Genomic DNA, 72,089 nt, shown 5'->3' on the forward strand with positions numbered 1-72,089 from the left:
CTTTAATTGCTATAATCTCTCAAAGTGAGAGTTAGACATTACTAAAAAGTAAAAAAAAAATTAATGGCTTTTTCCAGAACACTTCATTTTTTTAAAAAGGTTTGAGAAACACCTTATATCTTTTAGACACTAGGAAGAAACATCTATTTCTCATGCTATGTTGGGGCACATGTCCGTGCTATTCCTGGATGAAAGAACTTCAAAGGTTGGTTTGGTTCCAAACACTTCAGCAGAGGTTCTCAACTTTATAGATCCAAACAATCATTATTATCAACTCTGATGGATAGTGTCAAATTAGTCATAGACATAAAGCAGTGTCTCTCAGTGTTGGATAAATTTAGAATTATCTGGAGAACTTTTAAAAGTCCTGATGTCCAAATATTACCTCAGACAGATTAAACTGAAATCTTTAAAAGGTGCCAGATATCAGTATTTTTGTAAAGTTCTCCAGCTGATTCCAATGTGCAGCCAAGATTGAGAATCACTGCATTTATCATTGCATATATCTAAATGTCATTTGAAGTACTATAATGAGATATATCCCCAGCAAGATTTCCAGAGATTACTATATCTCTTTCCTCTTTTTGGTATGGGCATACGTAAGAAGTGAAAGTAAGTACTATCTTTGATGAGGATGTGATCAAATTGAAATGTAGTAGTGTCAGGGACTCATGAGCCATGGGAAGAATTCTTATCATTTGAGAAAGTGCCTAAGTGAGATAAAGCATAAGGGAAGCAAATGCTCTCCCACCATGGCAGGCCCTATTATTAATATCCAGTCAGAAAAGGCATAATAACACCATATTGATTCTTTGGTATTTTTACTATTTTCTTCTGTGATTTATTATTTTATGGAAGCCAATGTTATTTAATTTGGAGGGGGGTACTAGGGCTTGAACCCAGAGTGCTTAATCACTGAGCCACATTCCCGGCCCTTTTTAATATTTTATTTAGAGAGACGGTCTTGCTGAGTCGCATAGCCTCGCAAGTTGTTGAGGCTGGCTTTGAACTCATGATCCTCCTGCCTCAGCCTCTGAGCTGCTGAGACTTAAAATTTTTAAGAAATTCATTTTGTAGTTAAATGTGCTGGAATGTGTATGTTATAAATCAAACAATAAGTATTTATTAGGCTAAGATTAAAAAACCATTAGACTAGCAAACTTCTGGCAATATTCAGATTTGAGTTCTAATTTTGTAGGTCAGCACAGTAGTATGAGAGAAATATAAACAGATATTTAAGGAAATAAATGATTAATAGAACGCAGAAAACAAAGAACATGAAATGACAAGTAGCAGTATTTTTTTCTTTATTGGTACTAGAGGTTGAACAACCAGGGCCTCCGACTGCTAGGCAAGCTCTCACCAACTGAGTTACCTCCCCAGCCCTTTTTGAGACAAGATCTCCCAAGTCACTAGGATTACAAGTGTGTGCCACCCCAATATCCAATAGTTGATAGCATTTTTTGAGGGAGTACTGGGGATTGAACCTAGGGGTGCTTAACCATTGAGCCATATCCCTGTCCTTTTTATTTTTTATTTACAGACAGGGTCTCACTGACTTGCTTAGGCCCTTGCTAAGTTGCTGAGGCTGGCTTTGAACTTGCAATTCTCCTGCCTTAATCTCCAGAGCCTGAGGATTACAGGTGTTCACCAGGATGCCTGGCTTACTTAATAGCATCTTGACAATTAGAAAACAAAGGTGGGGGCTGGGGTTGTGGCTTAGCGGTAGAGCGCTCACCTAGCACATGTGAGGCCCTGGGTTTGATCCTCAGCACCACATAAAAATAAATAAATAAAATAAAGATACTGTGCCCAACTAAAAAAATAAATATAAAAAAAGGTGGCTTCTGAATGACTTCCAAAATGAAATAGGATAAGTTCAGGCTCTCCAAAAGTAGAATGGCCTCTAGCTTTAATTCTAGAACTTGCATATTTCTTAGTTTTTAAGTGGAACATTCCAAACTGGGCATCCCTCTTAGAAATTTCATTGGATGTTGAGGTAATTATTTGTTCCAAGATTTTATAGTTCTGCCCAAGCACTATGAAATAGCTCTTTCTATTCAGGGGACAGCCTAACTGACCATCTGTCATTCAACATACTGTGGCACTTACATTCTAGAAATCAATGACATAGGGCAAATAAGACAACAAAATCCTTGATCTTGCAATTTGGAGTTTAGATAAGAGGAATGGAGTATAAACAAGTAAAAAAAAAAAAACTCCTTTTCCATTTTGTCTCTTAGAACTTAATGGAATTGCCTATTTGAGTGATGATTATAACTTCCCAGAGAGACTAAGATCCATGGGGGCTGGGACTCTATCATGTCCACTGTCATACCTCTAGATCTTGGCACAAAATAGGCACTTAATAAATATTAAAAGGATTCACAGCAATAGAAAAGCAAGTGCTTATTCACCACCTTTTTAATTGATGAATTTTACTACTTTGTTCATTCTTCTCAGTGTCTTTGGCACAAGAATCAACTAGTCAGGAAAGATTTATCTTTGCCCAAGATCTTATCTCAAGAAAGATATTTGAGAAAATAGAAGAGAGCTTCCTTCATTTTTCTAAAATCAGAACTACCAATACTCATTTTTGATGGACAATTGCCCTGAGCACAAGCAAAGCAAAATGGGTTAAGTCATTTGTTTGAAAGCTTTCCACTGTGTGAGATGAGCACTTTCATAATTTCAAACTGTAGGTGCATCTGTTAGTACCTTCTATGTCTTCATTAAGAAAGCACATGTCAGGGCTGAGGTTGTGGCTCAGTGGTAGAGCGCTTGCCTAGCATGTGTGAGGCACTAAATTCAATCCTCAGCACCACATAAAAATAAATAAAATAAAATAAAGGTATTTTAAAAAAGAAAGCACATGCCTGCAATTCCAGTAACTCAAGAGGCTGAAGCAGGAGGATCACAATTTCAAGGCCAGCCTGAACAATTTAGTGAGACTCTGTCTTAAATAATAAATTAAAAGGCTGAGGATATAGCTCAGGTGTAAAGTACTACTGGGTTCAATCCCCAGTGCCACCACAGGAAATACTAAAATATAATTCATTGTATATTTCACAATGTACGGTATTTCTAATTTGGGGGAAACTACAGCTCTCTACATAACTTGGGTTTTTGTCCAATGTAACCTTACCCTTTCTCAGACATGGGCCCTGATAGGAATGTCATGAAAGCAGTTGGGTGCTTGCCTGGTTTAGAAGAAGGGACCTTGACTCTTTCAGAATGGAAGTAAAACATACGTACTTGAAATTTAGTAATCTTGCACCAAAATAATTTGCCAAGATTACTTTGTGATGGCCATAGCATTCAGCTTAGTGATTCTTTTTCTTCTATAGGCTGTCGAAAGGAAAGTGATGATAGGTTCACCAAATCGAAAAAAGCCCAAGATCAACATTCACTTGTAAACATTGAGATATACAATGGTATATTACTCAGTGTTAAATGAATGAAATTGTGGCACTTGCAAGTAAATGGATGGAGCTGGAGAATATCATGCTAAGCAAAATAAGCCAAACCCAATAAAAACAAAGGCTGAATGTTTTCTCTGATAAGCAGATGTTGATTCATAACGGGGGAGGCGGGTAGAGAATGAAGGAACTTTGGATTGTGCAAAGGGGAGTGAGGGGAAGGGAGGGCTGTGTGATGGGAAGGACAGTGGAATGAGATGGACATTATTATGCTATATACTTGAATGATTACAATACCCCTGTGACTCTGTACCATATTCAGCCAGAGAAAGGAGAAGTTGTGCTTCATTTGTGTACAATGTGTCAAAATGCATTCTACTGTCATGTATAACTAATTAGAACAATTTAAAAAATTAAAAAGACCCCTTAGTCATTTAGTCCTGTATAATGCTAGTAGTAAAGTGTGCTATTTCATTGCCTATTTAGTATGGGGTATGGGCCCTGAGGAAAACAGAACATTATTTTTGATAGATATAATGTTAAATTCTTAAAACTATCCAATCTACAACCAGACTATTACGAACATGCCAATTTGATTTCATTTTGTTCCTCATATTTTTTGCCTGCTTCATACTGTTCAGATTGAAATGTAAACTCCTGAACAATGGATTTGAAGATACTGCCAGTTTCACCTCCAACCCATTGCTCCACATATGTGGCTCTGTGTTGTTTTTATTTTGCATAGAACCACACAACTGAAGGAATCTCAAGGCTAGGATTTTTTTGAAGTGGAAATTGGTGCAAATAAGTATATGTGTGTGTTTTACACAGTCGCAAACCTATATGTACAGTTTACAACACTTCTTTATGTATAGAGCCCAGTCTTCCCCAAAGAAGACAATATGAAACACATGGTAGGATGTTTATTAACTTTATGTAACCTGTGAAGTAAACATTATAACAACAATGAAAGTGTTTTTTTTTCCAATTCAGTATGCAAAGTTCAATTCTGCATATTAAAAGTTCAGTCCTGAATAAAATGAAGCCTGGACTTAAGAATTTTAGAGATTGTATAAACCATTAAAATGAGCACAAACATTTTTACTTGTATTGGCTGAAAACAATTAAAAAATCCTTCCTTTCTTTTGAAGTTTACTTCATTGGAGAGGTTCTGGAACCACATGTGAAATTTTGTGAAATAAAGGGAGCATAAAATAAGTAAATTTGTAGAAACCATTTAGCAGATGAGAGGAAAAGAAGAGGAAAATTGTACAAATTGATCTCTTTAAAAATTTAGCTTGAGGGGCTGGGATTGTAGCTCTGTTATAGAGCACTTGCCTCACATGTGTGAGGCACTGAGTTTGATCCTCAGCACCACATAAATAAATAAAATAAAGATATTGTGTCCATCTACAACTAAAAATTTTTTAAAAATTAGCTTGAGCCAAGCATGGAGGTACAGGCCCATAATCCCAACAACTCAGGAGAATGAGGCAGGAAGATCACAAGTTTGAGGTCAGCCTTAACAACTTAGCAAGATCCTGTCTCAAATTTAAAAAAAGAAAAAAGGAAGAAAGAAAGAAAGAAAGAGAGAGAGAGAGAGAGAGAGAAAGAAAGAAAAAGAAAGAAAGAAAGAAAGAAAGAAAGAAAGAAAGAAAGAAAGAAAGAAAGAAAGAAAGAAAGAAAGAAAGAAAGAAAGAAAGAAAGAAAGAAAGAAAGAAAAAGAAAGACGGGCTGGGGATGTGGCTCAGTGGTTAAGCACCTTTGGGTTCAATCTCTCTCTCTCTGTCTGTCTGTCTCTCTCTCTCTCTCTCTCTCTCTCTCTCTCTCTCTCTCTCACACACACACACACACACACACACACACACACATACTCACACACACACTCACACACCCCTGCACACATAAAAATTACCCTGAAGATTTTCTATTCATTTTGAAAACTAGAAAATCTTGCACATGTTTTATAATGTTTCCTGTACTTAACAGAAGATTTAGAGTCCAAGTGTTGTGGTGCCCACTGGTTGATCAAATATGAATCCTACGAGTTTGTATAAGAACTGCTCCAGGCTGAAAACCATATAACATTCCTGAAGCATAATCAATGATAAAATAAGTATATGCATGCCAGCATATGCTTTAAGCAACTAAAGAAATAGAGATGGGAGATAAAGTTAAGAAATGGTTGACTGTGAATGTGGCATATTAATTTTTAAAAACATTTAGTTTTTAAATGGGGGCTGAGGTTGTGGCTCAGTGGTAGAGCACTCACCTAGCACGTGAAATGACCTGGGTTCGATCTTCAGCACCACATAAAAAATAAATAAAATAAAGGTATTGTGTCCAACTACAACTATATATATATATATATATATATATATATATATATATATATATATATATAGGTTCTTGTGTTTCCTCATATTGGGGGTAAAAAACATGGCTAGAATGTGACTCAGTTCTTTCACAAAGTTTTAGATGAGATTCAAAATATTGGGTAAAGGTAGTCTTTCTTTAAAATTGTTTTATATAGTTGTAGATGGACAGCATTTCTTTATATTTTTTTATTTATTTGTTTACATATGTATGTATGTATGTGGTGCTCAGGATCGACTCCAGTGCCTCACTCATGCTAGGCAAGTTATCTTCCACTGACTTACAACTCCAGCCTAAGTAAAGGGAATCTTTTGATTAGTGCAATAGCATATAAAAATATAATTTTATGCTGAAAATTCAATTTTCCTTAGAAAATAAAAATTGCATAATTAAACTAAAATAGAAAAACTGTAAAATAAATGTACCTGTAAAATCAAGGGAAAATTTTAGTCCTGTCCTTTCCAGAATTCACAAAAAAATCCTTGCCTTTGAAAATATTTTTCAAAATATATTTATCTCAAGAATCCCTGGAATGGCATAGTTTGCTTGCTATCAGCAGAAACTAGCTACATGGATTTGCTATTTATTTTGAAGATTGTCATCCTTTGTAGTACTTAACATAAACTTCTGGATGTAAATAAGGTATCAGCAAAATGTTGATTTACATTTTTACATGCCCTCCCCAACTTCAATGTGTTCTCTATCTTTTTGTGTGTGTGTGGTTTGAATTTAATCCCAGTTGTGAAAACTTGATTAGGTTCCAGTAAGCAACAATTTTAACTGTATTTTTCAATTCACAGAGGTTAAGAAATGAATGGGGCATATACTAGATAGCCAAAGGTATTTGAGTCATTGCCACTTTTCTAGCAGGAAGCTAGAATGGGGGGAGCTCAAAATAAATTCAAGTAGAAGACACAAGTTTGTTGGACTCATCATCAAAATTGGTAACAGGGCTGAGAAAAACCAAAGGGAACAGCATAGATTCTCCATTTGTTTCCATATACAAGTGGGGTGCAGAGTTTTCAATAGTATTTACATTTCCTGGAGATGAAACATTCAGGGCTATACAATCATGGTCATTGAAATCTGGTAAGACCAACGATGGATTCTTCAGATCATCCAAAAGAAGGTCATTAGAATCTTGAAGTCTTTCTCCAAAATCGTTTTTTGGCACCTCTTCTAACAGGGAAAGCAGGTCATATTTCTTGTATTCTACCACCTGCTGTTCTATGGAGAGACATTGTTTTGTTACACATTGTGGGAGAAGAGAGGGTAAGAAAAAATATAATCAAAATCTTACACTGCTAAATGAATCACAGAATAGAATGAGAGTTATCTTTCCACTATTCTGAGTTACACTCTTCAAAATAGCTATTGGAGGGGCATCTTATGCAAGAATAACCTGGAAGAATAATGTACTCTTGCCTCTGGTCCTATAATCTAATATCAGCTTTCCTAATATACTTAATATTTCAAACTTTTGATGATTGTATAAGAGGAGAATGTGATGTGACTTTGTTAAAATCTGTATTTGGATTTAGGAATATCAGTAACCACTAGAATATAGATCTTTGTAGGATGCACTTCCTATAAAATCTAAGGCTAACTGTGGAAAATTAAGCTTAGTAAAAAACAAAGGACCTACCTTCTGAGAACTTGTTTGGATGTCATGTGAAAAGCCCAAATTCATTACAGCACATCCTTTTGAATATCTTTATTATGACTTTTGTCTTAAAGTTAGAGACATTATAATACATTCTCCCTTAAGTTTACATGGTATCAGAGAAAACATTCGGCAATTGTTTTTTTGGGACTGGCTAAACTTCACTTAACATTATCTTCTCCAACTGTATCCATTTACCTGCAAATGCCATGATTTTATTCTCTTTTATTGATGAGTGATATTCCATTGTGTAAAAACAAATGCTGAATGTTTTCTCTGACATAAGGTGACCGACTCATAGTGGGGTAGGGAAGGGGAGCATCAGAGGAATAGCTGAACTCTAGATAGGGTAGAGGGGTGCGAGGGGAAAAGAGAGGGGCATGGGGTTAGAAATGATGGTGGAATGTGATGGTCATTATTATCCAGAGTACATGTATGAAGACATAAATTGGTGTGAACATACTTTACATACAGAGATATGAAAAATTGTGCTCTATGTGTGTAATAAGAATTGTAATGTATTCCACTGTCATATATTTAAAAAATAGAATCAATTAAAAATAGTTTTCAGGGCTCTTTCAAATATATTATCTCATTTAATACTCATTTAATATTCATAAAAATTTATAAATCAAAAAAGCAATTATTATTATCTTAGTTTACACAAGAGTAAAGATGGGTTTGCAGAGGTTAAATGACATGCCAAAGGTCATTTAGATAGTAAGTTGTAAGGCTAGTCTAGAACATAAATCTGACCCCTCTACAAAAAAATCGTTTATACCTTTTCTTCCATTGGCTTCAAGTAGATTCCTCTCTCCTTCTTCACTATTCATTAAATCAAGAGTCTATAAAGGGAGATAAAATATTAGAATCTTTATCCATCAATCATTCTTAGAGATAAAGTTAAATACTTGATGAAAAAAAGACTATGTCTTGGGCCGGAGTATGTGCAGTACACACTTAGCAACCATGAGGCCCTAAGTTCAGTCCTCAGTACCTTAAAAAAAAAAAACTATCTCTTGAGAGATTAACAAAATTGAGGGAAGAATGCTTCCATTTACTTTGCTTTCTAAAGGCTGTAGCTTTCTTTACTAACTGCTCTTTAGACAGAGGGGAAAAAATCAATTCATAGTGCAGCAAGAGCCAATTATGCGACTTAGGTCCAGTTGTCACTTAGCTTGAACTAATATTGACCAATATTTATTTGCCCAGACAAAAGCAAATGTGGTAAATATTGGATTTGAACCTGAGTGTTTGAACCTGAATGATGAGAATCATCAAATATGTCTAGTATGTCCAGAAAGAAAAAAAAAACACTTCTTTCAAGTTATCTCAGCTAAACAATATATAACAAGAGTCAACACCCACAGGATCTAGCCCCATTACTTATTGGCCAATGACCAAAAAAAAGTTTCATCTGGAGATCTTCTGTAGCTAGAGAAAACAGTTATGGGAATATACAAGGGTTTTATTTTTTTCCTAAAATAGCAATAGCAACAATAAGATTTCACTAAGCTAAGAGAAACAGGCCTGTAAGTATACTATTAAAGAAAATTATCTGATAGGAATTCAGTTTCCTTGTAATTCACAGGAGTATGAGGAAAGGCTTAACAAAAATAATTTTAACAAACAGATGCCCTGTTCTTTTTTGGTCCTATTATAATTTCCAGTCATAATCATGATCATTTACTAAATGACTATATCCAAACAAAGCATGATTTCTTACATAGATTAAATTTGATTACCTATCCAATATTTATAAAGTAGTACATTTAATATTCAGATATTTATTACATAGTCTAAAATGCACAGATTCTCCATTTGTCAAACGTTCTCATTAAACTGACACTCATAGCCAGGCACGCTTGTAATCCCAGTGGCTCAGGAGGCTGAGGCAGGAGGATCACATGTTCAAAGCCAGCCTCAGCAACAGTGAGGCACTAAGCAACTCAGTGAGACCCTATCTCTAAATAAAATAAAAATAGGGTTAGGGATGTGGCTTAGTAGTTGTGTGTCCCTTAGTTCAATCCCCAGTAGAAAAAAAAAAAAAGCCACCTATAGCCACCAAATTATGTCATAAAAGACAGGAAAGGGTATCCTAGAGTGTGAAGTAATGTTTAAGAAAATCAAGTATATGAGCAATGTGGTAATGGTCATTTTAATCCAGTCATACATATTTTCTGGCTGACAAGTATCTTAAAATATTTCCTTAGTATCTGGGGGTATAGCTCATGATAGAGTGTTTGCCTAGTATTCATGAGCCCATGAATTTGATCCCCAGCACCCAAAAATATTCCATTAATTATTCTCTCTGGTCCCCTTGTCTATAAGAGACAAGTTCTAAAGAAAGTTCTGTTGTTCAGCATGGCAACTGATGTTAAAAAAGATACTTAATCTAACACATGGATCAGTTTTTGATTATATAGACAGGAATAGGATAAGATTCCTCTTTATGTAACTTATAAAGAAAGCAATTGCCAAGAAAAGCAACGATTCACTTAGAAGTAATTTTTGATTTGAGATGAGGTGTCACTATGTTATGCAGGCTGGCCTTGAACTCCTAGGCTCAAGTCATGTCCCTACCTTCTTAGTCTCGTGAATAGCTGGAATAATAGGCTCATCAGTAAACATGGCTTGTCAATTATATTAGTAGCCACTTGCAAATATGTGAACAAAGAAGTTCTGCTTCACTAAGTGGATCTCTGAGTGTCTTATATATGCATGGAAGTAGTAAAATGTTGAAAAATACTAATTTAAACTGGACTTTGCTATAAGTAGTCAATATTAAGGCATAGAAGAAAAAGTGAGGAGGGCAGATAAAGAATATAGATGGCATGCCTTAAGCCATCCTACTTCATTCACTTAACTGTAAAGTTTTTCTGCTATTAATCTACTATGGCAATCTTCATCATCAAAAATACAATATAGTGTCCCAGAACTGGATGGTATATAAAAAGCAATAAAACGACTAGAAAAATAGATCTTACATCTATTTCTGCCATGACATCCATACTGGATAAAGTTTCAGTTTCGTTTGTCATTAAAGTAGGAAGTTTAGAACTGACTGGCTGTAAAGAAAAAAGAGAGAAATATACAACAACTTAAATTCTACACTGTTAGCTTAGGAAAATATTTTTGCACAACAGTGAGGTATAATGTTACAAGAAGAGGAACTTTGGATGTATGAAAAACTATTATTAAAGCATCACAAAATTCTACATAAAGGTATACTTATACTTTCATATTGACAATTTTAAAGGAATTGGAAGAAGGAAAATCACCACATAATAAAAAATAAATTATACTATTAGTCTGGGGAAGAGAGATATAATAACTGCTTCAGTTTCTAGTTCAGAAAACCAAGATATAAACACCATATACACTAAATCAATGGAAAAGTTAAGGTAAGAATTCAAGTATTTTTTAATCCCAGGCATAATATTACCAGTGCCAATTGTCATATATCATTCTGCTTTTGGAATAATTTATGTAAATACAGCAAAATGAATTGATAGTCTTACCTCATTGACATGACCAGCATCACAGTTCACTTTCTTCCTAGATTGCAAGGACTTAATCTCCACCAGATTTCCTTCAATACCCTGCATATACATTTCATCCCTTAAATGAAAAATAGAGGGGTGGGGAAATCAACAAACTCTGCTGCCAAGCAGGATGAAGGTGGATGGAAAAAATGGTAATCTAACTGCCAGGAGACAATCTTTGAGAAAATACCACAAACATAATAAATTGCACAGATCATGGCAGGTCCTTGACCAAGAAACCACAAACCATATGGCATTTTCCAGTTACAGATATTTCACTTTCAGACTATAAAGCCTAATGCTATTCAGAAGATTTCAGTACATAATTCACTGGTTATAACTCAGCCAAAGTGGCCCACTTCCAAGTAACATACCAGAGTTTTCAACCTGAAGAGGCCTAGAAAAGAAGGATGGAAGAAAAACACACTAGTCTGTTCCCAGGGAAAGCTATAATTCCACAGGATGCCCTTTTGTGAATTTGGTGCCAAATAGGAATGATAAGTCACTGTTCCCAATCAAAAGGAAAAAAGTGAGATGCAAAACACCACAACAATGTAGCTAGCTAATCCAAATGACCTCTAGGTCTTTTCATTTATGAGATTCTATATACACCAAAGTTAGCTTTTGAAATGGCTACATTGCTCCAGTGAACAACACTCAGCCTGAATCTCATCAATACAGGAAGTGAGACACATGTCACCAGTTGTCAGTGAACAAAAAAAAAAATGCATAGTTTGACTTTGTCCTTTGGTATAGTTCTTGACTTCATTTTGTGGTGCCAGTCATCAGGAAAATCAGGTGTTCTGAGGATCATATATTTTATTATTATCAAATATTACTATTTAACCTAAGAATCCAAATGCCACTAAATTCTTAGTTTCCTATAACTTTGCCAATCTATTAGAACTTAAACTTCATTTTGGTGGCCAATTCAGGCAATGTTGCTTTACAACTCAGAATAATTATCTCAAACAACAGTTGCTGTTAATGTTCTGAGGACATAAAGTGCCCTAAAATTGGTAGATTATTTCATTGTCTAGAGAAGTTTCCTTTGAAACAGGTCCAAGGGTCTGTAGTGAAGTTTTGGATCAGGCTGAGGAAGCTTACAGGGCCCCCTTTTGGGTGTTCTTAGGAAGCTATTTATGAGAAAAATTTGACCAAGGCCCACACATGACCTTCATCTTTCTGGGATTGGACAATAAATAAGGGAAAGTAGCAGGGAATAATACAAATATAAGACGGTAAAGCATGAAAACAGACTAATGTAAGCACTGCTGATGAAGGTGAAACTCCAGCTGACATCCCTCCTCCACAAGCCACTCAGTGTTGTCATGAGTAGAGATCTGCTGACAACAGTGAATCTGTGGCTCCAATTTAGTAGTATTTCTGCTGAAGCACACACAACCTCTTAGTTTCAGGAAATGAAGACATCTTGTTTTTTTTTTTCTTCTAGTTCTGTTCCAAGAAGGAGGTTTCACCCTGCTTTCTGAGATAATTTTGAATATAAAGTAAAGGGAAGATTTTATACTACCAATGTTGGGCTCTTATTTTCAGAAGACCACAGAAGGTGAAACACCAAATATATTACCAAAAAGTACATTTGCAGTATATAAGAAACAAAGATAATATCAGGAGTGGAGGTGCCTAAGGGAAATGTTTCCTTAATTATATCTCCCAGAACTTACCATAATATTATGCTTTGGATAAACAGGTAATTTTCTAACTTCAGAAAAAGAACATATGTGTGAAAATCAATATCCAAATTTCCTCAGAAACACAAGTTCTACATCAGTGCCAAGTCCCAGGATAAGGTGTTGATCCTAATTTAGTTTTCCTCTTAAAAATGTCTGATTGGTTAAGGTTGCAAAATGAGAGTAGACTCAACTCAATATTCAACTGTGTAATCACAGATATAGCAAAGAATTATGCTACTGCTCAGCTAGATTTGGGGGTAACTAGCTATATACTTAGATTTCAAAGTCCTTATCAACATTCTAAATAATGTTTTTGGGTTTCACAGAAATAAAGGGCAAGAGTGGGGGTGGAGGTATCCTTCAAAGACTCTATAAGCTATTGTTATATCCCTGATTTTCTTTAGCTGTATCCAAAGTGTTCGCCAGACTGTAAATTTAAAAAAAAAAAACACTTTCCTTAAAAACATGTAAAACCCACTAGGTTACAGAAGAAAGATATTGCATACCTATTCATTATAGTATTAAATTGACTGTCTGATTTGTCTTCAGTAAAGATTGAATAATTATCCTCAGAAGGAGAAGACATAAACTCCAAAGAAATATTGTCAGTTTCCTCTCCTAAATAGTCTTCAGTCATTAGTTCTTGAAAATCAGGTATAGATGAATACATATCAACATCCGATGAATTTTCATTCATAGGTATATCCTGAATAGACATTTTAAGATCCTCTCTGAGAAACAACAAGAACATATTAATCAAAAATTATGTTAGAGCTCAAATCATGCAGGCTATAACACCTCCATCAGTTATATAATATCTAAATATTTGCAATATTTAGAATAAATAACTTATGATATGCCATGAAGCTCTCCTTTCATTTCATTTATACATCATATAATACTATGTCCACGCCAATTGACCAGCCAATTGTTCCATCACCTTAACTTAATGAAAAAAATACTTATCAAACCCAGAATGCTATAATAAAAAATGACAAACAATAACAAGTGAAGGTGAGGGTATACAAAAATAGGATCTTCCACATATTACTGGTGGAAATACAGGCGAAATGGTATAGCCACTCTTGGAAAACAGTTTGCAAATTTATTAAGAAGTTAAACATGCTAAGCATGGTGGCTCACACATGTAATTCCAGCAACTTGGGAGGCTGAAGTATGAAGATCACAAGTTCAAGAACAGCCTCAGCAGTTTACTGAGGCTCTGAGCAACTTAGTGTGACCCTGTTTCAAAATTTTTAAAACTTAAAAAGCTTGGGAAGCTGGGTGCAGTGGCACATGCCTGTAATCCCAGCTACTCAGGAGGCTGAGGCAGAAGGGTTGCAAGTTCAAACCCAGCCTCAGCAATTTAGCAAGGCCCTAAGCAACTCAGACCCTGTCTCTAATAAAATATAAAAACGGTCTGGGGATGTGGTTTAGTGGTTAAGTACCCCTGGGTTCAATCCCTAGTAACAAAAAATAATTTTCCATTCTATTCCATTAGTTTCTAGCAATTCCATTTTTAGGTATATACCCAAGAGAAATACGAACATAAATATTCTTCTGTGAATGTTCATTATTCATAGCCTCAAAATGGAAAATACCCAAAGTGTCAATTAACTAATAGGAAAGAAAACTGTGGTGAGCCCATAAAATGGAATTTTATTTATAAAAAAAGAGCACTAATCTATGATATAACATGAATGAACCTTGAAAATATTATGCTAAGTGAAATAAGCCAGACAGAATAGACCATTTATTCTATCATTCTATTGATATGTAATATCCAAAGTAGTCAAATTGAGAGTCAGAAAGTAGGTTAGTAAACAGGCATGAAAGATTTCATGGGGGTGATAAAAATGCTCTAATGTGGGATGATGGGGATAGTTTAACAACTCAGTAAATTCAATACAAATTGAACAGCAAAATTTAAAATTAACAAATTATGTCTCCATAAAACTGTTTAGCTATGCATATATAAATCTCAGCTACATATTATTGTATGCATGTAACTATCATACATATAAGTATTCCTATCTATCCATTTATCATTTAGAGAGGCTATATAGCATGTTACAAATCAGAGCAATGGAATGGCACTATGAGGATCAGTAGTCAAAGCTCACAGCTCAAGTTTCCTTTCTGTTTTGTAGTCAATTTTGACTAGAAAATAAGCAGAATGGGACAACTATTTGCTTATCAATAAAGGAGGAAATACAAAGAAAAGACAAATGATTTTTGTATTGTTTCTCATATAACAAATTATATAGTTTGTGTTGGGGTTCTTTGAACAAGGATGAAAAAGCTAAACAAACAAGTTAATTTTATCATAGGATTAAATATTGTTTCTAATAGAAAAATTAAGTTGATGTGTTACCATGATTTTCCATATTTTTTCTGACATGATATTTTAAGACACTACAAATATCTGTGATTGTGTAGCTTCCCTGAAACTTGAATTTTTAATTAGCTTCTAAGGTTCTTTGTACACATGTTCAAATATCATTCATCAAAATTTTAACATTCTAGTTGTCATAAAGTCCCAGATCCACTGATTTCTTTCTTTCTTTGCTCTCTTTAGGAAAGCTTTTGTGGTATACTCTGTTTTTAAAGATGTACCTATTGTCACCACTCTGCATCCTTGTTAACTTGTTGGACAGGGTAAAGAAAATGCATATATGCATCTCTTTCTGGGCCAGCAACCATAGCTTACATGCTGTTGGATTTAGCATACAATATCTGTGAAAAACTTTAATTCAAGGACTGATGTTGAACATCTATATCTCCTTCTCTAAAATGGCACCCTTCTCATTGTCTTGTCCCCTTAAGCACCCCAGCTCCCAGACCCTATTGACTCAGTGGCTTACTTCTCTGGATATACCAGGCTCTAAGACACACTGCTCATATCCGTACTGACCTCCCCCTCCAACACTTATCTCTCCCCAAACATTCTATACCATCAGGATTTCTTTGGATACTTCTAAAATACATCTCATAATATTCTTCTGAATGATTTTCCACTTGCATGCTCCTCCAACAGTCTCCTAGTCAAGTATCATTTTCTAGAACTTCAACCCTCCTGCACCACACTTAATGATTCTCCATTTTGTCTTTCTTTCTACCCATACAGACATCATTGAGACTTAGATGTCTAAACAAAAAACCCTCTCCAATAGACATCCAAATATCTATAACACACATTTAAAAATAATATACACAACGGGGCTGAGGTTGTAGCTCAATGGTAGAGTACTTGCCTAGCACACACACACACACACACACACACACACACACACACACACATAGCATGTAAATACAATAGAATATTATTACTCAACCATATAAAGGAATGAAATCCTGTTATTTGTGACATGGATGAAACTGGAGGACCTTTTACTGAGGAAAATAGGCCAAACACAGAAAAATAAATACCACATATTCTCACTCATTTGTAGAAACTAAAATGCTAATCTTATAGAAGAAATTGTGGTCAACAGAGACTAGGAAGGGAAGGAGTGGGAGGAAAGAAAGAAGTTAAACAAAGGGCACTAAAACAGAGAGGAGGAACTAGTACTAGTTGTCTATATAGCACAAGTAAGTATTGTTAAATCAATATATTTCAAAATGACTAGAAGGGTATAACCTGATTTGATTACTGCACATTTGATACTGCACATGTATGAATAACCATACTGTATCACATAAATATGTAAAACTATTATGTCTCAATAAAAATAATATTCATGCATGATGGCACATGCCTAGAATGCCAGCTACTTGTGAGGCTGAGCCAAGGGAATCACAAGTTTGAGCCCAGCCTCAACAATTTAGCAAGACCTGATCTCAAAATAAATAATAAAAAGGGCTCAGAATGCCTATCTCTGATAGAGCACTTGCCTAGAACACACAATGGGTTTCCTACCCAGCAACCTCTACCCCCACCAAAAAAACCTCATGCTTATATTTTTATTTTCTTTAGCATGTATAGAAATTCTCAAATTTTCAGAACAAATTTTTTTGCCAAACACATACTTCATATTTATTATTAACTTTATAGTATTTTTAAATTTAGTTTATTGTTTTTTTTGTCAAGAGAATTTTTTTCCATTAGAAGTTTTAACTGGCTATTGTTGACATCTAAAAAAAGTTACATATTATGTGTGTGTGTGTGTGTGTGTGTGTGTGTGTGTGTGTGTGTGTTAGTCAGCTTTTCTGCCACTGTGACCAAAAGAACTGACAAGAACAATTTGAGACAAGGAGAAATTTATTTGGCATTCACAATTTCAGAGGTCTTAGTCCACAGAAGGCCAACTCCACAGCTGTGGGTTCAAGGTGAAGCAAAACATCATGGTAGAAGGGTATGGAGGAGGAAAGCAGTTCAGGACAGGGCAATCAGGAAGCAGAGAGAGAGAGAGTTCTCCACTCACCAGGGACAAAATATAAACCCCAAAGTCATGCCCCTAGTGACCCATCTCCTCCAGCTACACCCTACCTGCCTTCAGTTACCACCTAGTTAATCCCTATCAGTGGATTAATTCACTGAGTAAGTTACAACTCTCATAATCAAATGTTTTCACTACTGAACCTTTTTAGATTCTCTCAAACATGAACTTTTAGGTGATATCTCATATCTAAGCCATAATCATATACAAATATCTTACATTAAGTAAATTATATTTTAATACCTTATTTCTTCAAAAATCATTTGCTGTATACATATTTTAAAGGGCCAGTTATCACTGCCCTATTCTGTTGTGATAAAATACAGGTTAAACTTTTTTACAAGGATGTTTTGGTAGTCATAAGGAAGGCTGAACAAGAACATGAATGGTAGCCAGGTACAGTGGTGCAAGCCTATAATCATAGTGGCTCGGGACACTGAGGCAGGAAGATCATGAGTTCAAAGCCAGCCTCAGCAACTTAGTGAAGCCCTAAGCAACTTAGCAAGATTCTGTCTCAAAATAAAACATTAGGGCTGGGATGGTGTCTCAGTGATACAGCATTTGCCTAGAATGTGTGAAGCACTGGGTTAGATTCTCAGCATCACATATAAAATAAAATAAATAAAATAAAAGTCCATAAACAACATATAAAAGGGCTGGGAATGTCGCTCACACCCTGGGGTCAATGCCCAGATATGGACAGCAGTATGATTAACACTAAGGAAGAACACAAATGCATAATGACAGGACATCAGTTGTATTTTATTTTAGTAACTGAAGGAAAACATTATTTGTTCACTTAACAACAAAATATACCTCATGATTTAACATACCTGTAGACTATATTATGATTCATTACCAGTACATTATCCATGAGACTGCTTACCCATCATCTCCAATTGCCTGGTCCATACATGAAACTAAGGTTTTAGATTCATCTTTCAAAGTAGGTATGATACTGTCAAGGAGATTTTTATATTTTTCTTCAATAAGTGTATAACCATTTTGTAATATCTGCATCTAAACAGGAAGGTTAGAGGAAATGAGAGTTGATCATGTACCTATGTATACATCTGGTCTTTCTCAGATCATATTTGATGTGATTCCCATAGAGAAACTTAACAATGGTATGAGAAATAATAATAGGTACTGGAAATTTAACTGACAGTAAATGCTCTGTTTTTACCCACCCACCACCATCATCTTATTCCAGAATCTTACAGCTTCTTTCTTCTTCTCCTCTGGAATATGGAAATATTGATGAGCACATTTGGAAGCTGAAGCCCCAGATTTAAGTGGAAATGACCTGCAACGAGATTCACATTTCAATGTTATAAGTTATCTTAATGTTGCATGGTCAGCAAAAGTATTGTATAGAACCTAAATATTAATTATCTTTTGTCAGAATGATTCCCATGAGACATAATGTTTTAGCATCTCAGCAACAATGTGAGCAAAGAAAAGGACCCACCACATTTTAATGAGAGGCAGCTTAGAAAAATTAGCAACAATTTGGAATATTACCACTGTGTGCTAGCTTCCTTCTAAGTGTCTACATTAAGATATCCTAATAGCTTGTTTTTTTTTTTAAGTATACATTGGGTCAGCTAAAACTAAAACAAAGAGCTAAAGGGGAAACCAGACTCTTTGGAGTGATGCCTGATTCCAGAGTTGGGAAATGCAAAGTATAAATCAAGCCTAGAACATTCTATTATGTGAAAAGTAAAAATGCTCAAAGCAACACTATATCTATCAATGGACATATTCTGATAAAGATTATAATCCCTTACTAAAATAAGAATCCATGATTCCATGTTGATATAAATAAATGAATAACCAGCAAAAAAATAAAAAGTTCTTCCTTATAGTAGAATGTAAACAAAAATATAGAGAAATAATGTAATTAGAAGAGTCAAATTGTACAAATAGCATGCCAATAATCCCAGCTACTCAGGAGGCTGAGGCAGAAGAATGCCAAGTTCAAGGACAGCCTAGGAAATTTATCAAGACCCTGTCTCAACATAAAATAAAAATGGGCTGGTGGAGGGGTGTGTAACTCTGTGGTAAATCTTCCCTGAGTTAAGGGCTACTTTAATGGAAAAATCATTGAAAAGAGTGTTTATATAAATTAAAAGTATCTCCTGGAAAGTTACTAAGTGAGAAATAGTAACTTAAGACTAGAGAAACTGAGGAAACACCCCTTGAATTCAAATGATCAAAGCTTACATCACAGATAATTACAGAAACTGACATTAGCTGTCTCTGACAATGATATACTAAGAATTCAGAATCACTTCTTAGTTATACTACCAAAAATTACAATTGTTTTCTAGCCATGACACCACAGCAAACCCCAAATGATGGATATTCTACAAAAATCACTGGCCTGTACTCTTCAAAAATGTTGAAGTCCATCAGACATGGTGGTGTAGGCATATAATCCCAGTGACTTGGGAGGCTGAGGCAAGAGGATCTTAAGTCCAAGACCAGGCTCAGAAATTTAGCAAGACCTTGCCTTAAAATAAAATAAAAAGGACTGGGGATATAGTTCTGTGGTAAAGCACCCCTGGGTTCAATCCCCAGAAAAGGGGAAAAAACACCCCCTCAAAAAGCAAATAATAACAATCATCATCATCATCATCATCATTATTCTTAGGAAATACACATGAAATCTTAGGAACAATGGACACTATATCTTGAATTTCCTTTCAAATGGTTCAGAAAAAGTGTGCCTGTGTGTGTGTAAGGATAGGGAAGAAGGGAGAATAAATGATAATATAAAATGTTAAGTTGGAAATCTGGGTAAAAGCTCTATGGGAGTCACTTGTAGCATTCATATAAATTTTTATCAAGTTTGATTATATCAAAATTAGAGGTTATAAAAAATAAGTGTGAAGGAGGGTCCACTCAAATGTGAGGCAAAGCTCTGAAGTCAATGATTCCCCCCTACCTAGGTTTGAAATATAGCTCTATCATGTATTAACTAAGTCACTTCAGATAAAGTAGTTAAATTTTATTTTAGCTAATTCTCATATCTGTGAAATGGGGATAATGTTAGAGTCCATCCAATAGAATTTTTGTAATAATTAATTGAGATAGTCTATGTAGGGCACATAGCACACTGTAAATACTCAATAAATATCAGCTATTATCTACTGGTTCAAAATAGCTTAATGAAATCTGAGGAATCAAGCTAATAACATGACTTTATTTCTCAGATACAACTACATGGCATATCACAAGGGAATATTTTACAATTATATACTCTGTCTTCTAAGGACTTACATAAAAATCCTATAATTTTAGGTTGCAAAAGACTGGGTAAGGTAAAGCTGGGAACTCCTGATCATATCAGAAATTGGAGGTAAAACATCTTTGCTCTTTCTGTCCAGGATAATCCCTTGTATGAAGAACCTCTATGCAAGTTCTACGACTCCTTAACAAAGTAGAGTTGAGGAGGACTTTTCAATCTATTCCAGAATAATCCCAGGAGATATGTTAAGAAGGGATTCTGAGGCTAGTAGTATAGTTCAATGGTAGAGTATGGATTTAGCATGTGTGAGGCCCTGGGTTTGATCCCCAGCACCAAATACATACATACATACATACATACAATAAAATGAACATGTTTATTTAAAAGTAAAGAAGAAGTCCAGTTCTGTCTGGCTCCTTACAGAGAAGAAGCCTTAGAATGATTAGCCCTTAGTAGGCCTACAAAAGGAAGACAGAAAAAAATCATCCTGCAAGTAAGATCCAGCAACTAGGATATACCTATTGTATCATGCCTAGCAAAGTTAGTCTGTTATCAAGTATGAAAACAAAAGAAAAAACAAGATACACTGAGCTGATATGTGTGGCTTTTGTTGGTAGGTATTTTTTATCCTGATATCACACGCACAATTTGTACATGCTAAATTCTCTGTTGTAAAAAAGAATGAGCTTAGAAAAAGAAAAATTAAAAGAGAGAATAAAGACACCTTCTGTAACCAAGAAAAGAATTGGAGTTAATAAATTCACCTTTTTCTATCTGTGTTTACCATGTAGTTTTCACCTATCAAATTCAACATAAACTGAAGAATCTGAAAAAAATCATACAGAATAATTAATTAGGACATCATCTTTAATATTTAAGGAAATCAACAGGTAAAGAGGAAGGTAGAGACCTCATTAAGCACAATTAAATATTTTTTTTAGAGAGAAAGAGGGAGAGAGAAAGAGGGAGAATTTTTTAATATTTATTTTTTAATTTTGGCAGACACAACATCTTTGATTGTATGTGGTGCTGAGGATCCAACCCGGGCCGCACGCATGCCAGGCGAACGCGCTACCGCTTGAGCCACATCCCCAGCCCAACACAACTAAATATTAAAATTTAGTTGTGATTTATTTAATCTTTACCTTAAAAGTCTGAACTGAGGGGCTGGGGTTGTGGCTCAGGGGTGGAGTGCTTATCTGGAATGTGTGAGGCACTGAGTTTAATCCTTGGCACCACGTAAAAACAAAAAAAAAAGAAAAAATATTTTTTAAAAAGATTTAATTGATACCTGTGTTAAAAGTTGCTGTTGCTTGCAGTAATTCTGTCTTAGCTCTGTCACTTCAAGCCAAAGTGTTGTATATTTCCTACAACATTAACAGATTCCTCAAATGAAGCAGGACAGAAATGTTTCTGTAGAATTTTGAATATATATATAAAATATTATATTGAGTTGTCTGAGTTAATAGTATTTAAAATGTTCTTCAGATTATGAGACTGACACACTGTCTACTGCGTTAAGGAAGCAGACTAAATCTAAGTACCAAAATAATAACCCGAGTAACTTAATCAGGCCAAGGACCTGAACAGACACTTCTCTCAGAAGATGATATACAATCAACAAACATATGAAAAATCTTCAACATCTCTAGCAATCAGAAAAATGCAAATCAAAACTACTGTAAGATTTCATCTCACTCCAGTCAGAATGGCAGTTCTTAAGAATACAGACAACAATAAGTGTTGGCAAGGATGTGGGGAAAAAGGAACACTCATACACTGCTGGTGGGACTGCAAATTGGTGCAGCCAATATGGAAAGCAGTATGGATATTTCTTGAAAAATTGGGAATGGAACCACCATTTGACCCAGCTATCCTTCTCCTCAGTCTATACCCAAAGGACTTAAAAACAGCATACTACAGGGACACAGCCACATCAATGTTTATAGCAGCCCAATTCACAACAGCTAAACTATGGAACCAACCTAGATGCCCTTCAGTAGATGAACGGATAAAAAAATGTGGCATATAAACACAATGGAATATTACTCAGCAATAAAAGAGCATAAAATCATGGCATTTGTAGGTAAATGGATGGAGTTAGAGAAGATAATGCTAAGTAAAGTTGGCCAATCCCAAAATACCAAATGCCGAATGTTTTCTCTGATGTAAGGATGCTGATTCATAGTGGGGTAGGGAGGGGGAGCATGGGAGCAGTAGATTAACTCTAGATAGGGCAGAGAGGTGGGAGGGGAAGGGAGGGGGCAGGGGGTTAGAAATGATGGTGGAATGTAATGGTCATTATTATCCAAAGTACAGGTATGAAGACACAAATTAGTGTGAATATACTTAGTATACAACCAGAGATATGAAAAATTGTGCTCTGTATGTGTAATAAGTATTGTAATGCATTCCACTGTCCTAATTAAAAAATTAATTAAAAAATAAAAGTCTCAAAAACATGTTCTTCATGAAGATTGCCACCTCCCATTATCCTGCCTGAATATTTCAGGCTTAAAATCTAATACTTTTCAAACTTTGTCAGTGAATTAGTCCATACAGATATCACACTAATTTTTCCCTTTTTTTGTATGTGGTGCTGGAGACCAAATTCAGGGACATGTCCATGCTAGTCACATGCTACACCACTGATCTACACCTCTGTATCACACAGTAATTTTTTTGAGAGCAAGACTACTATTAAGGTAGTCTCTTCTAGACGGGAGAATCTGAGAATCATTAAAAACCCATATACTTCTTTATTTTCATTTTTTGTTGTAGATGGATATAATACATTTGTTTATTGATTGATTGTTTTCATTTCTTAAATACATGACAGTGTATTATGTATAATATGTGTTCTATATGTATAGTACAATTCTTATTATACATATAGAACACATTTTTTCATATCTCTGTATATAAAGTTTGTTCACACCAATTCATGCCTTCATACATGTACTTTGGATAATGATATCCATCACATTCCACCATTATTGCTAACCCCTTGCCCTCTCTTTTCTCCTCCCACCACTCTGCCCTATATAGAGTTCATCTATTCCTCCCATGCTCTCCCTCCCTACCCCACTATGAGTCAATCACCTTATATCAGAGAAAACATTCAGCATTTGTCTTTTGGGGATTGCCTAACTTCACTTAGCATTGTCTTCTCAAACTCCATCTACTACCTGCAAATGCCATGATTTTATTTATTTTTTTGTTTGTTTGTTTCTTTGTTTTTATGTGGTGCTGAGGATCAACCCAGTACCTCACACGTGCCAGGCAAGCACTCTACCACTGAGCCACAACCCCACCCCCACAAATCCATATACTTCTAATGTAGTCATAACATTCATAGGATTAGGAATAGAGAAATAGTTCATAAAAGGCTGAAAGAACACTTAAAACTCTAGGATGGTGGATTTATGGCAAACTAACACATCTATACTTTCACTGAATGGTATGACAAGAGACACTTTGTACCAGATTAAGAGACTAAATTTCCTATACAGAATGGCTTTTAAATGTGTTCTAATACAATCCAAATTCCACAATGGGAAAGTATCACAAATTTTGGGCCAAAAGAAACCTCAGAAGGCCATCTAGTTCACTATTGCCCAATATTTTCTGGTCTGTTTTACCTATAAAACAAGCCAGAACCCACTGGAGGATCATCAACCACATGATGTATCTGTAGGTTATGGTTAACGTTTAACAACAGGCTGATATCCAGAATTAATATGAAGGGTTGGCTCATGGTCAATGTCAATGAAAATCTGGGCTTATATTCAATGTTGATGAAAAAGCAAGAAAACTACTTCCATTCTCCTTACTTCCTCACTCTTTTTCTCCCTTGATGAATATGAAAAGTTTAATTTACTAAGTCAATTACAAAAATTGAATCATGAAATTAAAGGTACATTTGCAGTTCATCGAAAGATTTGGAAAGGAGTTCAAGTTTAATTTGAATACTGATGAACATTTACTGGAAAATATTCACATACATCTCTAAGAAAAAATAGGTTATATTTTTTATCACAGGTATTATTTTGAGACTGCTTAACCATTTAAATTTTGCCTTTGAACACTATATTCTGAATAAAGGTTAGAATAACTGCATGCTATATTCTGTACATGGTAGCTCCTCAGAAAGCAATGAAATACATCTTAAAGTATGCATTTCACAGAACATTTTTAAAAACTAGTCCAAGGAAAGAATTAGCCAGGAATTTAGGTCAGGTTACTTAAATACAGAACCTATATATTTTTATGTTTTCTATTGTCAAATGAAAACTGCTATCTCTTATACCACTCATGCCTGCACAGTTGTTTTGGATGCCAATAGTTTATTTCTGATTTATACAGTGGTCTTCTAGTCAGCCACAATTACATGATCTGAGCCACTGGCACATTAGCAGCAGTCCAAACACTAAAGCATTTGATTCAGTGCTGCGGTTTAACTTGAAAGAAACCTCATTAAAGTGCCATGGAAAACAAGAGTTCAGTTTCTCAACTCAGAAGCAATCAACCTTTAAACCTTGGAAACAGACATTGGAAATCTTGATAAACACCCACTTTTTCAGTTCTGTAAATTTGGCATCCATGTTACTCTGCTTGTCTGTCATATCCCGCACTTCACTCATTATTCTCTGAAACTCACGAGGGTAAGTTTTGACATTCTCAATTTTCATTGTTGGCACCTAAAATGAAAACAGAATACAGTCAGGCTGGTTAGAAATTTCACATACCATCAACTCTCCATTATTGGCACTAATGGAAGGGAAAAGATGTATGATTAATCTAAAACAGTAGACTGAATTCTATAAATGTGCCTTTATTGTAGCACGAAGCAAACTATGCCTCATATTACAGTTATTACATACATTATCATCTCTTCCACTAATTGAAAGATAGTCTCCTTCTATCCTTCTCACCATTACCTAGAACAATACCTTACACAGAGGAGACCTGCAATAAATATTTCCTAAATTCAGCATATGTTGAGTACAATTTACACATTAACAATAGTGCAAATATGGGTAAGTCACAGTTTCTATCCCTAAAGAATTGAAAAAGCCTACAGAGAGAATAAAGTATGTATTATAGCAACACAGAAAATCTAAAAGACAATTATACATGACTTTGACACATACGGAAGTATATTAACTTAGATAGGCACTCTCATAAATATATTTCATTATATTTAAGTTTTAGCTCTGACCCTCACCTAGTTATTTCCTGTTGGGAGCTATTATGATCAGTGTTGGGGAGAGGCTTTAGATTATGGATAATCTACAATGTGGTTAATTCTCAGAAACAATCCAAGTTAGACTATAGATTCATTTTATAGGCCTGCTGCGATAAGTGCATACTGCAGTATGTATTTTATAAAAAGAAGCACCATGCTAAGAAGGCTTTATAATTTAATGCAGAATAATGTCTATAATAACATTGTTGTAATTATTTCCACAGGTGGTGACTGAACAGGCTTTAATGATTTAGATCTCTGCTGTTGGTGGGAGTATGCCCATAAGGTGCATTATCATCATATTTATTAGATCTTTAAAAACTCTCACTCATTCATTATCTCATGGTGTACATACAATAAAAGTTTTTAATCTACATTAAACACAGATGAGAAGTAACAAAAACAAAACTTTAACAGAATAAAGCAACACATCATGTTACCAATTTCTCTAAAATTAATCTTTACATCGTGCCACTAATATGAGTGAGACTGGCTTCTAGCAAAGAAGAAACGAGAGGTTCTAGGACCCTTAAGTTGAAACTCTGGAATTCTGAACAAAAGCTTCCAGTATATTTTTACCTGCTGTAAACTTGTCTAAGGACTAAGCTGACTATCAAAGATTGCTTATATAAATTTTACAGATCAGAAGAGTGGCATGGTGGTACATGCCCATAATCCCAGTGACTCAGGAGGCTGAGGCAGGAGGATCACAAGTGCAATTCCAGTCTCAGCAATTCAGTAAGGCCCTAAGCAATTTAGTGAGACCATGTCTCAAAACAAAATGGGCTGTAATGTTGCTCAAAGGTAAAGTGCTTCTGGATTCAATCCCCAGTACCAAAAATTTTTTTAATTAAAATTAAATAAATGAAAAATTTTAGATCAAGAAAGTTAGATGTTTAGACACAAGTAGATGGCTATCTAGGAAAAGCAGTATGCAATAAATGGCAATTGAGTAGCACAGATAATAAATTGTATCAAGATTCAGAAGAAGGTACAATTATATTTGCAGTGAAACAGATACCTGTTTTCATTCTTTAATAAATGAAAAAATTGCTTGTCCTCTTTGTAGGCCATAACCTGGTCATCTTCTCTGTGGAGGGTATGTATCATTTCCCAAATATTCACTAAACCAAAGAACTTAAAAGCTAACAAGTATACTTATACAAGAAAAACACATTGAAAGTTTTTTGTTTATTTGAATAAGAAATTAAAATAAGCCAGGTGTGGCGGTGCATGCCTGTAATCCCAGTGGCTAGGGAGGCTGAGGCAGGAGGATCGTGACTTCAAAACCAGCCTCAGCAACATAGCAAGCCCTAAGCAACTCAATGAGATCCTCTCTCTAAACAAAATATAAAAAGGAGCGGGGGATATGGCTCAGTGGATAGTGCTCCAGGGTTCAATCCCTGGTATAAAAAAAAAAAAAAAAAAAAGAAATTAGCCTATACATGAGGCCCTAGTTTCAATTCCAGGCACCAAATAATAATAATAATAATAACAACAACAACACTGTTGAGTTAATATATCTAAATATTACTCCGAATGACAGCAAAAAGAAGTGTTCAGAAAGTGGGCATGGTTGTGCACATCTGTAATTCCAGCAGCTGGGAATGCTAAGGCAGAAGGATCTTGAGTTCAAAGCCAGCCTCAGCAATAGTGAGGTGCTAAGCAACTCAGTGAGACCCTGTCTCTAAATAAAATAAAAAATAGGACTGGGGATGTGGCTCAGTGGTGGAGTGCCCCTGAGTTCAATCCTCAGTACAAAAAAAAAAAAAACTGCTCAGTAGTATATTTATATGGCTTATATTTGTATGGGATAATTATTCACCTTTTTATAAACTGAGGATTGAACCCAGGGGTACTTTACCACTGAACCATATTCCCAGTCTTTTTAATTTTTTTTTTTTTTTTTTTTTTTTTGGTTTGAGACACAGTCTCACTAAGTTCCTGAGGGCAGGGTGAGGCTGGTCTTGAATTTGCAATCTTCCTGTCTCAGCCTCCTGAGTCACTGGAGGCAAATGCCACAGTGCCCAGCTGATTCATCTTAATTTAGCTTTGTTCTTCATTCTTCTACCTCACAGAATGGGAAGGTCATTCCAAGGTCACCACATCTAAGATGAAGACTATGGTTTTATTTATATGGCTTATATTTGTGAATATTTACCATATCAGAATTTAAATTTGATAAAATTTTGAATATTTATTAATTTCTGGGCACAGTGGTGAACACCTGTAATCCCAGTACGTTGGGAAGCTGAGACAGGAGGATCACAAGTTCAAGACCAGCCTTGGTAAATTAACAAGGCTCTAAGCAACATAGTGAAATCCAGTCTTAAAGGGGAAGGGGGTAGATTGGGGAAACAGCCCACTGGTGAAGCACCCTGGGGTTAAATCCCTAGTACCAAAAGAAATTTACAATGATATGTACATTATGTATTAATATTAGAGTGATAATGCAATCAGACATCATGTAACCTTGGAGATATTCCACTGTACTCAGGAAAGAATAAAGAGTGAAAAAAGCCAAGAAATCTTTGTATTATTAAGAAAATAGTTTCAATCTCACAGGTCCCTGAAAAAAAGTCTCAAGAAAGTTAGGGTGTTCACAGATCATATAATGAGAACCACTAATCTAAGTGATAATCCAAATCTTTCTGGTTTTGACTTTGGTCTTAAACTTCCAGTACACTGATGTCATCTATACATAGGTTCATGCAAAGTATCTACATACATAGACATCTCATGAATGAAAATCTTTATTACTATTCTGCCTTGACTAATAATTAGCTCTGGGAGTGAACAGGCAAGTTCAGCAGTTATCTTGTATGTTAGGAAAAAATATAAATAGCTACTAATTTATAATTTAACCTTGTCTCTTCTGTTTACTTGCTAAAATGTTATATTCCCATCTGCATGAGAAAAAGATGAAATGGCAATAAAATATACCAAGGAAGCATAATAATAAGTCTATAGATAAACTGATATCTAAAAGTCATCTTTCTAGAGAACTAGAAAAAGTACCTAGCAAATGAATTTCCAATTGCCAAATTCCAGCAACTTGACCCTTAAAACTTACAAAAACTGAAATATTTAGCCACTGCCCAAAATGCTACAGAAGAGTTTGTGGCAACAGTCCCCTTACCTTGCGCTTGATGTTTTCTAGAAGGCTGGATCCTCCCTTTTTGAAGAATGGATGTTGAAATTCCATAGTTAATGTCTTCCCTTGTAAAACCTTTCCATTTTCCATTGCAAGCACCTTTCGGAAACCATCTAGTGAAACAAAAACACAAAGATAATAGAATAAACTCTGAAAGGAAAGCTGGAATCACTAGAATAAATAAGAAATAATGTGAAATATTTTACTGGACTACACACTAAATTAATGTACCATAATAGCCTAATTTCAAACTTGAGAAGTGAAATCTCAATAGCTTATTTTACTTTGTTTATATGAAAAGATATACGATTTTAGAGTACTAGTGTGAAAGCATGGACCATTGAAGATCTATATATAATTCTCAAGACCCATATTAAGCAATAGCTTCAAATTTCTGCAATATTCCCAATATGTAGTGATTTTATTATCTCAAAGATAACAATGGGAAAAAATTTAGTGATTTGTTTCATCCTCTTTTAGTGTCTTTCTCACCCTTTAAAAACCATGAAAAGGAAGGCAGTATGAGAAAGGGGAAGCTTGAAACACTTGGAGAGATGACAAACTAGATCACATGCTTCTGAAAAATCATGAACGAAAAGCCAAATAATCCAATTAATAATAGACTAAAGATATAAGTAGAGATTTCACAAAAGAAATACAAATGATTAACAAATATATAAAAAATGTTCAACATGTAGTTATCAGGGAAACACACACCAAAACCACCATGTGATATTACATCACTCCAATAAAAACAGAGATTATCAGACAGTCAAAAAATAATGTGTGGGCTGGCACATGAGAGGCATTGGGTTTGATCTTCAGTACCACATAAAAATAAATAAATTAAATAAAGGTATTAAGTCCAGCTACAAGTAAAAAATATTTAAAACAAATAATGTGCTGGTGAGAATGTGGTGAAAAGAAAGCTCAAAACACTGTTAGTGGGGTATAGCCAGTACAGAGGCTCCATAAAACATTAGAAATAGATCTACCATAAGATCCAGCAATCCTTCTGAGTATATATCCAAAGGAAAATAAAAATCAGCATACTAATGAGATTCCTGCACTTCCATGTTTATTGTAACACTATTCACAATAGTTAAGATAAGGAGTCAACCTAGGTGCCCATTACCAGATGAAAGGATAAAGAAAATATGGCTTGTATATAAAATGTAATATTCTTCAGCCACAAATAAAAATAAAATCCTGTCATTTGCAGCAAAATGGATAGAAATGGAGGGCATTATGTCAAACATTATGTCAGACACTGAAAGACAATGTTTTCTCTTATATGTGAAAGCTAAAAACATGGACCTGAATGCAGAAAATAATGGTGATTACCAGAGGTTTCAAAGTGGTAGGTGGGTTGGGAGGGTGGATATAAGGAAGTTGGATAATGGGTACTAAAACATAGTAGATATCAGGAATAAGTTCTGGTGTTCTCCAGCTCAGAATACCTTATTATATATTTTGGGAAGATACAGAAGAGAGATCAAATGATCCAAACATAAAGAAACATAGGAGGGGGAAAAGCTAATTACCCTAATTTGATCAATGCATGCTGTATATAAAATATCACGCTGGAATACAGTGGGACATGTTTGTGGTCCAAGTTACTGAGGAGGAGGAGGCAGAAAGATCACTTAAACTAAGGAGTTCAAGGTCGGCCTGAGTATAGAAACTAAGATTCTGTCATATATATAAAATGTGCATTTGTATTATATAGTATGTATTGTACACAATATATAATATATAATGCATATGTGCAATATAATATTGGATATTATATAATATATGTAATATAATATCATATATTATGTAATGTATATAATATATGCATTATGTAAATACTATTACATATTATATATCAAAAATTTATATCTCACTGAACTCCATTAATATGTACAAAAAATAGATGCTAAGCAAATAATAAAGTAAAATGAAAGCAACAACAAAAAATCATCCTCGTGGGGGCTGGGGATATAGCTCAGTTGGTAGAGTGCTTGCCTAGCATGCACAAGGCCCTGGGTTCAATCCCCAGCACCACAAAAAGAAAAAAAAAATCATCCTCGTTATTTTTTTTTTAAAGAGAAAACAGAGGTAATTGTGTATGAATGAATAGGCATTTTTTTTATTTTGCTTCTTAGGGTCGTCTTTTTCTAGAACTTGAACTGCAGAAAGTACTTGTTTCATTAATCATTTTTTAAAAAAAATATTTATTTTTTTTAGTTATAGGTGGACACAATATCTTTATTTTATATTTATGTGGTGCTGAGGATCGAACCCAGTGCCTCATGGATGTTAAGTGAGTGCTCTACCACTGAGCCACAACCCTAGCCCCTCATTAATCATTTTTAATATTGAAATGCCAGCATTTTTCTTATTACCTATTTTCACTTGTGAGCTTAAGCAAAATGTTACAGGTCTCATTGTCACCACTGCAATACATATACTGTGATAGAAGCATAAACTGTGTCAATTTAGCCACACTGACCAATTTTAGACACTGATCGACAGTGCCTATTCTCATCTAGAATGAGAGTTGAGACAAGGTCTTGATATGTTGCCCATGCTATCCCCAGACTCACAATCCTCTTGCCTCAAGCTTCTGAGTAATCCTCAAGTGGGATTACAGATTTGTGCCACTGTGTCCAGGTTATGTAATTTTATTTTGCACTAGTGATTAAACCCAGAGTTGACTTACCCACTGGGTGACATCCTTAGCCTCTAATTATTTATTTATGTATTTAGAGGCAGGGTCTCTCTAAGTTGTTTAGCGCCTTACTTAGCTGCTGAGGCTACCTCCAACTTGCAATCCTGCCACAGCCTCCCGAGTTGCAGGGATTACAGGCATACCCCACAGTGTCCTGCTTTTATATGTCTTTTATACATACACACACATACACACACACACACACACACACACACACACACACACATATTAGTTGTAGATGAACACACAGTATCTTTATTTTTATGTGGTTCTGAGTATCGAATTCAGTGCCTCACACGGGAGAGGCAAGCGTTTTACCACTGAGCTACAGCCCCATTCCTTATATGTCTTTTTTCTTAAATTATTTATTTATTCTAATTCATTATACATGATGGCAGAATATAATTCATTTCATATTACACATATATAGCACAATTTTTCAAGTCACTGATTATACACAAAGTATTTTCACACTATTCGTGTCTTACATACATGTACTTAGGGTAATGATATCTAACTCACTCTACCATCATTCCTACCCCTTTGCCCCCTCCCTGCCCCTCTCCACTCTTTGCCCTATCTAAAGTTCCTCCATTCCTCCCATGCTTCTTTCCCATCACCATTACAAGTCAGCATCCTCATATCAAAGAAAAGGCTTTTGGGTTTTTGGGATTGGCTAACTTCACTTAGCATTACATTTTCTGACTCCATCCATTTACTTGCAAATGCCATGATTTTATTCTCTTTTAATGCTGAGTAATATTCCATTGTGTTATACATACCATACTTTCTTTATCTATTCATCTATTGAAGGACATCTAGGTTGGTTCCACAATTTAGCTATTGTGAATTGTGCTCCTATAAACATTAATGTGGCTATGTCCCTGTAGTGTGCTGTTTTTAAGTCCTTTGGGTATAGACCAAGGAATGGGATAGCTGGGTCAAATGGTGGTTCCATTCCCAGTTTTCCAAGGAATCTCCATACTGCTTTCCATATTGGCTGCACCAATTTGCAGTCCCACCAGCAATGTATGAGTGTGCCTTTTTCCCCACATCCTTGCCAACACTTATTGTTGTTTGTATTTTTGATATCTGCCATTCTGACTGGAGTGAGATGAAATCTTAGAGTAGTTTTTTTTAAGTTGTTGATAGACCCTTATTTTATTTATTTATATGGGGTGCTGAGAAGTGAACCCAGTGCCTCACACATGCCAGGAAAGTGAGCTACTGCTGAGCCCCAGCCCCAGCACCTTAGAGTAGTTTTTATTTGCATTTCTCTAATTGCTAGCAATGTTGAACATTTTATCATATGTTTGTTGATTGATTATATGTCTTTTAATGTAAGAAAAAATGTCACAAACATGACTGCATAACTAATTCAGAGAAGGTATAGTTGGAACTAGTAAGGTATACTATTTGAAAAAGAGGAATCAGGCTGGGGCCATAGCTCAGTAATAAAGTACTTAACATGTGTGAGGCCTGAGATGCATTTCTAGTACCTCACATACACACACAGCACAACTGTCAACTGTCACTTACCAGGTTGCAGTCACATGTGCTGATTAATAGGGAGTTGGGAAAAGATGGCAATGGCAGTATGAGTTATTTCAAATAATTGTTTAAACTAGATGTGGCTTACCCATTCTATTTCTTTTTTTAATACCTTTATTTTATTTTTATGTGGTGTAGAGGACTGAACCCAAGGCCTCGAACATGCTAGGTGAGAGCTCTACCACTGAACCACAACCCCAGCCCCCTATTTCTTTTTAAAAAAATAGTTGTAGATGAACATAATACCTTTATGTTATTTATTATTTTATGTGGTTCTGAAGATAGAACCCAGTACCTCACATATGCCAAACAAGTGCTCTACCACTGAGCCACAACTCCAGCCCACCCATCCTATTTCTTTAATTTCATTTAGGAATCTGGATTTATGAACATATTCAGAGATTCATAGTTCACAGAAACTAAGCAAGGAAGGGAAAAAGTTATATTAGTAGCTATTAGCCACAGTATGTATAAAATAAAAATACTGTTTCTGAAACATTATTTAATGTTTTCTCTTATATTAAGAAATCTAACATCCCTTTTCTGCCTTCCCTCAGGAAGACATCTAAAAAGATTCTGTCCTATTCCAAATTGTGAATAATATATTTTTAAATGAGCTGATTATAAAGTGAATCACATCCTTTATGCCATCATAGACTAACAGCAATAGTTGGTATAGTAAGTCTCTTTCGTGGACTTGAAACATCACTCATAAATTTTGGGGGGGTAGAAAAAGGGAAATTATTATCCTATATTTGAACACAAGTCTGAAGAATGACTAAAATTTATGTCTTTAAATTATTTGTCCTTACTTTCAAAGTTTCATAATTAAAAAGATCAGCATATTTTAAGAGAATTTAAATTTTTTCTTAATGTCATGAGGAATCTCAATATACCTTGCTAGGGAGAAATCAACAGCTGATATCCAATTGAGGGCAATCTCAAATTTAAATTATTTCTTTTGAAATATTGCACTCTGGGCATTTATACATCAATTTTTCTACATAGTAACTACTTTCTTTTTAAGGCCTAATCAGCTTTTTTATTTCCTGGTTAACCTGGGACAATAAAGTGTTCTTCTATGGAAAAAGCTAGAAATCAGTCTACAGTAGCCTACATCCAAATCCCTCCACTGAATTAAACTTAATATGGGAATAACAGAGATCTTTGCTGGGCCCAGTGGTGCATGCCTGTAATCTAAACGACCAGCCTCAACAGCTTAGTGAGACCCAAAGAACTTATCAAGACCCAGTTTCAAAATGAAAAAAAAAAAAAAGGCTGGGGATAAGGCTCAGTGGTAAGCATCCCGGGTTTCAATGCCCAGTAAAAAAAAAAAAAAAAAAAAAAAAAAAGAAGAAGAAGAAGAAGAAGAAAAGAAAAAGAAAAGAAGAAGAAGAAGAAGGAGGAGGAGGAGGAGGAGGAGGAGGAGGAGAAGAGAGAGAGAGAGAGAGAGAGAGAGAGAGAGAGAAAGAGAGAGAGAGAGATATTTTTTTTTCTTCATCATGTTGGAGGGTGGTCTGGGGATAAAAACTAGGCCACATTTATGTTAGAGCTACATCCCTAGATCCCTTGACCTTTTATCTTTAAGTGTTGTATCATTCTGTCTCTGTTAATATTCTTAATGTAGTTTGCCCTTTTTGTCCTAAGCCTGATTTTCTCTGCATTAATTTCAGCTACCTATGTGCAAAAACTTTGAACACCACCTCATTACCTAAAAGAGTAAGAAATCCCAAATTTTGAATTATTGAATTCCACACAAATTATATTTTCACATGTGAAACAAGGTGATAATACAGTATTCTCACACCTTAAAATTCAACAGGGTAGTTAGGACCCTCCTGAGTAGATCATCCACTTGTGCCCTTATGCTTGCATCCTGAGTATGTTTGCCTGATAAGTACACTAAGGAACATTTTCTAGGTCATATCTGTCCTCCATGACAAAGCATGTTATACACAGTTCAGAAAGTCTAGGTGTTCACTATAATAATAAACCCTCAAAAAATTAAGTGTACAGATACACAATAAATCTACACATGACAAACCCACAAGCAATCTCATACTAAATGGGAAGACATGAAATCTTTTCCTCTGAAATCAGGAACAAAGAAGTATACCCACTTTGACCACTTGTATCCAATAAACCACAGAAATCCTAAGCAGAGCAATAAAGCAAGATAAAGGAATAAAAAGCATAATTTGGAAAAGAAGTCAAATATTCCTGTTTGCTGCCAACATTGTCTTTAATATATAGAAAAGCTAAAGACTACCACCACAACTACAAAAAGAAATCAGCTGGAACTAATAAACGAATCCAGTAAGGCTGCAGGATATAAAATCAACATACAAAAATAAGTAGCATTTCAAAGAAGAAATACAAATGGTCAACATATACATAAAAAATATTCAACATTCCTGGAAATCAGGAAAAATGAAAATCAAAACCACAATGAGATTCCATCTCACTTCAATTAGAATGGCAATCAACAAGAACACAAATAATAAATGCTGGCAAGGATGTGGGAAAAAACATAGGCTTATATAGTATTGGTGAGACTGCAAATTAGTCTTGAAAACCAGATAGAGATTCCTTAAAAAATAGGAATGAAACCACCATATGAGATAGTTATCACACTCCTTAGTATATTTCCAAAAAGATCTAAAATCAGCAAATTATAGGAATGCAGCCACATTAATGTGTATAGCAGTCCAACTCACAAGAGACAAGTTATGGAACTAGCCCAGATGCCTGTCAACAGATGAATGATAAAGAAAAAGTGGCACATATATTCAATGGAGTTTTATTCAACCACAAAGAATAATGAAATCAAGGCATTTGCCAGTAAGAGAACATCATGCTAAGTGAACTAAGTCAGACCCAGAAAATCAAAGGTTGAATGTTTTCTCTCATGCAAAGATTACATCAAAGTAAGGCGGAAAAAATGATGGGTGGTCTGACTTTGTAAGTATAGAGGGAATATCAGTGGAGTAGAGAAGAGACATTGAGGGGGACGAGAAGAGGGATGGAAAAGGGGAAGAAATGTGTAATGAATTTGACAAATGTTATGTACATATATAAATATACAACAGTGAATTCTACTTTTCGGTATATCTATATAGCACCAATATGCAAATAAATAAATGGAAGGCTTGTAGAGCAGAGGAAAGGGAATAGGGAGAGGATAGAGGGAAAAGAGGAGGTACTTGGGACTGAAATGGAGCAAATTCAATTCCATGAATTTATGATTATATCAAAATAAACCCAACTGTTATGTATAACTACAATTGCACTAAAAATGCATCTTAAAAATAGTGAGCTATATAAATAACAAATCAGGCAATTGATTCCACTTAGAATAGGTATCAAAAATTGCCCAGGAATATATTTAAGTGAATAGTCTCTAAATTGAAAACTAGGAAACACTAATGAAAGAAATTGAAGAGGACACAAATAAATAGAAAGATATCCCATGTTCATGGGCTGGAAGAACTAATGATGTTAACATGTACATGCTATAAAAAGCAACCTATAAACTTAATGCAATTCCTATTAAAATATCAATGGTATTCTTTTCAGAAATACAAAAGAACCTCTAAAATTCTAGGGAACCACAAAAGACCCTGAAAAGTCAATGTAATTCTGGATCAAAAAGATCAAACATAACCATGCATAGTGGTGCCCGCCCCCCATAATCTCAGTTACATGGGAGGCTAAGGCAGGAGGATCAGAAGTTTGAGGCCAGCTTGAACAACACAGTGAGACACTGTCTCAAAATGAATTTTAAAAGGGAGCTGAGCATATAGCTCAGTGGTAGAGTGCTGGACTACCATGTGTGAGGTTCTGAGTTCAATTCCCAATACAAAGAAAGAAAAACAAACAAACAATGAAAGAAACAAAGAAAGAAGGAAAGATTGATCAAAACTGAGGCATCATCACACTACCAAACCTCAAAATATAATACAGCTGGGCACAGGGGTGGTGCATGCTTGTAATCCCAGCTACTCAGGAAGAAGGAGGATCACAAGTTTGAGGCCAGCTTTAGCAAGACTGTGTCTTAAAAATAAATAAATAAAATTTTTAAATCTGTGGTATACTTCAGTGGTAAAGTTCCCCTGAGTTCACTTCCCAGTACAACAAATGATGACAATGATGATGATACAAAGGTCTAGGAACCAAACGAACATGATAGTGACATAAAAAACAGATAGATCAGTGGAACAGAAGAGAGAACTCAGAAAAAAAATCCACACATGTACATGATCTTCAACAAAGGTGTCGAAAATATACACTAGGAAAAGGAAAGTCTCTTTAATAAGTGATACTGGGTAATTGGATATCCATATGAAGAATAAAACTGAAGCCCCTATCATTCATTATACATGCAAAAAAATCAACTCAAAATTGAATAAAGAGCCAGGTGTGGTGGCACATGCCTGTAATCCCAGTGGCTCAGGAGGCTAAGACAGGAGGATCACGAGTTCAAAGCCATCCTTAGTAAAAGGCGAGGCATTAAGCAACTTAGTGAGACCCTGTCTCTAAATAAAGTACAAAATAGGGTGGGGATATGGCTCAGCGGTTGAGTGCCCCTGAGTTTAATCTCTGGTATCCACCCCTCCAAAAAAAGAATGAAGAGACAACTTAACAAATGGGAGAAGATACAAAATACAAAATGTACATCTGACAAGAAGTTAATATTTAGAATATGTAAGGAACTCAATTCAATAACAAAATAATCCAATTTAAAAGCAGGCAAAAGACTTAAACAGCCATTTGAGAAGATGAACAAATGACCAACAGGTATATAAACAAATGCTCAACATCACTAATCATCAAGAAAATGCAAGTCAAAACCACAGTAAGATTTCACCTAACTCTTGTTAAAGTCGTTATAATAACTATTATAAGAAAGACAAAAGATAACAAATGTTAGTGAAGATGTGATGAAAAGGGAACACTTGCAGACTGTTAGTAAGAATGTATATTAGGCCAGGAGCAGTGTTGCAGGCCTGTAATCCCAGCAGCTCCAGAGACGGAGGCAGGAGGATGGCAAGTTCAAATCTAACCTCAGCAACTTAGTGAGGCCCTAAAAACTTTAGCAAGACTCTGTCTCAAAATAAAAGGAAAAAAAGGGCCTGGAGTGAGATGAAACCTTAGAGTAGTTTTGATTTGTATTTCTCTAATTTCTAGAGATATTGAACATTTTTGATTGATTGTACATCCTCTTCTTAAAAGTGTCTTTTCAGTACCTTGGCCTATTTATTGATTGGCTTATTTGTTTTTTGGTGTTAAGATTTCTGAGTTGTTTATATATTCTAGAGATTAGAGCTCTGACATGTATGTGATGAGAATTTGTTCCAATTAGTAGACTCTCTATATAATGCTAAGTGATATTAGCCAATCCCAAAAAAACAAATGTCAAATGATTTGTCTGTTCTAAGGATGCTGATCCATAATATGCTGTTTGGGTCAGGGGGATGAGAGGATTAAAGGAACCCTAGATAGGGCAAAGGGAAGGGAGAGGAAGGGAGGGAGCATAAGGGTTCGAAAGATGGTATAAGGCAATGGTCATCATTACCCTAAGTACATGTAAGAAGACACAAAGGATGTGATTCTATTCTGTGTACAACCAGAGATATGAAAAATTGTGCTCTATATGTGTTATATGAGCTGTAATGCATTCTGTTGTCATATATAACAAATCAAAATTTTTAAAAAAGGGCTGGGGATGTAATGTAGCTTAATAGTAAAGCTCCTCTGAGTTCAATCCTTGGTACCAAAAAAAAATATTTATTAATGTGTCCATTATGGAAAACAATATGGAAGTTCCTCAAAACATTAAAAATAGAACTACCACGTGACCCAGCAGTCCCATAACTGGATATATGTCCAAAAGAAATAAGTATGCTGAAATTTTTGCATCGCTATGTATTTCAGCACTATTTAAAATAGGTTGATTTTGCTAAGTATCCATCCATGGATGAACAAATAAAATATGGCATATATATGAAATGGAATATTATTCAGTTATAAGAAGAACAAAATTCTAACATTTTATAATAATGTGGATTGAACTGGAGTACATTATATTAAATGAAATAAGCCAGGCACAGAAAGACAAATACTGTATGATATTACTTACATTTAAAATCTAAAAAAAAAAAAAAAAAAAAAAACTGTTCTCATAGAAGTAAAAAAATAGAACAGTGATTACCAGAGACTGGAGAGGGCAGGGAGGCTAGAGGAATAAGGAGAGATTTGCCAATGGGTACAAACATAATTAAATAGAATGAATAAGTTCTGATGTTTTTATTCCATAATAGGGTGATTATATTTAACAATAATGTAATATATATTTAAAAATCAATAGAAGAGGGTTTTAAATGGATTCACCACAAGAAATGATGATTGTGTGATATCTTGAATATATTGGTTTCCCTAAGTTGATCATTATGCAATATATGCATGTATTCAAATACTGCACTGTACTTTATAAATATATACAAGTATTATGTGTCATTAAAATAAACATATGGCTTGGAGTGGTGATACACACCTATAATGCTAGCAACTAAGGAAGCTGAGACAGAAGAATCAAAAATTCAAAGCTAGCCTAGGCAAGTTAGTGAGACCCTGTCTTCAAATAAAAAAAAAAAATAAAAATAAAAAGGGGTGGGGTTGTAACTCAGTGTTGGAGCAATCCTGGATTCAATTCCCAGTACCTGGAGAAAAAAAAATGATAAACATGTTTGGTAAAAAAAAATTAATAAATGAATAAATTTCATAAGAATGTTCTAGTATAGGAAAATGACAATTTGCTTTTATTTTTATTTTTTTAATTTTGGGTACTCAGGATTTAACCCAAGGGCTCTTTACCACTGAGCTATATCCCCAGCCCCTCTTAATTTGTTTTCAGATGGGGTTTCCCCAAGTTGCTTAGGTCTGAGGCTGCCCTCAAACTTGTGATACTCCTGCCTCAGCCTCCTGAGTTGCTGGGATTAAAAGCATGCACCACCATACCCAGCTACTATTTGCTTTGAAATTAGAACTATCTTTGAGGTTTTCTTGTTATATGTGTCAAAGACAAAAAGTTAAATTTAGGTAAACAGAGACTGGCCCTTTTGAGAGAATGGGATTAAACATAGGCAGCTACAAATCTATACCTAATCAATTGGAAAGAGTTGCCAGAACACACACACACACACACACACACACACACACACACACAATTTTTTTCTGGTACTAGGATTGAAACCAGTGGTGCTGTATCACTGATCTATATCCCCAGACATTTTAATTTTGTTTTGAGACAGGATTTTCCTAAATTGCCAAGGCTGGCCTTGAACTGGCGATCTTCCTGCTTTAGCCTCTGGAGTAGCTGGAATTACAGGCCTGGGCCATCAATGGTGTTTTTAAAAGGTATGTATTCCTTTCAGGAATGAGTTTCTGAAGCATTATTTCTCCCTCATGTGGTAAGAGGTTTGGCTTTCATTTCCTATTCCTATATCCTCTATCAGAGCAGATAGCATAAAAGCTAATCACTTGAGGGGTACTTTTTTATTAATTTTTAACTTTTATTTTGAGAGAGCCTGCTAATTTGCTATGGGTCTTGCTAAATTGCTGAGGCTGCCCTCTAAATTTTGATGTCCAGCCCCAGACTCCCAGAGTCTCAGATTACAAAATATGCCACCATGCTCCACTTGGAGGGTTCTTGTTTTTCTTACTGAAGACTGATAGATTTTTTGTTTGTTTGTTTGTTTTTGTTTTTGTTTTGTGGTGCTGGTGATTGAACCCAGGGCCTTGTGCATGTAAGTCAGGCATTCCACCAACAGAGCTATATCCCCAACCTGATAGATAGTTTTAAAGATTTATTTCTTTCCATTTGAAATGTATTCACAGACCAAAAGCTAAACATATCCCATGACACTCCACTCTACAAATGAATTTTCTTATCATTCATCCACTTAACAAACATTTATTAAACACTTAACTTCACCTTGCATAACTAGTTGGCTGGGCTCTTGGAGGAAATACAAATCAATAAGATGAAATTCCTATTTGCAAGACTCTTAACAGTCTAGCAAGGAAGACAAACACATTTATAACTACAGTAATATAGCATGCTTGAATGCTAAAGTTATAGCATGGACAAATGTTTGAGAACATAAAGGAGGGAACAATGAATTACTCCCAGTGTAGATGGAGATATATCAAATATCTTTAGATCAACACTCACAAAATAAGAAAATCCAGAGTGGTCTTCCTAGAAAACAAATTTGTCAGAAGAATAAAAATATTGTCATAGAATTATATAGGAAGAAAATCTGTACCAGAACAGTCGATCCAGTACATGTTGCTTTATTTTCAAACCCCTGCTAACATGTTGAACCCAGGAAAGGGAGAAAAATTAAGAAAAAAAGAAAAGAAAAGCTAAGGCTTTGAGTGGATGATCATCAGCAGATGTAGTTTCCTTGACATCTGTAAGTTCTCAGGGAACAAAATTGTGAGAAACAAACACGTTCACAAAAGGCTTTTTTATTTTTTTCATGGAAACAAAGATTGAACCCAGGGCCTCGAACATGCTAGGCAAGTACGGCAAGTAAACTACATTCCCAGACCCCACACAAAGGCATTTCCAAAGCAAGAGTTTTCTGAAAATTAAATCAGAGAGACATATAAATTCAACAATTAGGAAATGTATGATTAATAATTGTTATAATTGTACTCAGCTGGGCATGGGGGCATATACTTTTAATCCCAGCAATTTGGCAGGCTAAAGCAGGAACGTAACATGTTCACGAGACCTGGTCTCAAAATTTAAAAAATAAAATAAAAAGGGATGGGGCTGCAGCTCAGTGGTAGAGCACTTATCTAGCATGTTAATCCCCAGCAACCAACCAACCAACCAACCAACCAACAAACAAACAAAACACTGCACTCTATCTAGATGTCTTAATACTGATTGCTGATAAATAACAGCACTTTCCCAAACCTTTATCATCTAAGAAGTCACAACTTTTTAAAGCAGACACACACACACACACACACACACACAAGCATAAATAAAGTAAGGTGTGTGGGGTGGGGGGAATGGAGAGTGATTGCTAATCTGCGCAAGGTTTGTTTTGGGTGACAGAAATATTCTAAAATTAAGATTGTGGCCATGGTTGCAAAACTCTTGTGAATATACTAAAAGCCAAGGATTTGGCCATTTTAATGGGTGAATTACAGAGTATGTGAATTACAGCTCAGTAAAAAAAGACTGACTGAGCTGGGTACAGTGGTGCACACCTGTAATCGACTCAGGAGGCTGAGACAGGAGGATCACAAGTTCAAGATCAGTCTCAGCAACTTAGCAAAGGCCTAAGCAACTTATTGAGACCCTGTCTCCAAATACAAAAATAAAACAGGCTGGGGATGTGACTCAGTGGTAAAGCACCTTGGATTAAATCCCAGGTATATAAAAAAAAGACTGTTATAAGCACTGTAGTTTTCTTCTAAATGAAGTACTGTGGGCACATGTGGAAAGAAGAGATTAATTCTCACATATGAGGCTTTTTGAAGGAACTAAATTTGAGCTCATATTTGAAAAATAAACAGAACTCTGATAAGCAAACACTCTGAATGGAGTTGGAGAAGAAGAGCATTTCCTGTGAAGAAAGGAGCATGAAGAAAGACACTAATTCAGAAAAGTCTATGGCACTACTACACAAAGTATTGTTCAGGGACTCATGCTGCTCTACAAACCATCTGTTTTGGTTGGAATGCTATAAGTATTAAAATTCATATTAGTCTCTTAGATAACTTTATAGTAACTCAACATTGCTCTGAAGTTCAAACATTAAGAATCTACTCTTATTATATTTTAGAAGTATTGCATTGTAACAGATTGAAAAAAAATGTTTTGGTATTGGTGATGGAACCCAGGGGCACTCAACCACTGAGCCATATCCCCAACCCTTTTTAATGTTTTATTTAGAGACAGGGTCTGGCTGAGTTGCTTAGGGTCTTGCTAAATTGCTCATCCTTGCTTTGAACTCACAATACTCTTGACTCAGCCTCGCAAGAGGAATGCCATACTGCCAGTCCAATTTTTTTTTCTAAATATATCTTTTACTGTGGTTTATTTGAGAAACACAGTTATAAGGCATGTAAAGACAGTAACTACCCTGTATAGTGGAAAGATGTGTACACACACAAACACACACACACACACCATGAGTGAGAACAGAGGTAGGGCAAGAAGATAGAAAACAAAGGACAAAGTTGAGCTGTAGAAAGATGTGAATGCTAGACTGAGGAACTGTACATTATTTTATATATTGTGGTTGAAACCAACTAAGACCTTTTAAAAAGACTGACATAATAAGATTTGAATTTGAAAATGTGAAACAAACAGTAATATGAATAATTTATTAGAACAAGCAACGCATAGAGTTTATTAGAATGGGGTAAAGGGTCAAATACTAGCCAAAAACCTACTCTTGGACAGTGAGAAAAAGGAAAGGAGGGGCATTGGGGAAAAATAAGAGATTACTAATACATCCCATAAAAGCACTAAGACGGGGCTAGGGATATAGCTCTGTTGGTAGAGTGCTTGCCTCGCATGCACAAGACCCTGGGTTCAATCCCCAGTACCACACCCCCCCCCAAAAAAAAGAAAAGTAAAGTACTATGAAAATTAGAGTATAGTTGGGCACAGTGGCACATGCCTGGAGGCTGAAGCAGTAGAATCACAAGTTTGAGGCCAGCCTAAGCAATTTAGTGAGACCTTGTCTCAAATTTAAAAAAAAAAAAATGAAATGGGCTGGGAATGCAGTTCAGTGTTAGAGCATCTCTGGGTTCAATCTGCAGTGCCAAAAAAGGGGGAAAAAAGAAAATTGTGGTATAGAACAAATAGCCAAAGCAATCTTGAGCTAAAAGAACAAAGATGGAGGCATAATACTTCCAAAATTTAAAAACAGCATGCTATTGGCATAAAAACAGACACATAGAACAATGGAAAAGAATAGAGAATCTAGAAATAAATCCATGAATCTGTAGACAAATGAATTTCAACAAAAGTGCCAATTATACACATTGGGAAAAGGACAGTCTTTTCAATAAATGCTGTTGGGAAAACTGAATGCAATTAGACCCTTAGCTCTGACTAAATACAAAAGTCAAATCAAATCAAAATGGAGTAAAGATTTATTTATTTATGTTTTTTTATGTACTGGATATGGAACCCAGGAGCACATAACCACTTATCCCCAGTCCTTTTTTGTATTTCATTTAGAGACAGGGCCTTGCTGAGTTACTTAGTGCCTTGCTAAGTTGCTAAGATTGGCTTTGAACTTGAGATCCTCCTGCCTCAACCTCCCAAACTGCTGGGATTACTGGTGAGTAGCACGATGCACAGTTTGGAGTAAAGATTTAAATGTAAGCTTCATAGCTATGAAACTACCAGAAAAAAAAAAAACACAGGAAAAACGTTCCATGGCACTGTTCAGGGCAATGATTTTTTTATATGACCTCAAAAGCACAGGCAATAAAAGTAAAAATAGACAAATGGAATTACATCAAACTAAAAAGCTACATGTCAAAGGAAAAATACAACCAAGTGATGAGGCAATCTACAAAATAGAAGAAAATGTTTGCAAACCATAAATCTGATGAACAGTTAACATCTAAAATATATAAGAAACTCAAACAACTCAATAATGAGAATAAAAATAACCTGAATTTCTAAAATTGGGAAAAAGATCTAAATAGACATTTCTCAAAGGAGAATAGGTATATGAAAAATGCTAATGACCAATAGGCATACGAAAAATGTTCAGCATTACTAATCACCAGGAATTGCAATGAAGAACCACAATAAAAAGGGTATGGTGGAACATGTCTGTAATTCTAGCAAATTGGGAGGCTGAGACAGGAGGATTCCAAGTTCAAGAGCAGCCTAAACAACTTGAATGAGGTCCTACAGAGACCCTTTCTCAAAACAAAAACTGAAAAAGAGCTTGGGATGTACTTCAGTAACAGAGTAAGGCCCCTGAATTAAATCCCCAGTACATAAAAAAAAAGCTGTATCATATAACATTTGTTGGAATAGTTATTATCAAAAAGAAAGAAAAGTTGGTCAAGATGTGGAGAAAAGACAACTCTTGATAAGAATAGTGTTGGGAGGGCTGGGACTGTAGCTTAGTGGCAGAGCACTTACCTAGCATGCATGCGGAACTGGATTCAATCCTTAGTACCACATAAAAATAAACAAATAAAATAAAGGCATTCTGTCCATCTACAACTAGAAAAACTTTTTAAAAAGAATAGTGTTGGGAATGGGTGTATCAATAAATGGTGTTGGTACACCCATTATGGAAAATAGTATGGAAAAATCTCAAAGTATTAGAACTTAGGGGCTAGGGATGTGGCTCAGTGATAGAGCACTTGTCCAACCTGCACAACGCCCTGGGTTTGATACACAGCACAAGCAAAAAATCCAAACCTAAGAACAGAAATATCACATGACCTAGCAATCTCACTATTGGGTATATATCCAAAGGGAATGAATCAGTATATTGAATATATTCCTGCACTTTTATGTTTACTGCACATGATTCACAATAGATAAGATATGAAATCAACTGAAGTATCTATCCATTGATGGATGGATAAAGAAAATGTAGTACATATACACAATGTAATACTATTCAGTCATAAAAAGAATGAATATGTATCAAGTATAACATGTAGAGTATTGAAGTACATTATATATTAAGTGAAATAAGTCAAACAGAGAAAGAGGAAAACTGCCAAGTTGCAATTATTTGCACAATATAGATGTAAAAAATAGGCAGGCACACATCTATAATCCTGGCTACTCAGGAGGCTGAGGCAGGAGGATCCCAAGTTCAAGGTCAGTCCAGAAAATTTATGAAACCCTGTCTCAAAATAAAATTTAAAAAGGGCTAGGGATGTAGATTAATAGTATACAGTTTACCTGGCATGTGCAAGGTCCTGGATTCAGTTCTTAGTAACTAACACACACACACACACACACACACACACACACACACACACACGAGTAGAACAGTTTACTCAAACAACTCAATAATAAGAATAAAAATAACCTGAATTTCTAAAATTGGGAAAAAGATCTAAATAGAAATTTCTCAAAGGAGAATAGGTATATGAAAAATGCTAATGACCAATAGGCATATGAAAAATGTTCAACATTACTAATCACCAGGAATTGCAATTAAGAACCACAATAAACTGGGCATGGTGGCACATGTCTGTAATTCTAGCAAATTAGGAGGCTAAGACAGGAGGATTCCAAGTTCAAGAGCAGCCTAAACAACTTGAATGAGGTCAGGGAGACTAGAGAATAGGGGAAATATTGGCCAAAAGACATATAATTACAGGTAGATAGAAGGAGTAAATTCAAGGCATGGGGACATGGCTAAATGGTAGAGTGATTGCCTAGCAAGCCCAAGACCCTTGGTTTGATCCCCACCACTGGGAGAGAAAAAGAGTAAGTTCAAAAGAGCTACTATGCCACATGTTAACTAGAATTAATGATAATATGTTGTAGTCTTGAAAACAATAGAGTGGCTAGGTGTTCTCACCACAAAAATGTTAACTATGTTCATCAGTTAAATTTAAGCATCCCACAATGTATATATACTTCAAAATATCATGTTATACACAATAAATACATACAATGTTGTCAATTAAAAAATATTAACTTTGCCAGATTCAGGGTAGTGCATGCCTTGGTGTGTGGTTGTAATTCCAACCATTTGGGAGGCTGAGGAAGGAGGGTTGTTGTTCCCAGGAGTTCAGGGATAGCCTAGGTAGAATGGTGAGACTCCATCTCAAAATGAGATAAGATAAAAATTGGAAAATTAAAACACCACATAGAACAACCTAACAAACAAAATTAGGATATATAACTTTACCAATCAGTAGTTGTCTTTGCTTTGTTTTTGGTACCAGGGATTGAACCCAGTGGACCTCAACCACAGAACCACATCCCTAGCCTGTTTTTTTTAATTTTTAAAAATTTTTAGCCACACACAGTGGCACATGCCTGTAATCCCAATGGTTCAGAAGGCTGAGGCAGGAGGATGGCGAGTTCAAAGGCAAAATTGAGGTGCCAAGAAATTGAAACCTCACTCTATATCTAAATAAAATACAAAATAGGGCTGGGGATGTGACTCAGTGATCCAGTGCACCCTGAAAAAAAAAAATAATCGTTGCTGGGATTACAAGTGTGTGCCAATACACCCAGCAGTATTTATCTTTTTTAAAAAAATGTTTCTTTTTAGTTATACATGACAGTAGAATTCATTTTGATATAATTGTACAAGCATGAATATGTTATTCTACTTAGGACCCCATTTTTTATCTTTGGATTATGAAACTAGGAGAAATTTTCCCTCTTCTTTTATAAAGGTTTAATTTTCTATAACCAGCATTTATCAACTTTACACACACAAACATGTACACACAATAAACTTAAAATAGAGGATTATTACATTTTTTTACTGCCTATTCAATTAGTCAAAATGTAATTTCTTGCCATGGATCTAGGCTAATTTAGTATAATTTGTCATTCTTAACATAGTAAAAAGTTATTTTTTTCATTCCTGTACATGACAAAAGCACAGAAATCATATTTTTATACAGAGAATATATATTCCTCTAAAACAAATTAGAGCTGGGTATGGTGTCATACACCTGTAATCCCAGAGGCTTGCAGCTGAAGCAGGAGGATTATTAATTCAAAGCCAGCCTCAGAAATTTATGCAAGCCCAAGCAATTTAGCAAGACCCTTTCTGAAAATAAAAAATAAAAAAGGCTAGGAATGTGCTCCCCAGCACCCCCCAAAAAATAGTTTAGAAGTATGGAAGAGCAAAAATTCAATGTGTTTTTAATTTGAAACTCCTATTAATTGGAATTCCTATTAATGTACAGAATATTTTATTAAATGTAAAAAAAAATCTAAAGTGGGCATAGTAGTCCATGCCTATAATCCCAACAACTCTGGAGGCTGAGGCAGTAGTATCACAAGTTGGAGGCTAGCTTCAGCAAATTAGTGAGGTCCTTTCTCAAATTCAAATTTTTTTTTAAAGTACTGATGATAGAGATCGGTGGTAAAGTGCTCCTGGGTTCATTCCCAACTCCACAAAAAATAAATAAATCTAAAATGCTAAAGATACTGGGGAGGCACAGGTACATGAATAGTTTTCTATTCTCCAAAGTAACTAGGAAAACAGATCTTGTCTCTAGTTATGCTGAGATAGGTTCAGTAATAAATGCATAATGTTTAGAGATGAATAGAAGAAGAATTAGCGGAGTAACCATATTAATATGACAGTTTATAAAGAAATGTTTAAGGGGCTTGGGATATTCCTTAGTTGGTTGAGTGCATGTGCATGTACAAAGCCCCGAGTTAAATCCCCAGCACCACAAAAAAAAAAAAGAAAGAAATGTTTAAAGTTTTTGCAATGCCTATGGTTTTACTTGGTATGCCTTACATATTTTAAATAAAAATATTATGTGTTGTTAATAAATATGAAAAGTTTCTGTGCTTCTAAATCTGAATAATTTTTAAAGCAATAAATTGGGTATCTCTAACTATCACTCTTTTGAGGCCTTAAAAATATCTCAAAGGTATTTTACATAAATAATATTTCTATTTTACTGTAAAAATAATAGATATTCATAATAAAAATTGGTATAAAGAGAAGTTTTTTTTTTTTTTTCAAATGGTACTGGAGATGGAACCAAGGAGTGCTCTACCACTGATCAACATCCTTAGCTGGCAATTTTTATTTTGAGAGAGGATCTCAGCTAAATTGTCCGGGCTATCCTTGAACTTGTAATCATCCTTACTCAGCCTCCTGAGTAGCTAGGATTTACAGGCATGAGCCACTGCACTTGCAGAAGCACATTTTTTTAAAAAAATGCATGTAACTAGTACCACAAAAGTGTGTATAAGTGAGAGCAGCCTTAATAATGATATCATGATATTACATAAGATGACAAAATATTTTAAATGGAAAATATTTATGACACAATGCTAGGTTGAAAATATGCAAGATACAAATTTTGCAAAGATTATCCTAAGTTTACATACACAAATACAAATGTACTTCTTATACTTTTATATAGTTCTCAATTTTTCTCTAACAGTAATACAAAATTATGTTGAAAAAAGAGGACTTATGGCAGCAGTAGAACTCACATCTGTGCTATGTCAGACCTTGAATTCTAAAGATTAGAGGGAGAAAAACTAATCTACTTCTAATCAAAATAATGGAGTCCAGACTTGATTTGCCTAGCTGTATGAACTGGATCAAGTATACTTAATTTCTTTAGAGCCCATTCCTTGGCTCTAACATAATAGGATTAAACTAGATAAATTCTTTGGTAACATTCAGTTTTAAGATTCTATAACTCAAAAGAATTAAAGCAGGTATTGCCAAAAGGAAATTTTTTCATATTTGGAACCACAATCAAAAAATCAAACTAAGTAAAGTTTTAATAATAATAGATTTTATTAAGAACCCTCACTCAACTCAAGTAATATCACATATGTTTTACAAAAAGGATTATTTTTATGTGATATCCCACTAAATTCTGATATTTGCAGAAATAAGTCATACTTACACAGGTTGAGCTGCCGTATGAAGCTGGATATATTGTTATGTTTGAAGTATTTTGGAAGTATGTTTTTGGCAAAGTTTTGTTCATTCACAACGAGAAAGCTGTGGCCATTCTAGAAATAAGATCAAAAAGTAGTTATTTACAGAAAAAATAAAGTTTCAATAAAGCAGCAGTTCATCAACAATGCATCAGGAACCAAGAACTTGAAAGACTTGTAAAAATGTCAAGCCAAAAATTATAAGAACATTTGTGTTAGGGTTCTAGTTTAGTGATAACATGCTTTCTAGGACTTAGGTTCAATCCCTACCTACCACTGGGGAAAAATTGTTCTATAAAGAGACAGAATATGTCATAGAGAGAAAACATTAAGAAAAAGGTAATAGGTTGGCTACAAAATGAAAACATGTACAAAAACCATAAATCAAGAAAGCATAAACAAATTTAAAAGGCAAATATGAAGTGAAAGAAATATTTTCAACACATATAACAAAGAACATTATTAAAATATAATGAATGCATTCAAATTGTCAAAACACATAAACTCCATTTGAAAAAAAACGGAAAAAAATAAGAAATAATTCAAAACATTAGACAATTTTGAAAAAAAAAAGTATTTAAAATGTGAATTAGAATGGTCCTGAGTTGGAAAGATGATGGTCAACTATAATCCAGACTATTTAAGAGGGTGAGGCAAGAGAATCACAAGTTCAAAGCCATTCTGTACCACACAATGAAACCCTGTCTGAAAGCAAAATTAAAGTGTCTAGAGGGCTGGGGACATAGCTCAGCTGGTAGAGTACCTGCCTCACATTCACAAAACCCTGGGTTCAATCCCTAGCACCACACACACACACGCACCACACACACACTCACACCACACAAAAGTGGCTGGGGATGCCACTAGGAGGATGAATACCTGCCTAGCATATATCAGCACCTAGGTTCAATCCCTAGCACTGAATAATCCCTAGGGCAAGAGGTGGAAGGGAAAGGGAGAGAGAAGGGAAATTGCAGGGAAATGGAAGAAGACCCTCATTGTTACACAAAATACATACAAGAGGAAGTGAGGGGAAAGGGAAAAAAATACAAGGGGGAGAAATGAATTACAGTAGAGGGGGTAGAGAGAGAAGAGGGGAGGGGAGGGGAGGGGAGGGGAGGGGAGGGGGGATAGTAGAGGATAGGAAAGACAGCAGAATACAACAGACACTAGTATGGCAATATGTAAAAATGTGGATGTGTAACCGATGTGATTCTGCAATACATAATGGGAGTTCATAATCCGCTTGAATCAAATGTATGAAATATGATATGTCAAGAGCTTTGTAATGTTTTGAACAACTAATAATAATTAAAAAAAGAAAAAAAGCAAAAAAAGAAAGAAGGAATAAAAGAAATAAAGAATAAAGAAAGAAATTCAAATTATATCATATATATTAAATATTATATTTATATATATTCAATATTAAATTATATTCAATAATTATTGATATATACAGAGATTTATCTATAAACTGTTACATAAATAATTGTATTTAATATTTAAAATTGAAATAGCATACTAAGAGAATGACAAATCCATGCAAATGAATGTTATACTGACATAAAAATAAAGCCATAGAAGTGTATTTAATGATATGGACATGTTCATAATGATATATTTTAAGTAAAAAAAGCAATTTTTCAGACAGTATAAAATAAATCATTTTATTTTTTTTTAAAGAGAGAGTGAGAGAGGAGAGAGAGAGAATTTTTAATATTTATTTTTTAGTTCTCAGCAGACACAACATCCTTGTCGGTATGTGGTGCTGAGGATCGAACCCGGGCCGCACACATGCCAGGCGAGCGCACTACCGCTTGAGCCACATCCCCAGCCCAATAAATCATTTTATATTAAATATATTGGGCTGGGGTATAGTTCAGTGGTAGAGTGCTTGTCTGGCAGGTTTAAGGCCCTGGGTTAGATCACCAGCACCACACACAGAAAAAAAGACCCACAAAAGAATATTTTGCAAATTGTTAACAGTAATTTCACTGGATGGTAATATGACATTTTTTGCTTATTTTTATTTTCTAAATTTTCTAAAACAAATGTATTTCAATAAAAATTATTTTAAAACTAGTAAAAGGTGGTAGTGCACATTCTCTAAAATTATAAATTTAATGTTCAATGAAATTATAAAAAATGTATTAACTTCAATATTATGTTGCTTAAATTTTAATATCCACTTGGACTAAGATTTAGAAAAATATGCTTATCTGTCATGTCCCCATATTACCTAACAATTAGTTCAGTTCTTTAGAAGTGAAATGGATCATCATAATCCTAAAAGGCACTGAGAGAGAAAAATCCAAGAATTTTAATTCATTCTAGTCTAGTTTGTTCTCAGACTTCCTGAGTTATTCTTATTAAAGGTGTGTGTTTTGGCTGGGGATTGTCTTTAATTGGAATTGCCTCTCAAGAGCCCTTGGGACTATCTATTAACCAAACTAAATTATTCTCAGAACAGAATCCCCAGAATTCACTCAGCTCATGCTTTTCCCAGAATTGACTGGACTTCAGAGATAAGAGAAAATAACAGAGAAATCTGCATAATGTCAGATTAGACTATTCCTTCCCTTGATCAACCCTCTGTGGAGATACAAACAAATGATGATTCAATTAAAAATAATCAGGAAGTGAAAAAGGCCCTAGAGAAAATTACTTCTAAATTGGATAAATGGTATCTGAATATTTAGAGGTTCGATGATAATATATGATAAAAGTGCAAGTAAAATATGATAATGTATGTTCCAGTTTAAATATATTATATATTGGTCCATCCTTCATTTTATAAAAATTAAACTATTAATACTTAAAAAGGAAGTGTATAAAAAGATGAATTAGTGATTATTCAAACTACATAAGGAATGACAACACTGAAAAAAGGGTACATTCTCCTTCATATATTTAAAATATTTGACTGAAAGAACCTACATGCCCATGTCCAGAAAACATGAGGAAAGATTACATTACTTACAGCATATTTCTATGACAAAATATACTGTAACTCCTAAAAATATTGTCTTAGATAAAACTTTGCATAATATAATATTTTAAGTGTTTTCCTTCTTAAAAATTGGCTTTATTCTGATTGTTAAATGATATATTATCAATGTAAAGAACAACAAAGAAAAATAAATCATAAAATTCCCACCATCCAAAGATAGCAATTGTTAACATTGTAAAGAACTCCCAGGCTATCTGTCAAAACATACACTGAACTTTCTTTCTGTATGTTTATAAATACATACATGGAGGGCGGCTCAGTGATAGAGCGCTTGCCTGGCACACATGAGGCACTAGGTTCAATCCTCAGTACCACATAAAAATAAAATAAAGGTATTGTGTCCACCTACAACTAAAAAAATACATATTAAAAATATATATGAATACACTGAATATACATTGATATATACATATAGACACTGATATATATGTGTGTACATAAACACAAAACATGAAAAGTACAAAGAAAATTGAAGTATCACCTCCTAGAAATAAGCACTGTTTCATATTTGGGTATATTTACTTTAGTTTACAGTTTATAAATTTTCTATGATAAGCATATATTGTATTTAGAATTTTAAATTTATTTAAAACTACTTGAGGGCTGCAGTTGTCACTCAGTGATAGAGTGCTTGCCTAGCATGCATGAGTCAATGGGTTCGATCCTCAGTAGCACATAAATATAAAATAAAAATATTGTGTCCACCTAAAACTAAAAAATAAATATTTTTTAAAAATTTTTATTGGGGGTTGGAGATATAGCTCAGTTGGTTGAGGGGTTGCCTCACATGCACAAGGCCCTGGGTTCAACCCTCAGTATCACAAAAAACAAACAAAAAATTGTTATTATCACAAGACCCTATGTTGCACAGGTAGCATATAGACACACAAAAAGCTCATATCCTTTAACTTGGTAATTCCCATCCTAGGAATCTATTCCAAAGAAGCAGAACCCATGAAAAAACCTTTCTGCACAAATGTATTCATCATGTCTACATGAGATAATGATGATGATAACCATGACTATGATGATTAGAAACCAGGTCTTGACTAGGTGCAGTGATGCATGCTGGTAATCCTAGCAGCTGGGAAAACTGAGGCAGGAGGATAGAGAGTTCAAAGCTAACCTCAGCAAAAGTGACGTGCTAGGCAACTTAATGAGACCCTATCTCTAAATAAAATACAAAATAGAGCTGGGATGTGACTCAGTGGTCGAGTGCCCCTGAGTTCAACCCCTGGTGCCCCCATCCCCCCAAAAAGAAACCAGGTCTTGCTACATTGCCCTGGGTGGTCTGAAACTTGTGGACTCAAGATATCCTCCTCAATCACTGAGTTGCTGAAACTACAAATGCACAGCAAAATATTTTTTAAATATTCAATTTTGAGTATGAAAAATGGTCAAAATATAATACTAATGAAAAAAGTTAATTACAAAATTTCAGAGTATGATCTTTATATATGTGTGTGTGTGTGTATATTAGTTGTTGATGGACCTTTACCTTTATTTTATTTATTTGTATGTGGTGCTGAGAATCAAACCCAGTGCCTCATGCATGCTAGGCAAGCGCACTATCACTGAGCCACAACCCCAGCCCCATGATCTTAATTTAGTAAATAAATGTGCATTTGTAAAGATACATGTCAACCTGTATGAATACATTTATATCACCATGTAAAAAAATACATAAAATTTGGGTTATCTTTGAATGTTGTAATTATAGACATTTTTTTAATATTTTCCAAATTTCCATGAATACACACATACACAAACACACACAGTTGCTCAAGCTTCAGTATTCTTGCACTCATTTATATTTATAATATCTGAAAGGGAATAATTGTTTTATTTTTAAAATTTTTAAAAAATATTTATTTCTTTTAGTTGTACATAATGCCTTTGTTTTTATTTATTTATTTTTATGTGGTGCTGAAGATCGAATCCAGGGCCTTGCATGCACTAGGCGAGCACTCTATTGCTGAGCCACAATCCCAGTCCTTTAAAATTTTTTTTCTTTGACATATTTGTGTATCTTTATGATGTGTATATGTTTTATAAAATTTTTGTATATGAACACAATGTATAATGATCATCAATATATTAGTGTAGGCATCCTTCAACACTTATGATTTTTATTTTTTTAACTTTACTTCATTAATTTATTTTTATGTGGTGCTGAGGATTGAACCCAGTGCCTCACATATGTGCTAGGTAAGTAATCTACCACTGAACTACAACTCCAGCCCCCACTTATGATTTTTATATGTTGACAATCTTTGGACTTCTTTGTAGTTATTTTAAAATATATCATAAATTGTTGTAGACTATAGTTACCTATTGTGCTATAGAGCAATAGAACTTATTTCTCCTAACATTATTTTGGTATCTATTATGCAACCTCCCCTGTCCCTCCAGCACCCTTCCTAGGCTTTAATGACTATCATTTTAATATCTTTTATGAAACATTTTAGGGGCTGGGGTTGTGGCTCAGTGGTAAAGTGCTCACCTAGCATGCAGGAGGCACTGGGTTCGAGCCTCAGCACCACATAAATGTAAAATAAAGATATTGTGTCTGCCTAAAACTTAAGAATAAATATAAAAAAAACTTAAAAGTGCTTACTAGCAAATATTAATTGCACAAAATAATGGGTTTCTTTCTGATATTTTCATACATGCATATAATGTACTTTGATCATATCCACCCTCCCTATTACTCTATCCTTCCTCCTCCTCCTGATCCCAGTACCCTTTCCTAATAGTCACCCTTGTAGTTTCATGTCTTTTTTCCCCTAGATTCAACATGAGAGTAAAATGTGATACTTGAGAGGTCAAATACTTTTAGCTTCCAGAAATGACTCAGAATATGTAGCATTTTTATCTTTATGTGTCTGGCTTGTTTCACTTAATATATCGTGAAAGAATATTACTTCTTAAGATGATGTGGGTTTGGGTGAACATACTCAAATACACAGTTTTTAATTGCAATGCCTACATGGTTACTATGAAATCCCAGGGTCAAAAGCAACAGTTAACTCAGAAAGGCGCTAGGTGGTGCTCTCTCCCACCTACCCCACCAACACCAATCAGCGTTCAAAAAATGTTGGAGATTGTTACCCAGTTCAAGTGTAGCAGTACAGCTATACACACCCAATATCAATGACTTGGGAGCAATTTTCTTCTTTTTCTTAAAATATTTTATTAGTTGTTGATGGATATTTATTATTTTATTCATTTATTTATATTCGGTGCTGAGAATCAAACCCAGCATCTCCCACGTGCCACGCAAGTGCTGTACCACTGAGCTACAACCCCAGCCTCAATTTTCTTCTTTCTTTCCTTTATTCCTTCCTTCCTTTTTTCTTTTCTGGGAATTGAATCCAAGGCCAACTTATCAATTTATTTTGTTACAAAAATGGGTATTGTGCTATTGTTTAATATTATTCTGGGGACATGGGACTGATTTGTGGAATTTGGTGATTTCCAAATGTAAATACTGCTGATTTCACTTTGGGGACATGAAGTCACTGAATGCAGATTTGTGAGATGAGTACAACTGGCTTTCATAAACACCTCTGAGCAATAATCAGCCCATTCTAGCACACCACTGTCTATAAAATAAGACTACTTCAACATACACATTAAATGTTGTATAAGGCAAAAATCATCCAAAGCCTAAGAGCAACATTTATCTACCATGTGCACATGATGTGACATAAGATTTTAATGGATTTTGTGGAAAGCCGTGTGTGTGTGTGTGTGTGTGTGTGTGTGTGTGTGTGTGTGTCTGGCTGGCTGTGTTTCCCTGGGGATCAAAATAGAGGGCCTTCTATATGCTAGGTCAGCTCTCTACCACTGAGCTATACACTCCCAACCCCTGCTGTGAAAAGGCTTTTTAAAAAGTTCACTCATTAAAAAGAGGCTTCCTCAATCCTCAGTGCTTTAAGTCAATCAACAATATATATTTACCCCCATGCACAAGGCTCTGGGTTCGATCCCCAGCACCAAAAAACAAAACAAAACAAACAATGTGATATTTAATTTATAAGTTATTCATACACATGACTATCACAAAAAAATTTAAGAGCACAACACTGTTGACATTTGTTTGGGGGTTTTCAGAAAAAAAATAGATTTAGTGAAATTAACCAGTTTTAAGAGAGTTTTGACAAATGTATACACCATTTAGATATGGATGGCTTGGCTAACAGCTATTTTCCTAAAACCATTTCCCCATTCCCTTTTCTACTCAAATCTGTCCCCCACAACAGAAGACTCCACTGTTTTTTTTTCTCCATAGATTATAGGCATTTTATTGTTTCACAATACACACGAGCAAGTACATTTTATCAATAAAAATAAAATAACGTGTGTGGGGGGGTGTATTATTCCAGGTGCTGTGCTGGGGGTGTAGTTCAGTGATACAGGCTTTGCCTAGCAGGTGCCTTAAAAATTGGAAGAGTCAACTTTTTAGAAGGTGATGGAAATGGAAGAGGAAAGAATAAAATTTAATGGAAAATAGTGCTGTGTTATGTAGATATACATTTCCCAAAAATATTAGGTAAGTCATCTAGAAGGCTTATGCACTTGTGTCTCTTCGATTATGATGCAATTTTATGAACACTAACATTTATTGCTTTCACATTTATCTTAGTGGTTTCACAATCCACATGAGCAAGTATATTTTATTAATAAAAATAAAATAACAAATTTAAAAAAGTAAATTTTTTGCTCTATATTTCAAAATAAGGAATACAACATACCTATATAGAACTTTACCCTTTTTTGGTACTGAGGATTGAATCCAGGGGCACTTAACCATGGATCCATATCCCCAGCACTTTTTTAATATTTTATTTTAAGACAGAGTCTTTCTGAATTGCGTAGGGCCTTACTAAATGGCTGATGCTGACCTTGGAGTCCTGAACTGTCTCAGCTTCCTAAGGATTACAGGCCTAAGGTCTTTCAACAAGTGCTTTCATATATATATTCCTTTACAAACACTTGGGTTACAGGCATTCAGACAGATACATAATCATGAAAATTCCACAGTAACATAAGGACTCAGTTTTTTCAAATTCTCTGAGTCCATTTATATATATAAATATACATAGATATATAGATATATCTGTGTGTGTGTGTGTGTGTGTGTGTGTGTGTGTATTTTTTCCAGCATAGGGAATAGATCCCAGGGCCTTGCAAGTGCTCTGCCACAGAGCTACATCCTGATCTCAAAGCAGTATATATATTTGGAGTGCTGGTCATGGAACAAACCCAGGGCCTCTTCTCCCTGTACACTGAACTACACTCCAGCTTCTCATTTTTTTAAGCATCAAAATTTTACTTCAGAATTTCTTTCATTTTAGCCATGTGTATGAATAAGTTATAAATTAAATATCACATGAAGCATTTGCTTCAAAATAATTACAGGAAGAGTAGAAGTTTATCTATGAAACAAGAAGGGCCATAATCATTACTTAAATTGGCTATAGAAATTGTGAGTTCATTGTAGCCCTTTATATTTGTGTTTGATTTTATATATATATATATATATATATATATACACATATATAATCAATATATGACATACATAGATAATATAAATATGAATTATATATAATATAAAAAGTGTAGCTCAGTGTCAAGAGTGCTTTCTTAGCATGCATGAAAGCCTAGGTTACAACACCAACACCAAAGAAAAGAAAGCAAAAGAAGTGAAAGGTTAAAGTTCTACCTCAATTTATATGTATATTTTACCAAGGTGACTATTACCAAGTTAGAGGACTGGGCTTTAACTTATCCCGCAGGGTTCCATAATTCTCTATTTGGGTGATTAAAGGTAGCATAAATCAAATCCTAGAAGCAGTCTGATAAGCATCAGACTGCCCGTATTGAGGAATGTGCAAACTTCCGAATGCCCACCCAGCACACTGTCTGGGAGAAACTGACAAGGCCTGGTGAAGAATGGAATCTACAAGTCAATGCTTTCAGAAGCTGTGAAAAAGTTGGTCTTGTTAAAAGCACCCAAGACACTCAATTAGGTACACTTGGCAGGAAAGTTCCCATTATTTAAAAAGAAAAAGTGGGGGTGGGGTACAGCTCAGTGGGAGAGCGCTCTGCTAGCATGCACGAGGCCCTGGTTTCTAACCTTAGCACCAAAAAAAGGGGAAAAAAAAAGTTAGTTATGCTCTAGTAAGAAGGCAGTTGAGTTGCTCACTAGTGTGTACCAAGGCACTTTCCTGGGGAGGAATTCCTATTCGGGGTAAGGGACTTTTTGCTGTTGTGTCACGTGTTTGGGGGTTCTGAAGAGAAAAACAAAAGCCAGAAAATAGCGGCTAGCTTTTGGCAGTTACTCCCACCGAAATTAATAAGGTGAGGCATATCTTGGGAAGAAACTGAATTTGATGCCCAAATGACGTGGGGTCGTTAAATGGTCTGGTGCCGCTGCCCTTGGACCCTGCCCCAAATCTTCTACATCTTGAAAAGACCCTTTCCGAACCCGCACCCCTCTACTACACCCAATCCTCTCCCCATGTAGGTATACCTCACTCCAGCGAATCACATCATCCAAGTTGGTGTCCTCTACTAACGTCCAGAGCTTAATGAGAAAGCCAGGAACCGTGGCATTGGAGGCTTCCTCCATGGTTTTGAGCGTCAGTACTGAGGGGAAGGCAGAGGCAGGGGCAATAGCCCAGGGACACCTCGTTACCGACACAACCAAAGGGGTAAGGCAAAGAGCAGCAGCCTTCGGTGACTAAACTCTGGGTACCGCCTACAGCCCTTGGGGGAGGGGCTGATTGCCTAATAGATAAACCCCATAGGCTGGTTAAGCTATTGTTATTTCAAAGCCCTACTTACTCACACGTGACTCTTAGGTTACTTTGGGTAGGAGGAAAATCTTTAAAGGGGCAGTAAAAACATAGTCATGGAGAAAAGGGTTTTGACATAGATTTTTCTGTTGTATCCACGAATCCCAATTCAAAAGTAGGAGGAATTAATATAGACTTGAGAACTCCCATATTATCCCTAGCAATAATTAGCAAGCATTTAAGTAGGGGGATGCAGACGATGGCACTACATGGCACAGGTCACGACCTCACACTACATGGGAGATGAGATTGTATGGCTTAGGTCATGTTCAGGTAAGCAAGGGGCATGGCATTGCACTAGCTTGGCATTGCATGAGCTTGGTGTTGCATGTTGCTTGGTGGTGAACTTAATGAATTACAAAGCAATGAAACTTTGCAGTACAGTTTTGATCCTTTGTTTGGAGAAATGGTAAGAATTTTTGGCATATGGTTTTGGTATGAAGGAAGACTCTTGGGATATTAGGAAATAGGCCTTTCCTTCCTCCTACTATTAAGATTGGGAAGGAGAACATGAAGACAAACTTGCCCGCCCCACTTTCATTAGAAAATATTGAGTGGTTAAAATGCCACTTGTTTTCTGAAATTTTTTTATATATCCTTGAGTTGAACTGAGTCCTGAAATTTATCAGTCCCTCTCTTATACCAGACATACTAATAATAATAGCAATAAAATAGCAGCAGGATCCAGGCATGGTGATGCAGCACACGCCTGTAATCCCTGTGGCTCCAGAGGCTATCAAGAGGATCACGAGTTCAAAGCCAACCTCAGCAATTTAGAGAGGCCCTAAGCAATTTAGTGAGACCCTGTTTCAAAATCAATTTTTTTAAACGTGCTGGGGATGTGGCTCAGTGATTAAGTGTCCTTGGATTCCATCCCTGGCCTCAAACAATAAAATAAAGTAAAATAGCAGTAGGGATTATCTCACTTCTAGTTCACATGGATTTTAATAACTAGTAGGTGCAAATTCATACAATGTTAGAGGTGGAAGGGATCTGAAGGCTAAATTCCTGTAAATTCTAAAGGGAAATAATGGAGGTCCAATGTCTATTTTTGTGAACTAAATAGTGAATTGATTTATTTTATGATGCTGGGAATCAAACCAACAGCCTCACGCAGGCAAGGCAAGTGCTCTACCATTGAACTACACCCCCGCTCATAAACAGTGAATCTCTTATAAGTGTGGCACACTGATTATGCCACTCTTGAATTGTAAATTTATTTACATAAATAAATGTCCCACTTTATAAACATAATGGTCATTCTTGGGCTGGGGTTGTGGCTCAGTGGTAGAGTGCCTGCCTAGCATGCAGGAGGCACTGGGTTCAATCCTCAGCACCACATAAATGTAAAATAAAGATATTGTGTCCACCTAAAGCTTAAGAATAATTATTTTTAAAAAATAAATAAATAATAAATGGTCATTCTGAATGGAGATTGAGTTACTAAATACTATGAATATTAAATATAACCTAAAAAATTTTATGTGTAGGTTTGTGCTATTTTAAAATAAATGTTTAGTGTAGATGCACACAATATATTTTATATATTTATTTATTTTTATGTGGTGCTAAGGATTGAACCCAGTGCCTAACACATGCTAGGCAAGCACTCTACCACTGAGCCACAACCCTACCCCCCCTTTTTTTGTACTTTTTATAAAGTGTTCTTTTCTTTGTTATTTAATCTTTATCCTCCTCTCTTTGTTGACCAATGCTACTTGTTCAGTTGAATACTTATTCTCAAAATCTTTCCAAACGAGCTGAGAATGATACGTAAATTAATACCTATTCTTTTTTGTGTCCATGGTTTACTGATTTGTAGTAATACAGCTGGCTGGGCATAAAGATCTCATGATTTACCATTATTTGCCTGAGAGATTCACTCTCTTTAACTTTTCGCCAACTTCTTCTCATTGGCTTTTACTTTTCTATTCCCCACCCTTCATTCCAAAACAAACCAAGGAAGGCTTTGGAGGCCTTTGATTCCACCATTCACCAGTCTCAGACTTCTTTTTTTTTATTTCTTTGATTTATTGAATCCCAATAGTTAATTTCTATTTTTGCATATTCAGACTTCTTAAATAGGTGTTCTACCAGATAATTTGTACTTTAATTATGTAGTATCTGATTATCTGTCTTTCCCCACAATTTGAACTTTTTTTTAAAGAGAGAGAGAGAGAGGAGAGAGAGAGAGAGAGAGAACTTTAATATTTATTTTTTAGTTATCGGTGGACACAACATCTTTGTTTGTACATGGTGCTGAGGATCGAACCCAGGCAGCACACATGCCAGGCAAGTGCGATACCACTTGAGCCACATCCCCAGCCCCCACAATTTGAACTTTTATTTCAATAAATAATTCTTATCTATCAATTCTCTATTTGCTTATTATTTCTCAAACATGTCTCCCTCTCTAACTGGATTATAAACTTGTTAAAGACTATTTTATATACTATAATATCCTAGTATTTCCTTATAGCATGGGGCGAGGGTGATAGAAGTGGCTCAGTAAATATCTGTTGATTAACCAGTGCTCTCTTAAGCAATCCTTTCCTTTGCATTCATACTTCTCTATATGCAGTGACAATGGGATTATCTTCCAACTGGTCTTTTTACCTGTATGCTAGCTTCTCAAGATAATCTTATATATCACTGTCACAATTAATTCCTGTACCCTGAAAATTATGGTGGCTCTTGCATATTTTATTTCCTCTTTTTTGTTACTATAACAAAATACCTGAAGCTAGATACTGTGTGAAGAAAATAGATGTGGTATAGGGGTATAGCTCAGTGATAGAGTATGTGTTTATCATGTATGACACCTTGGTTTCTATTCCCAGCACCACAAAAATAAAAGAAGTATATTTAGCTCTCAATTCTGGAGGTCCAAGGGCATGGTCCTGTAATCAGTTTGCTTCTGAGAAGGGCCCCCTTGGCTGTGTCACATAGTGGCACATGTGCCTAAAGGAGAGATCATACAGAAGCCACAGGGCCCAGCTCACTCTTTTTTTTTCCAAACATTTTTTTTTTGTAGTTGTAGAAGGACAGAATGCCTTTATTTTATTTGTCTCATTTTTATGTGGTGCTAAGAACAAAACCCAGTGCCTCACACATATAAGGCAAGTGCTCTGCCACTGAGCTACTGTCCCAGCCCAGCTCACTCTTTTTTAAGAACTTTTTTTTTTTATGACAACTAACTCAGGGCCCCCGTGAGACTACCTTGATCCCTTCCAAGGACAGAGGCCCAAATGAGCTATCCAGTTCCCACTAGGCCTCACTTGTTAAAGGTTCCATGCCACCTCTCAACATTTCCATTCTAGAGAATTAGCTTCCAATATACAAATCCTTCCTTGGGGAAAGCACTCAAACCATATTCAGAACTGTAACATAAAGTTCATATATCCCTTAGCATGGAATTCAATCCTTTTGAAAGTGATCTAAATTTTTCTTTCCTACCTTAACAACTTCACATGATCTGTGATCTAACAAAAAGAAAATACACAACACACACATACACACTCACACACCAACACACACACACTCATGTGCACACCCAGACACACACTCCTCTTGAAGCACATTCCCCACTTTCCTTGGCCAGAAATTTTATGCCTGTAGATATTATATCCATCTTTATACAGAAACAAAATAACATAGTGGAGGAGCTGTGAGATCTAAATCAGACCATCTGGGTTTGGATTCTTGTTCTGAAATGTATTAGCTGTGTGATTTTCTATAGCATTCTTGTATCTCCTTTCTCTCTCTCTCTCTCTCTCTCTCTCTCTCTCTCTCTCTCTCTCTCGTACTGGGAATTTAAACCAGGGGCACTTTACCACTGAGCAACATCCCCAGTACCTTTTACTTTTTATTTTGAGCCAGGTCTTACTAACTTGCTGAGACTAATCTTGAACTTGAGATCCTGTTGCCTCAGCCTTCAGAGTCACTGTGTTTACAGGCATGCCCCAATGTGCCCGGTTTAATGTACTTCTAGTCTCTGCACCTCAGTGTTTTCATCTGAAAATGGGACCAATATCAGGAACCTTTCATGGAGTTTGAGAGGATTAAATGAACTGATGTATGTGGAAGTTTTTAGAGTGCTTTCATATAGCAATTCCTATGTTACAAGTGGCTCTTTTTCAACTTTCTTTGCTGCTTCTTCCTCTTCTTAGCTTTTAGACCTCTTTTTTTTAATTCACACTCATTATCTTAATGATCTCATCCAGTCTCATAGCTTTAAATATCATTTTTATTTGTTAACTCCCAAATTTATATCTCTAGTCTAGACCTCTCCTCTGAACTCCAGACTCATATATCCAGCTGTATCCACATAGATGTCTAAAAAGCATTTCAAACTTAGAATGCCAGCTCCTGATATTTTCCCTTATCTTCTTCTTCCAATAGTCTTCTCAGTCCTTGAAATGACAGTTCTATCATCTCAGTTGCTCAAATAACTATTAAATTGTTTTACTCATACCCATATCCATCATATCTCAATCCTTTAAGAAATCTTGATAGCTTAGTTTCTAAAATATATCTAACTGATTCCTGCCAGTTACAAGTCTGGTACAAATTGTCATCATCACTTATAGTGACCCTCTTGTTGTTCCTCTAAAACATTTTCTTCACATATTCTCCACACAGGAGCCACAGTGATCCTGTGAAAATGTATGACAAGTCATGATATTTCTCTACTCTGAATCTTCAAGCTTCCTTTTCACCACATGATCTGTGCCTCACTCCTTTCCCCTCCATTTCAGACTTCATCTCCTCTCCTTTTGCCCTTGCTCTTGCTGTTCCAGTTGTATCAGCCTCCTTTTTATTTATTGAACACACTAGACATTTCCCAGCATAAGAACATTCAAACTTATTTCTTCTGCCCAGAACCAACTTTCCCAAATATCTATATGACTCTCGTCATATATTAACACTTTGATTTAGATGTCATATTTTTGGTGAGATTTTCCTTGGCCACCTTATTTTAAATTTAAATTCACTATCCAATGACACCTAGCCCTGTACTCACTCCCATTAGTACTATATCATTATTTGTTGTATATATTTTTTATTTATTTTGCTTATTGTTCTCTTCTCCCACTAGAAGGAAAATACAAATGTCACTATAAGAAAAGGCTATTGTTATTTTGTTCATTTTTGTATTCCTAGCTACTGTAATACTACCTACTATATATTAGATAAATAAATGAAGAAAAGAAGAGATGGATAAATGGACAATCTGATATATAAAAACACAGATATAGATACCTATTTTTTCCTAGTAGTTGAAACTTGCTCATTGAACAAATAATTATTGAGTACCTACTGCATGCCAGGTAATAGGTTGGCTGATGGAACTTAAATGCCAATATAAACTTGATCCCTGCCTCACAAAATTGGAACAGTATACTGGGGGCTGCAAATAAATAAGCAAGCAGTTTAATAATTGTGGTGCTATTACTAAATAGCAAAGGTGACTGTGGAATGCAGAGGGCCCTAACTTGGACTTTCAGGACCAGGGAGTGGTCACATGATGAAGTGATACCTGAACTGAGACCTTGCAAAGAATTAAAAGAAGGGTGCTTCAGACTGTTGGAACAGTACATACAAAATTCTTGAGGTAACAAATAGCATAGAGCTTTAAATTTTTTTATCATAAGAATTTTCAATACTGGAAATGGAGTGTAGCTTAGTATTAGAGCACATGCCCAGCATGCAAAGCCCTAGATTCAATTCCTAGCACCAAAAAAAAAAAAAAAAATCAGCTTACATAAAAGTAGAAAGAGGGGCTGAGGGTATAGCTCAGTTGGTAGAGTGCTTGCCTTGCATTCACAAGACCCTGGGTTCAATCCCTAGCACTGCAAACAAACAAAAAAGTAGAAAAAATTTGTAATGAATGTCCTTTTTCCTCTTATCCAGTTTTAACAATTACAAATTAGGGCCAACCTTTTTTCATTTAAAACATGCTCCAACCCCTCTCATTCCTTATTTTGAATAGTCAGACACTATATAATTTAACCCATAATTAATATAATTTAATACATTGATACTTTAATTAACTTTTTTGAAAGATACCTTTTTTCTTTTAATATAACCACAATACGGGGCTGCGGTTGTGGCTCAGCGGTAGAGTGCTTGTCCAGCATGTTCGGGGCCCTGGATTTGATCCTCAGCACCACATAAAAATAAATAAATAAAGGTATTGTGTCCAATTACAACTAAAGAATAAATATTTTTTTAAAAATATATAACCACAATACCAAAACACACCTAAAAATTAACAAAGACTCTTAAATATCCATTACTCAATATTTCTAATTGCTTTATAATTTTAATTAAAATCATTTTTATTATTATGGATATTTCATAAATTCAAAAGAATGTGGTATATATATGTATACATACACACACACACACACACACACACACACACACACACAACAGTTCTACTCAGCCATAAATAAGAATGAAATAATGTCATTTTCAGGTAAATGGATAGAACCAGGGGACATCATGCTAAGTGGGATAAACCAGACTTGAAAAGTAAAGGTTGAAAGTTTTCTCTCCTATGGGGAAGCCAAAGAGAAAAAAAAGAAATTTTTAAAGCAGGCAATATCATGAAAATAGAAGGGAGATCAATAGAGTAGAGGTAGAAGATCTAGGGGCAGGCACTCAGTAAGGAGAAGCGGGGAAGGAAAATGAAATGTACTAGAGAATGTCCTGGAGCATATGTGAATATGTCACAATGAAATCTACCACTATGTATAGTTATAATGCATAATAAATATATAAAATAATAAATAAATATTTTAAAATCTTGTATTATTATGAATATTTTTGTGCATATGCAAACCCCAAAAGAATAGTATAATAAATATCTGTGTACCTTTTACCCAGTTTCAACAATTATCAAATCATGGCCACTCTAGTTTCATCTGCTGCCCTCCTCCCAAACATTGAACTTTTTCTTTTCTTTGTAGTTCCAGGGATTAAACTCAGGACCACAACCAAAGCTAGGCCAGGGCTCTAAGACAGAGTTACACCCCTGGCCCCTGCAGTTTTTTTTTTTTTAAAGGGAACATTCAATATGAAAACCAAGGACTGTTTTTATTGACTCATCAATAAACCAACTCACAATTAAGAGGGATGATAACATTGATATAATAACCATCATTAAAGCAAATTAAAATACAAAGTATCTGAAATGATTTTACAGTGACATAGTTCCTTGATAGATTAAGGAAATAGAGTGTTTATTAATTGCTTTCTCAATTCAAGTTTTTTCTATTTTTTTCCTTTTTAAAAATTTTCTTTTCTTAGTTGTTAATAGAACTTTATTTTATTTATTTATACATGGTGCTGAGAATCAAACCCAGTGCCTCACACATACCAGGCAAGAATCAAACCCAGTGCCTCACACATAACAGTGCTACTGCTGAGCCCCAGCCCCAGCCCCAATTTTTTTTCCTTTCTTTATTTGTTTGGTTTTGTTTTGGGTGGGGACTTGCCCTGGGGATTGAGCCCGGCACCTTGAGCATGCTAAGCAAGCACTCTACCACTGAGATACACCCCCAACCCAAATACTATTATTTTTATGAGTGCTAGGGAAATAGATCTAAGAGATGTAATGGAAATTATTGATTAAAAAAAATAGGAGGTTGTGGTGAGTAAATAACATTTTTCTGTTTTTTCTCCTCATTTTATTTTAACTATTATTTTAATTGTATAAATTTATGAGGTACAATGTGATAATTTAACACATGTATACAGTCTGACAGTCTGTCATAAGTAAGATTCTCCCCCCCCACCCTGCCCCCTTGTCCCCCACCCCCACCCCTTTGGTGCTATGAATCAAACCCAGGGCCTTAGTCATGTTAAGCAGGCACTTTATCACTGAGCTACATCCCCAGCCCATGAATAAGATTTTGTTTTCTTTTGGTATTAGGGATTTAACCCTAGGGTGCTTTACCACTGAGCTGCATCCTCAGCCTTCTTTCTACCTTATTCTGAGACAGGGTATTGCTAAATTGCTTAGGGCCTCACTAAATTGCTGAGTCTGGCTTCAAACTTGCATTCCTCCTGTCTCACCAGGCATATGTCACTGAACCCAGCTAAATTTTCTGAATTCATAATTTCAAAGGTAAGATAGTTATTACTCCATATTGGATATTTGTGTTTATTTCTCACCATCCCTAATGGACTAGAGCAGAGGTCTGCTACCTATATCCCTGAAGCTAAAATCCAGCCTATAATCTGTACAGCTCCTGAGGTAAGAATGGTTTATAAATTTTTAAAGATTTGTAAAACTGAATACTATGTAATAGAAACTTTATGTGATCTGCAAAGCCTAAACTATTTCCTGTCTGACTTTTTACAGAAATATTTTATGAAATTCTTGGCTGGAGCTATTATGTTCAATAAGGTATCCCATAGCCTTATGTGATTATTTAAATTTAAATTAATCAGACAGGCACTGTGACCTGTAATCCCAACTACTCAAGGAGGCTGAGGCTGAAAGATCACAAAATCAAGGCAGTCTGGGTAATTTAGCAAGACCCTCTCTCAAAATAAAAAGAGATGATGGTATAGCTCAGTGATAGAACACCCCTGATTTCAATCCCCAGTAATCAAACAATAAATTTAAGTGTTGAGAGTGATGGCACTCGCCTGTAATCTCAGCAACTCTGGAGGTTGAGGCAAGAGGATCACAAGTTCAAGGCCCACCTCAGCAATTTAGCAAGGCCCTAAGCAATTTTGTGAGACCCTTTCTCAAAATTAAAAAAAAAAAGAACTGGGGATGTTGCTCAATGGCTAAGCACCACTGGGTTCAATCCCCAGTGTCAAAAAATAAATTTAATGAATGAATTATAAGTAATAATAAATGTTTGGTTTCTCAGTTGTACATACCACATTTCAAGTGCTGGCTATTGTACTGCATAGCATTGGATTACAAGCTGTTTGCCAATAGGCAGGATGTATTTTTAATTTATCCCTCACCAGAATTGTGCTTTAGCAAATGGATTCTCTTTCAGTATAGGTAGCTGGATGACCACAACACAGTTTTAGTACTGAGCATTTTAATATGTTAGTGTTCATAAAGTGCTTAGAATTGCCCGCTGGAACATCCTAAATGTTTATTACAAGTTAAGAACTATTATAGATAAGAAAAAAAGAACTATTATTATTGTTATCATTATTACTATTGTTATTATTTGCAAGGTGGTAAGCAATGGGGCCTATTGGAAGAAATTAATAACATCTTTCTCAAGGCACTAAAATTGAAGTGAAGAAGTGAAGGTCAGTTGTCCAACTGGCTTCCTGTGGTTGAGGGTAACTCATGACCCAAGTATACTCTTAAGGATAAAGGAGACCATTGCTGGATACAAATTTTGCTTCTGTTGGGAAGAATTTTCTGACACTGAGCATGTTGGTGCACTCCTGTGATCCTAGCAATTCAGGAGGCTCAGTCAGGAGGATTTCAAGTTTGAAGCCTACCTCAATAACTTAGTAAGATTCTGTTTCAAAAAATAAAAAAGGGTAGGGCTGTAGCTCACGGGTAAAATACCCCTGGGTTCAGTCCCCAGTACCACAAACTGATTGTTTGGTTTAACAAAAATTAGTAATTTGTTTATTATCTAAACTGGAACTAATGAAAACCTCTAAAATCTAATTTAGAGCTACTTGTTGTTGGTACTGAAATCAGGAAAGGAAAATTATCTATTTAGAGCATTTTTACTTATTTTTCTGTGATCAAAGCCAAATGCTAATATGATTATGATTATGATATCTGAAAATAGCTGATATTTTTGATATGATATTTTTATGTCATTTAATGGTTCTGTGAGGTATATATTAGTATTAGATGAAACAATTGAAGAACAGAGAAGATAAATAATTTGACCAAAGGTCAACAGCTAATTAGTAGAAGCATCAGTCTTTAAACCCAACCCATATTCCACAACCCATATTCTTAGCCACTTCACCATAATGCTATATACTATAAATGTCTGCCTTAGTTAAAATCAGTAGTGTCCCCTTGAATAAATGATAATGAACTTGAATTTTCATAGTTCATTTAAAAAACATGTATTGAAAACCTTGTGTGAAGTAAGTACTAGTCTCAGCCCAAAAGATAACAGCAGCATAAGGCTTGCCTCCTGCTTCTAAAAAGATTATAAATGAGAAAAGAGATGTAAATGCACAAACTTACAAAACAATGAAATAAGTGCTAAAAGGCAAGTGTGACAAAGGGCATTAAAATATTTGCAGGGACACAGCAGTGCAAATGCCAATTGATTACATAAGCTGAATCAGAGAGAGTCTCAGATTTACATTTCAACCAGTTCTTGAAAGATGTTCAGGCTTGGAGAAATATGTAAATTGCATTCCAGGCAAAAGGCATTATAGAAGCAAAAGTGTAGAAGGATGGCTTGGTGAAGGAGCATGGGTGAGTGACAAGAAATGAGGCTGAGAATATATGAAATGATCTCATTTTTCACCCTCTTTCATGTGAGGATACCGGAAGAAAATGGTCTTTATAAAACAAAAGCCGCCGCTTTTACCAGATTAAGACCTTGATCTTGGACTTCCCAGTCTCTGGAATCCTAACAAATAAATGTTTGCTGTTAAACCACACAGTGTATCTATTTTGTTATAGCAGCATGAGACAAGAAGCAAGAAATGAGACTGATAATATGAATATGTCTAACTAGGCCATCTTCATTAGTTTGTCAACTATTACTTATTAGAAATTGATTGTGTTCTTCTTTTTTAATAAGAAGTTCATGATCTTGGTCAATAGTTCAGAAACATAGAAAGTTGAAAGAAAGGTTCTTTCCCTCCCAAACCAAGTCCCTATTAACTCTAGTAAATTTTAAACTATATCTTATGTATACTTCTGTATTTTTTTCTGCTTGTTCAAGCATATATGCCTGAGTCTGTGCATAGATGTGTTTGGGTGAACCTGGGTATTTTAAACAAAAATGAGATCATACTAAATATAAGCTCTTCAAGTTATTTTCCTCACTTAGTAAGTTCTATAAACTTTCTAAGGCTCAGGATATAGCTCAGTAATACAGTGCTTGATTTGCACGCTCAAAGACCTGGCTTCCATCCTTAGCACCACTGCATAGGTGTGTGTGTGGGCGCACATACACACACACACACACACACACAAGCATAATTATATAATTATTTTAAAAATATATATTTTTTAGAGATGGACACAATGCCTTTATTTTATTTATTTGTTTTTATATGGTGCTAAGGATCAAGCCCAATGCCTCACAGGTGCTAGGCAAGTGCTCTACACTGAGCCATATTATTAATAGACATTTGGTTGTTAGTTCTTCTAGTGATTACAAACTATGCAATGATTATGTTATGTGTGTTTCTATATATATTCATATTTATGGGAATATTTACAGGATAAAGTGGAATTGTTGGGTTAATGAGTTCATGTATTTAAGTTTTAATAGATAATTATAAATTTTCTCTGAAAATTTGTACAAGTTTCTACTTACATCAGTCCATTTTTTTGAGAATGAATGTTTTCCAATACTCTTGTTAACATCATACATTAACAATCTTTTTAATCTTTGTCAATCTTATAGATGAAATATATTCCTCATATATCACTTCTTTATTTTATGTTCATTAGTCATTTATTGCTTTTTTATGTGAATTGCCTGTTTGTGTCCTTTTCGATACTTTCCTATTAGAATTGTTTCTCTTGGGCTGGGGTTGTGGCTCAGTGGTAGAGTACTTGCCTAGTATGCATGAGGCACTGGGTTTTATAAAGATATTGTGTCCACCTAGAACTAAAAAATAAATATTTTTAAAAATAATTTTTTTCTTTTTTTCTTGTGGAGATATAAAAATCATTTTATATAAAATGTATTAAAATTCCTTTGTGGTTTCTAGATTTTCTCTTCCACAAGAATTCTTGAACATTTCACATGTTTTCTTTTTGTATCCTGATTTGCGTTCATTTTTTAAAAACTGATCCAAAAAATAAAATATAATAAAAAATAAATGAATGAATAAATAAATAAATAAATAACTGATTGTTTGGTCCATAAAAAAATCTACTTTGGCATAAGTACAGAGGTAGGAATTTAATTTAATGTTTTATATATTTTTGTCAAAATTGTTAATAAGTTTTCACAACAACTTTTTTATTGTTTGGTTTTATTTGTTTCTTCTTGTTTTTTTGTGGTGTTAGGGATCAGATCAATGGCACACGCTAGGTAAATATCCAATAAATGACATTTGATGAATAATTTATAATTTCCTATATGTTAGGTCTATTTCTGGGTCCTGTTCTATTGATTTTTGTCTAATTCCTGACTGCTACAAATTTTCTGTAATTGCTGCAAATTTATAACATATTATAATGTCTGTTATAATCAGTATCTCATCAATAGTTTTATTTTTCAAAACTTTTCTGCCTCTTCTCATGTTTCATTTTCCAAG

General features: G+C 35.1%; 1 protein-coding gene and 1 non-coding gene across 2 annotated transcripts; both read right to left on the reverse strand.

The window, feature by feature from the left end:
• Positions 1 to 6,696: 6,696 nt before the first annotated feature.
• LOC113199034 (heat shock factor protein 3-like) lies at positions 6,697 to 59,395 on the reverse strand. Its single transcript, XM_026411918.1, has 12 exons — positions 59,297 to 59,395; positions 49,715 to 49,823; positions 28,777 to 28,904; positions 24,965 to 25,089; positions 21,681 to 21,756; positions 21,154 to 21,215; positions 18,358 to 18,442; positions 18,023 to 18,156; positions 13,204 to 13,428; positions 10,980 to 11,079; positions 8,240 to 8,303; positions 6,697 to 7,022 (listed from the first exon to the last, which is right to left on the reverse strand). The coding sequence occupies exons 1-12, from the start codon at positions 59,393 to 59,395 to the stop codon at positions 6,697 to 6,699; spliced, it is 1,533 nt and encodes a 510-aa protein (XP_026267703.1).
• Positions 31,207 to 31,337, reverse strand: LOC113199041 (small nucleolar RNA SNORA1). Its single transcript, XR_003302918.1, has one exon. It is a non-coding gene; the product is annotated as a small nucleolar RNA SNORA1 (small nucleolar RNA).
• Positions 59,396 to 72,089: the final 12,694 nt, after the last annotated feature.

Source organism: Urocitellus parryii, chromosome X, assembly GCF_045843805.1.
Source record: "Urocitellus parryii isolate mUroPar1 chromosome X, mUroPar1.hap1, whole genome shotgun sequence".
NCBI classification, from domain to species: domain Eukaryota; kingdom Metazoa; phylum Chordata; class Mammalia; order Rodentia; family Sciuridae; genus Urocitellus; species Urocitellus parryii.

What these genes read in the sequence shown, in the direction of transcription:
- LOC113199034 (XM_026411918.1), bottom strand. Translation starts at nt 59,395, where the DNA reads ATGGAGGAAGCCTCCAATGCCACGGTTCCTGGCTTTCTCATTAAGCTC. An exon ending in ATGTGATTCGCTGGAGTGAG is followed by an intron (nt 49,824 to 59,296) that starts GTATACCTACAT and finishes TCTTATTTCTAG; the next exon opens with AATGGCCACAGCTTTCTCGT. An exon ending in GTAAACACAGATAGAAAAAG is followed by an intron (nt 18,443 to 21,153) that starts GTGAATTTATTA and finishes ATCTCGTTGCAG; the next exon opens with GTCATTTCCACTTAAATCTG.